The sequence below is a fragment of the Halichoerus grypus genome, chromosome 9, assembly GCF_964656455.1.
Source record: "Halichoerus grypus chromosome 9, mHalGry1.hap1.1, whole genome shotgun sequence".
Classification (NCBI taxonomy): domain Eukaryota; kingdom Metazoa; phylum Chordata; class Mammalia; order Carnivora; family Phocidae; genus Halichoerus; species Halichoerus grypus.
The window spans coordinates 90,843,041-90,915,129 of record NC_135720.1 but is presented as its reverse complement, the minus strand read 5'-3'; the positions used below and the strand labels follow the sequence as shown (position 1 = coordinate 90,915,129).

The 72,089-nt window shown below is 35.7% G+C and overlaps 1 long non-coding RNA gene across 1 annotated transcript; it reads right to left on the bottom strand.

Moving 5' to 3' along the window:
• Positions 1-14,801: 14,801 nt before the first annotated feature.
• LOC118536048 (uncharacterized) lies at positions 14,802-58,753 on the bottom strand. Its single transcript, XR_004917478.2, has 4 exons — positions 58,614-58,753; positions 21,384-21,468; positions 17,732-17,951; positions 14,802-15,961 (listed from the first exon to the last, which is right to left on the bottom strand). It is a non-coding gene; the product is annotated as an uncharacterized LOC118536048 (long non-coding RNA).
• Between the last annotated feature and the right edge of the window lie 13,336 nt (positions 58,754-72,089).

Below are 72,089 nucleotides of genomic sequence, written 5' to 3'. Positions count from 1 at the left end.
ATCTCAAGACCTTCCCAAATAAATGACTAAAAGGATACACATCTCAATCTCAAAATCAGCTGTCCAGGGAATCTAACATGCAATACGCAAATCGTGGTAAAAATTAAAACCATAGAAGTAAGACTTTTACTAAGGGAAAAAGAAAAAGAAAGCTGAGAGTCTGAATAAGATGGAAAGAAGAATAATCAAATGCCATGTCTGGAAATATAGAAACACTTTAAGGCAGGGGAGGGAGGCACTAGGAGCAACAAATGTAAATGAACTAAATGTTAGTGTGCCTACATAGAATTGTGGACAGGTTAGGAACCAGATGCCAAGAACAGAATGAAAGAAGTGATTGAATGACATCTAGAGAAGAAAGCGAGTAGTTTTAAATTTGTTTGTTTTTTTAAAAAAAAGGAGCTCTAGGAATATTTCCAAGCAGTAGGAAGATCCTATAATGACCGAGGAAGTAGAGTTGCAAATACAAGAAAGTGTGAGTAACGTAGGGTGTCCCAAAGATCGTTATTAGAAGTAAGTTTCAGACTACAGTAGAAATACTAGATTTAAACAGCCATGAAGACTTCTGATTTTTGCTTAGGGAAATGGAGGGCTGGAAAGATCATTAATCCTATTCTTCCTTTGAGAAAAAAAGGTGAGCTAGATGCAAGTTTGTGACTTTTTAAGAAACTTTCAGAAATTGCAAGACAAGCAACCAAATCTGAAACCTTGGGAGAAGCAGGTACCTGCAGGGAGAGATGAGATGTCAACAGGCACTTCTTTGAAAGCGATGTCTCTGTACATCGATGAGAAAATTTGAAAGACATATCGAAAGAGGCTGAGTGCAGGCTAGTGAGAGAGTGTGAAGCTCCTGGGGACCAAGTTACAACCTCTCTCTCCATGAACCTCATCAGGTGCTTGGGAGAAGCCTAGAGATAATCCTGAGGAGGCCTGCCTCATGGTACAGACCTGGGGGAGGACAGCAGTCACTGGGAGATGGAACTCTGTCCAGTTTCTCCCTCAGCTCTCCTGTGTGACAAACTTTTTAATCTGTGATAGGAACACGCAACAGAAAATCCTACCCTTAGGATACTAGTGAGAATTCACTGCAACTGGAAGAAGGGAAACAAGGGAAAAAATAAAAATAAAAGCAACTCTGCCACCGGAGGAGAGGTTGGGTATGTGCTGGATCCCAATCTGGACCTGGAAGAAGAGCAGGAGTGCTTGTGAAGACCATGTACCAGGACCCAGGAGTGCAGTGCCTGTCAAAGGTTTGAGACTCAATCAGAACATCAGAGCATGACTCCCTGTTACCTTCAAGAAAACAGTCACTGAGTAAAAGTAATAGATAAATACTAATGGGAAAGCTACAAGACACAGATGCTCTCCAAGATGCAACAAAAAATCGAAAACTATGGGTGGATCAGTCATTGAGAAAAGCCTTTTGGCAAATAGCCCTCACGCTAAACCAAATGTGCACTGTAGCTAACCATGGCAATATTAAAAACTCAAACCAAGCCCAAGTCTTGACGTGATTAATACAAACCCTCACGTGTAGAAGAGAGGCATGTCCATTTCCAATCATAAAAATTATATATCTTAGTCTCTTCAGTCCTATATGATATGTATATCTTTCAACAAAAGGCATACCAAATGCCTAGAAGAATAAACACCCCTAAGATAAGACAATCGATAGACATATAGTCAAACATGACACAAATGTGGGAAATTTTTGATGGGGAATTTAAAATAAATTTAATTGTTGAATTGGATAACATATTAAACTCTCTAATGGCAAAAGTATATAACATGCAAGAAAAGGTAGGTAATTTTAACAGAAAAAAATGTAAAATATGGGGGAAACATCACACAAAATGCTAGTGATGAAAAACACAATAACAAAAACTAATAATGCCTTCATCATTTTTACAAGCAAATAACACAGCTGAGGAAAGAATCAGTAAAAATACGTAGGTCAATAATAATTATCCAAACTGAAACATAAAGAGAAAAAAATAATACAGCACCCAACGTCTGTGAGGCAGATGAGTATTCAACTCAGGAGACAAAAGAAAGAGAAAAGAAAATGTAGCAGAAGAAATATTTGAAGGAATACTACCTTAAGAATTTCCCAAAAATAATGCCAGCAAACAACTAAAAAAAATCTAAGATACTCACAAAACTCCAAATAGGATAAATACAAATGCACAAATACATACTCATGCACACACACACACACACATATACCCCTAGATATATCATATATAAACTATTGAAAACAAAAGCCAAATATAATGATAATAATGATAATCCTCAATTTATCTAGAGAAAAAAGATACATCACAGGAAGACGAAGACATATATTAGTAGAACAAGACTTCTTGTCAGAAATAATAATATCAGAAGACAATGGAATCTTTAAAATATTGAGAGAAGAACATCTGTCAAACCAGAATTCTATACCCAACAAAAACAAAAAATGGTTTTCCTTAAAAAATACAGGAAAGGGGCTCCTGGGTGGCTCAGTCAGTTGGGCATCTACCTTTGGCTTAGGTCATGATCCTGGAGTCCTGGGATTGAGTCTGCTTCTCCCACTGCCCCTCACTTTGCTCTCATGCTCTCTCTCACTCTCTGATTCAAATAAATACATAAAATCTTTAAAAAAAATACAGGAGAAATAAAGAATTTCTCAAACAAAAACAGAGAATTTGTGTCCAATAGACATACACTTCACCAAATGGGAAAGGAAATTATTCAGGCAAAATGTATATATATACCAGACAGAAACCTAATCAACAGAAGGAAACAGAACTAATTATTGCCTTATTTTTAATTGTTCTTTAAAAACTGCTTGTTTAAAGTAAAAATGGTAGCAATGTATCTTGTTGATAGCATATGTAAAAGTAAAAATATATGACAATAGTACAAGATGGCAGGCTAGACTGGGAATATAATTTTGTAATATCCTTACATAGCATGTAAAGAAATTAATAATACTTGAAAGTAGACTCTCATTAATTAAAGATGTATATTATAAACTTGTGTGTATACAAAATGGTGGCATAAATAATAAGTTGAGAGAACATAAATCTGAATCAATTAAATCCAGAGAAGACCAACCAAGAAAAAGAAATAAAAAACAGAGAGAACAAATGGAATACAACTATCAAAATTATAGTTTTAATCCAAATATATCAATAATCATTTAAATGTAAATGATCCAAACACATTAGGTAGATGGATAGATAGATAGATAGATAGATGATAGATAATATAGATACATATATACACACACACATGCATTACTACGAAGAGATAGCTGGGTGTATTTATATATATATATATAATCTCCCAGCTTTGTTCACTCAGAGGGGATTGGAAGCAATAATACCCCAGTAGCCACGAGCACATCTAGCATCCAGATCTTGGTTCCTAAATACTATTCTAAGTAAAAAGTAACCTTGTAAAGTGTTTGACTCCCAGCCTGGGTCCTGGGAAGTACAAGATGAACTTGGAACATCTTGTGGTGTCAGAACATAAGGACATGCACAAAAAGGATGACAGCCTGTAGAAAAGTCACAGAAGCTATCCAGAGAGAGCTCCTATTAGCTAAAGCTGGAATAATTTCAAAGACAAAATAAACAGTAGTATTGGATTAGAATTCATAAAATAAGACCATAGTGATATGTAAATTTTGAATAAGTAAGTATATCAGAGAGAAAAGGCAATTCTTCCTTACAGAAAAATTCCACTTGTTAAATTTAGAATAAATGAAGTCAATAAGAAACCATCATTAGAAAACCAGCATATTAATTGTTGCAAGCAAGATCCATTTATGAATGCTAAAATCAGTGAGTGGAAATTTAAAGGGAAGTAAGATATTTGCACAGTCCCAAAGCACCTCCCCCAATTTGGCTGTTAATTACAAAGGAAAAACTAGTAGAGAAACAGTAGAGAAACCCAGCAGACATTATCTTAACCAACTGACCAAAGTTAATGTCACCAGTATTAAGATATGTTACCATCGGGCGCCTGGATGGCTCAGATGGTTAAGCATCTGCTTTCGGCTCAGGTCATGATCCCAGGGTCCTGGGATCGAGTCCCGCATCGGGCTCCCTGCTCAGCAGGGAGCCTGCTTCTCCCTCTGCCTCTGCCTCTCTCTCTCTCTCTCTCTCTCTCTCTCTCCTTGTCTCTCATGAATAAATAAATAAAATCTTTAAAAAAAAAAAAAAAAAAAAGATATGTTACCATCATGTATCCCTGATACAAAACACTGGAATGGTAAAACATTTCTGTGGTATTCAAGTAAAAAATGCATAACCTCAGTCCAATTATGGAAAGACATCAGACAAACCCAAGCAGAGAGACATGCTACAAAATAATTGGTCAGTACCCTTTAAAAGCATGAAAAGCAAGGAAAGGTAAGAACTGTCACAGACTGGAGACTAGGAGACATGATAACTAAGGATTCTGGAACAGAAAATGGACATTGGAGGAAAGGCTGGTGAAATATAAAAAAAAAAAAAAGGTCTGTAGTTTTAGTGTTACTGTGCCAATGTCAATTTTTTATCAAAAAAAAAAAAAAGTTCCCGCAGTTATATAGGATGTTAACGTTGGGGGAAGCTGGGTGTGGGGTGTGTGGCAGCCCTCTATCAAATCTTTGCAATTGCTCTGTAAGTCTAAAGTCATTTCAGTAAAATATTGTTACTGGAAATTAAGTGGGACTTGAGGCCTTTCTTCCAGAAAGCAAAGACTTTATTGTCAGGCATATATTAGGTTCTGAACCTTAATGCCATGTATTTGTACTTGTTAAAAATTGTTTCAGTGAAACGTATATTAGTAATATGAACTTCTGGTCTAGTTGGAAGTTCTTCCATTTGAAAAATGTGATATTTGCATGGAACTGTTTGAATCTTTGTGTTTTCTCCGTTTCCCTTCACTGGATAGACTTGAAGCTATAATTTTTCCTTTTGATAAAGGAATAAAAAGTGAACATATTATTTGCAAATTGATGTTTATTAACCAGAGATAAATATACTTGTAAAATGATGTTTATTAACCAGAGATAAACTTGAAATACTAGAATACCTTATAAGCTTAATCCTAGGGAGTCTTATAAAAATGTATCTTTTTAAACTCTCTTTTGAAAATATGTTCACACTGGTTTTCAAGATATTTTAAGTTCTATTTTCCCCTCTTTTCAGAACTGCTTCTTTGGGGCTATTTTCTTTTAAGATTTTATTTTTATTTATTTGAGAGAGAGAGAGACAGGGAAGAGAGAGCACAACGAGGGAGGAGGGGCAGAGGGAGAGGGAGAAGCAGGCTCCCCGCCGAGCAGGGAGCAGGATGTGGGGCTCCATCCCAGGACCTGGGATCATGACCTGAACTGAAGACAGAGTCTTAACTGATTGAGCCACCCAGGTGTTGTGGGGGGTGGGGGGGCTACTTTTTTTTATTGAGGTGTAACTCACAAGGGGCTACATTTTTTTAATTCAGCTCCTTATAACTATAGCTGGATGTTTTGCTCTAGTATTCCAAGAAGGGCCATTTTATTTTTTAGAGTCACTTCTAGAGTCATATGATCTTTAACTTTGAGGATTATTTTGCATATGAGCACTAACGCAAATTTAAACACAAGCAAACCTCATTGCCTGTCACCCCATGAATGTTGACAACAGAAGAATACCTTGCCTACCTTGCCATAGTATAATATCAGTTCTGGACTTTGAAAAGCTGGGAAGAAACTCAGTTTTCTTTTTTGCATAAATCAGAAAGACAGCTACTGCGCAGTGTCCTTGTTGACTTCAGTAAATGAATTGAACTGATCATGTTAATTCAGATTCAAGAAATTATCTGAATCTTAGTTTCTGTAGATTTGTGATCTAGACACAATATTAACTAAATTAGATAGCTTTCACATTTTCACATGTGTACCCAGGCTATCCCCAGCTTTCTCAACATCCATTAGTTATTGAACTTTGTAACCTGGCATTGACACACTACAATAATGTTTTGTTGCACCGATTTTATAAACTTCTGCAGTGCAATATATGTTATTTTCCTGAGACAAACCAAAGGTTAATTTCTCAAGGTTCTTGCTGCCTGCTGTAGCAGCATTTGAGAGGGAATCTTTTATGTACATTTGTAGTAGGTGAAAAATAAAACATTGCAAATTCTTTTTTTTTTTTTTAAGGCTTAAACCATGGACCAAGTTTTGGGTTGAAATTGTGTAGGATAAGGTAAACCGAAATTGCGTTCTATTAACCAGTATGAGTGTATTTCTGTAAGCATAGTTATGTTGAAATAAGGTCTTAAAAAGCCAAAAAATAAAATAAATTACTTCAATAGGAAACATTTAAAGAAATGACTAAAAAGGGGTCATGGAAATGTCTATGAGCTTAAAAAGTATAAGAAAATAACATCTAATAAAACAATTTAAATTGAGGATTTAAAAAGCATCTGAGACTGACCTGCAGGGAATGGAGAACTAACAAAGATAAACTGTAACACAAGCCTCCTCACCAAGATTACCCTTCAGTTGCTATTGAAGTCCACCACAGGGTCAAGAACAATCTCAGACCTAGTGAAATATCTCGTAATAGTCTGAACTTGGCCTGCAACAGTATATTCACCTTCATAAACACCATCCTGTCCTTTAAGCTCTCCAAAATCTTACCTCATTATTCTCTGCTTGCCATCCCACAGTCTTGACTTGCTTTTATTGCTATTTTATGCACACTATCTTTTTCACCTGAAAGTTTATGCTTCAGTTCCCGCTCCAAACACATAAGCATTGGCTTCAATTCAGTTTCTCACTCCGCTTCTTTCGTCTGCCACAGGTCACCACACAATAAGGGGAACTTGAACTGACAACAAAGCATATGAGTTCCTACCACTATGAATCAGAGCTCTCACTGTACGCTTGGCGATTTGGGAAGATCCGAGGAATTGAGATGAACTTTAAGTAATAAGTAGGGTTCAGGCAGAAGACAGTTCAGGCTAAGAGAAGAGCAGAAGTAAAATTTAAAAAGAAAATAAGAAAATTTGTAAGTAAGATTTGAAAATGGCCTCAGAGAATGCCTGATGCAGTCTTCCCATTTTCAAAGGAGTATTTAGAGGATTAGAGAAGACTTGCCTCTCTTTTTTCCCCACTTATGTTCATTTGTTTTGTTTCTGAAATTCCACATATGAGTGAAAGAAAAAAAAGAGAGGCAAACCAAGAAACAGACTCTTAACTGTAGAGAACAAACTGATGGTTCCCAGAGGGGAGGTGGGTGGGGGATGGGTGAAGTAGGTGATGGGGATTAGGAGTGCATTTGTGATGAGCGCCCAGTATTGTATGGAAGTGATGAATCACTATATTCTACACCTGAAAGTAATATTGCACTGTATATTAACTATCTGGAATTTAAATAAAAACTTGGGGGGAAAGAAAGAGAGATGACTTGTCCAAGGTCACATAACTAGACTCCAAATTAGTGTTCTTCCCACCGTCTGATACCAGCTCAGTGTGGTGGAGAGGATGATCATAGTGTGAAATATCAAGAAGAAAATTAGCAATAGCTGTAATTCAGAAGGCAGATGGTGAAAGGATTTGAATGTCAGGTCGAAGAATTAGAACTTTATACTGAAAGCTTATTTATGGTGTCTTTCATTCATTTTGACTGTAGTTTTCAATATTCAAGAGTCTCAAATACACTTCCTTCTGGATCTCAGATTTCTTATCTGTTAAATGACAATGGCAATAGCCAGATTCAGTTTACTGTAAATACAGTCAATGTCTATAAATTGCCTAATGGCCAATAAGTGATAGTTATTATTGTTGTTGTTACTTTATAATTGTAATACTTCAGTTGTTTCCTTCATTCTCTATATCATTTACACATTTTATATTTTACTGTATTTTTGTTTAAGAAAACATAGGGATAGAAAGTAAACTTTATGAGATTAGAGAGATTGTTTTATTCACAACCCACTGTACAGCAGAGATACAATAAGTTTTCAGCGAGTGATTAAAAAATAATAAAAACCTCTGTGAAAATATACAATATAAGTGAAATTCAGCTGTAAGCCTTTCACTTGAATACTCCAATACATCATGAAAGCAGATGGTACACTGATGACAATGGAAATTTAGAAAGGTCAAATCAAAAGTTTTCAGGGAAGACTCTCATATTATCATTTGTTGCACATAAAGATAAGTATGCAATGAAAAATTTTCAGAGATAACTGAGAGCAAAAAAGTGATAACAGATCGAGTTGATTTTAAAATAACACACCCTAACTTAGTTACAGATTTTTTTTTTAAAGTCCTTCAGTGGATTTATGCTTGGTGTCTCCTTGGCAATTTTGTCACACCTGCTCTTGTCAGTAACTTAACCAGAACATACTGAATGCCTGTGCCGAAACAGGGTTAGATCTGCAGGCTGGAGAGAATAAGAAATTGTTTCTTGGACTCGGGAAATTTAACTTGATACAAGTTGTGAGGCTAAGCAAGATGGGTGTGCCATAGCTAATTTGGTATTTATAAATAGGCACTTTTCAGGGCACCTGGGTGGCTCAGTCAGTTAAGCTTCCGACTCTTGGTTTCAACTCAGGTCGTGATCTCAGGGTCCTGAGACAAAGTCCTGCTTAGGGCTCGGTGCTCAGCATGAAGTCTGCTGGAGATGCTCTCCCTCTCCATCTCCCTCCCCCTCCGCTCCTCCCCCTGCTTAATGCTTAACGACTGAGCCACCCAGGCTCCCTGTACCAGTAAGTTTAAAGTGGCTATTAAAATTTGTTTGTGAAGAGATATTGAGCTGCACAACCATCAACATGGTAAAGTTTGAAGTCAAAGCAATTTTTCAAATGGAGCTACCTACATATCAATCAGGAAAAGGAGGTAACAATAGAAGTGAACTAAAATACCTTCGTGACTAAATTCAAAATGAATTGCTGATGTGGTCATGAAAAACTTTATAATTGGGTGCCTGGGTGGTTCAGTCAGTTAAGCGTTTCCCTTCAGCTCAGGTCATGATCCCAGGGTCCTGGGATCAAGCCCCTCTTCGGGCTCCTTGCTCAGCGGGGAGTCTGCTTCTCCCCTGCCTGCCATTCTCCCTGCTTGTGCTTGCTCTCTGTCTCTCTCTCGCTCTCTGTGTCAAATAAATAAATAAAATCTTTAAAAAAAAAGAAAGAGAAACTTTATAATCATTAATTGAGTAATTTCATTCTGTAGTCATTAGCACATAAACGTCTTCTAGGTATAAATAGGAACATACACTGTAAAGTTGTTGATTTAAAGGTTAGGCTAACAAATTTTTCAATTTACTAGGTTTGAGTGTAAAAATTTATGTTTATTAACCTAGTAGTGACTAACAGTGGACTCACTTCCAAGTAAATTGTTTTTCAATGAACAGAAAAATCAATCCTTAACAATAGCCATGAATCTTTACTTCCTCATTTATAAATATACTGACAGGAAAAATTGTCTCATCATCAAAAAATTACTAAATTACAAAGAGTAATTCTAGAAAATTTCAGATAAAAACAAACACACTTGACAGATTAAGCAAAAGGACAACTATCTGTTCATTAACACCAATTTCATTTAAGGAAAATGAAATTCTTCCTATGAGAAAATCAATGCACACAGTCCTTAATCAAAAGACAAATAATTGATTACTTCATTTTTTTTCCTTTGAGCATCATTAAATGAGAAGTTTTCCAGATTGAAACTCATTTATATATCAACTCTTTAAGCTCTCTAGCAATCAATAAATATTTGTTAGTACACCTTAGAAATTACTTTTCTACAAGGTATTGCACTTAAGCATTTCATTAAAATGAGTTGGTAAGAATAGCTAACTGCAGGGCCATACCTGAGTCAATAACACTACCAATGCCTTCAAATTTATTAAAAGAGAACAAAGAGTCTATTATGCATGCAGAATAATACGCTCACATTTGACTCCCTGCTAGCATCTTATTCTGTTTGATCCTGTCCTTACAAGCCTGTAATCGTCAAGTTTCAGGCAGCCAGTTTTTTAATGTGAAAATTGAAATAGGCTGAAAAGAGATTTCCAAAACCAGGTAACACAGGATTGTGCCCTGCAGTGCTGTATGATACAATTCAGAGAGAGTTGTATTGCCACTTAAATTGTGGACATATGGAATGGGATCAAAACAGGCCAGCAGGCGTTGTGGATAGCTGCCAAGAAGGTCTTACGGAAAAGTGTTTCATTGTCACCTTCACTTCATGGAGATAAAAGCTTAACAAGGAGCAAGTGACTCGTTCTGGTGATGATGACAGAAAGTAAGATGAGCTTCTGGAGGGAAGCTATAAAAAGAGTGGGCTGGAAGTCTTAAGTGACACATTGCTAATTCAGAGATTTTCATCCCTCTTAAATTTCATTAGTGATGACCCCACTGTGAGAAATGTGTTTGTGCAAGAAGTTGTAGGTGGCTGAATACAGAACAGTAGACACTCGATTACCCTCTGCGTTAATATGGGCTGATCAGCTCATGGCCTTCAACAGGGATGCGCCAGCCCCGGTCGTTTTTAATAACACTCAGATGTCAGTTCACAGCCATGAAGACAGTGGAGGTCCACAGGCTGCAAGTAGCAACCAAGTATTTTCAGCAGCAATTCTCTTTAAAACAATTGTTTACATATCAATGTCCCAACCTACACCCAGTCTCTTTGATTTCTTTTGAACAGGCTGTTCAGGCCTTCAAAAACTCTTTTAAATGTGGATGTAAGGATTAACATTTTTTGAGGTGAGGTTATGGATATTAAGTCTGAGTATGAAAGACAATTAAAAATGGTAAATATGAGCGTGACATACACACCTAGAAAAAAAATTTAAATTGGCATTTCTAGGTAAAACGGCAGAGTGAAGATGAATCACAGAGCTTCCCTTCCCCGATGCCAAAAACAAAATGCAAGAAAGAAGCAAGAATTTTAAAAACAAACGATTCACCAACAACAAGCTGGGAATGATGAACAATCTCATACACAAAGTGTGATATGGCCTAGCCCGACTTCTCATCCTTCTCCCATCGCCCAGAAGCAGAAACAGGAGTAAATAATAATCCCATCTCATCTCCCAAGCACCATTTGGAGAGAAACAAATTGAAAATCGAGTAATAATCATTATAATATTGGTGATTGGTAGGGATCTCCTTGAAAACATACTAGTCTGGAGTCTTAGCTTTAACCTTCTGGAATGTACATTAATCTCTCCAGGGTTTATATAAACCCAGGTTCCAGTTTTCCAGTAGAGAGCTATTTCTAACATCATGGACCTTGTCATCTCTGAAAATGGAGTCACACTCCTCCAGAGTTAACTTAGGAATCTGTCTCCTGAGGTAACTGTTTGTCTGTCAAGAAGGTACTTTTTATTGATTGGTCTTTCTTTTGGTTTCCTGTATAAACCTGTAAAATTCATTTTGATTTTGTAGTCTTTGCAGGCTACCTATACGCATGTACATGATGAGTTTATTCGGTAATAAATCAGTTTTCTTTCTTTCTATATTAATTGTGGAGAGGTTGTTGACAGAACTCTTACTTCCCCAACTGATGTTGGCACTAAGTACTTACTATGTTGGCACATTCAATTTTCTTATGAACTAATTTCTTATGAACAATGAGTAAATACTATGATGAGATGAGAAAACTGTATTAGGGTAATGTAAAAACAATTGCCCCAAATCATACAGCTAAGGAATGTAGGAATAGGAAATAAAAACAAATATACTGACTTCTACTACCATGGCATTTCAGGAGATTGTAAAAAAAAGACAAGGAAAACAAAACAAAACAAAACACCCACAAGCCAAAAACCTGACCATGCTTCAGAACTACCTCTCCATGGGGAAGGCAGCATGAAACTTGAAAAGAGTCTCCCAGAAGCAGACTAGCTAAACAAGAAAGTGGAGTGACTTTTAAAAAATCCTAAAAGAGCAGATTCCCCAATAAGGAATTCTAACAGACTGCTGAGATTTCTCTATCCACTATTTTTGCTGTCAGGCTACCGAAATGGAGAGAGAACAAAGTACTTCATCCTCAATCCCTAGCTTGGATTGGAAGACAAATAAGGCTCGAAAAAAGTAGGAAGAGTGACACCGAGACTTCATCATCATTAAATCAGACAAATGGATGAATGAATCTTTCCTACAAAGTAGGAACAAGATGGAAAGAAACAGCACAAAAAGGATGCAAGGAAACTATGTGTACCAAAACAGTTTGAGAAGGGAACATAACAAGCAAAAGATTAATCCAGAAGCCAGACTAGACCAATCCATCACTTCCCAGAGTGTCCTCCCCTCCCTCCATTTAATTAGTTAATTAATTAATCAGTGGTACTACTATGGTCTGCACATTTGTGTCCCCTCCCCCAAATTGAAATCCAAATACCAAAGGTGATGGTATTAAGAGGTGGGGCCTTTGGGAGGTAATTAAGTCATGGAAACCAGATGCCCTTATGAAAGAGACTCCCAAGGGCTCCCTCACACCCTCCACTGTGTGAGGACACAGAGAAAAGGTGTCCATCTGTAAGCTGGAAAAGGGTCTTCACCAGGATCCCACCATGCTGGCATCCTAATCTTCGACATTAGCCTCTAGAACTGTGAGAAATAAATTTCTGTTCTTTATAAGTTCCCCAGTCTCTGGTATTTTGTTATAGCAGCCCGAATGGACTAAAAAATGCAGTAAGATTATTAACATAAGGTCCAATACTTAACATAAGATCTTAGAAAATTTTAAGTACATTTTACCCTTGAACAATGCAGGGGGTTAGGGGTGCTAACCCCCTGCACAGTTGAAAATCCACATATAACTTTTGGCTCCTCCAAAACATAACTACTCATAGCCTAATGTTGACCAGAAGCCTTATTAATAAAGTTGATTAACACATGCTTTGTATATTGTATGTATTATATACTGTATCCTTACAGCAACATAAGCTAGAGAAAAGAAAATGTTATTAAGAACATCATAAGGAAGAGAAAATACATTTGGAGTACTGTATTGTATTTATCAAAAATATCTTCATATAAGTGGACCCACACAGTTCAGACCCATGTTGTTCAAGGTCAACTGTATACTGTACGGTATTGTGAGCTACAAGCTCTGCTCCGTGGCAATGGTCTCACAGATGTACACTTACTCCCAGACCCACTATGTTCTAGATGTTAAATACGTACAGGTTTTACATGTTAAACACATGATATGTCTTTTTTATGCGGCAGAAATAGAAAACAGAAACTGTTGAGCTCGCTGGTGCATTTCTACAAAAATCTAAGTAACTTTAAATTGACAATTCATACTGACTAGAGAAAAAATCAAGTAGAGAACTTCTGGAATAAAAGAAGTAAGAGATCATTAAAATGGATAAAGAGGGACGCCAAGGTGGCTCAGTCGTTGAGCGTCTGCCTTCGGCTCAGGTCATGATCCCAGAGTCCTGGGATCGAGCTCCACATCGGGCTCCCTGCTCCACGGGAAGCCTGCTTCTCCCTCTCCCCCTGCTTGTGTTCCCTCTCTCGGTCTCTCTCTTTGTCAAATAAATACATAAAATCTTAAAAAAATAAAATAAAATGGATAAAGAAAAAAGATAAAAATGATCCAACATAAGGATTATGGTCTCCCTAAATTAGAGAACACAAAAAAGAGATAATAAAAAAAAATCCAGAATCTCATTTAAATGATGAAAATTTCTCTAAAGACAGGGGAAGCCTTGAAGAAATGTATCAAAAAGGCCCACTGCTAATACAGTGCTAAGGGCTAATACAGCTAGCTAATGTTAACTGCTATAATGATAATATAGAAATAAAAACTGAGGCATGCCCCCAATAAATTATTGAATTTCACTGCTTTAAAAACAAACAAACAAACTTTCCTTCATATATTAAGGCAAGAAAAAACAAGTCACAAAGAAGATAGAAATTATCAGAGTAGCGGCTTGAGGCTTTGCTATACCAAAATTTAGTAACAAAAAATGTTAAAACTGTATCTACAGAGGATCATAGGGGAAGAGAGGGAGAAATGAAACAAGACGAAACCAGAGAGGAAGACAAACCATAAGAGACTCTTAATCTCAGGAAACAAACTGAGGGTTGCTGGAGTGGAGGGGAGTGGGAAGGATGGGGTGGCTGGGTGATGGAGATTGGGGAGGGTATGTGCTATGGTGAGCGCTGTGAATTGTGTAAGACTGATGAATCACAGACCTGTACCCCTGAAACAAATAATACATTATATGTTAATTTTAAAAAGCTTAAAAAAAAAACCCTGTATCTACAAAACTCAGAGGAAAAAAAAACTATACTTCAAGTTCTTTTTTTTTTTAACCCAAAACATGGTCCCTTGTATACAGGTCCACAATTCCTTTTCTAAAACCTTTGAGAAAAGATTTGTTTTATAATTCAGAATTTGTTGGATTTTGGAAAGATTATATTATTCTTATACTATTTCTTAGGTAAGACTGGGGATGGGCTAACATAATCACATATTGCATGCATCAGTATTTCTTCAGAAAAATCAATATTCACCCTGAGAAAATATAAATGATAAATAATCTTTTATTGTTCATGTCAGAATCTTCTGCCAAATAATACTGGTTTAAAATCACAGAAACACATGCACACACCCCTTCTCATTTTCTAAGCTTTTGAATTTCAGAATTATGGATCAAAGCAACAGATATATATCTCAGCCTGATAACAAAAGTCCCAGTTTAAAAAAGTATTGACGGCAAAATACAGCTAATCAAAGATGAATTAAAATAAAGAATTCAAGAAAAATAAAAGCAGCTGTGGCAAAAGACTAAAGAACATGATATATATTTGAATCTAGAACTACAATTATATAATGAGAACTGCAGTCTCATGAAAGATTATAAATTCCATAAACCTTAATAATATAAAAATGAGAATTATGTGACTATATAATTATTAACCAAGGAAAACTCTTTGAGTAAGAAGAAAGAAAGAGAGAAAGAAAGAGAAGGGAATGAAGGAAGGAAGACAAATAATGGAAAATGGATACTGTCTTAGTCTATTCGGGCTGCTATATCAGAGACAGACTGGATGACTGCGAAGTTCAAGATGAAGGCATTGGCAGATTTTGGTCTCTGGTGAGGACTGAATTCCTAGTTCACGTCTTCTTGCTATGTCCTCCCTTGGTGGAAAGGGTGAGAGCAGTCTCTGGGATTTCTTTTATGAGGCCACTAATCCCATTCATGAAGGCTCCAGCCTCATGACTTAATCACCTCCCAGAGGTCCCACCTCCAAATACCATGTGTGACGAGCACGCTATGAGAGCACACACAGTGGTGTCTTTCCACAATGTCAGCTTCATTCAGTCATAAAGCAAGGTTAACGTAACTACAAAGCAGGTTCAGGATTCCAAACTCAACATTTCACCACGTGATTAACTTGGCTTCTTACCCTGCGCACAAAACAGAATACAAATAACACAACAAACAAGATACACAAGGGGTAGGAAGTTAACAAACCAAACCGAAGTCAGTCTGGGGGCACACAGTTCAGATAAGACCTCTGTCCAGCCCGGGTCAGCTCTCGGCACTTACTGCTTATTACGTTCCAGCAGTGAAGGCTCTCGGTTCCGTTCGGAGATGAATCGTGCAGAACCTTCTGCGGCAGCTGCCTTTCTTAAGTGGTCAGACATAGAGGGGTCAGTGTCTGAAGAGTCTGACAGTTTGCTACAAAAATCCTGCCCTTTTAAAGGGATATAATAAGTCTTGGGCCCCTGCAGACCTCCTCTGCTTCTGCTTGCTATTAGTTCTGAGGTGTCCTCAGCTGGTGCTGGTCTCGGGGATATTTCGTAGCTGCAGTATCCTAAACTGCCTGCATTATTGCCTGACACAGGCCCCTGCTTGACCTGAGTGACTCCATCTTGCTCTCTACACCATGATCCTGGGGACTAGGTTTCAACACATGAATTTTGTGGGAATACAAACATTCAGTCTACAGCAGAAACCAAAAAACACTGTAATGAAGTAAAAATAAAATTGTAGAAATAAGTACAAATGTTATTTGCAATCAAAATAATGTGAATAAGCTTGTGTATTCATGTTAAGTGTTACTATTAAAGAGAAAGATTCTCATATTGTTTGGAAAAATAAACAGTTATGTGCTCTTCACAAGGCAAGACATCTAACAAGACCTAACACCTAACTACACGAGTAAAATACATCAATAGAGTAAGACTAACCATATAGGATTAAAAAAAAAAAAAAAGATATACCAGGCATCAAATATTTAAAGCAAAAACTAAAAGAAACAAGAGGACACATTTTTAAAATAGAAAATGATAGTGGGAGATTTTTAAGTATTCTTTTCAAAAATCAATAGATTATGAGACAAAAATTAAGTTGCTGCACATATATATAGAAATAGAGATCTACAGGTCCATATTTCTATATATCTGTATTTCATAAACATTAAATACACATTCTTTTCAAACAGACTTGACTGCTCACTAAAAGTGAGCACTTGGTAAGCCACAAGAAAATTTCTATAATTTCTAAAATGCAAAATTCACAGAAGTCACTTTCCACAAGTAATAAAATGAGAAATGCAATAAAAGGAAATTTTAAAAAACTCCACCCATTTGAAAAGTTAAAAACTCTCTACTAAATAACTTTGGCATTGAATAAATACAAATGGAAGTTAAAATATTTGAAATAAGTTTTATGACTGTTCAACATATCAAAGCCAATAGACACAGGAAAAAAAAAAGGTACTCAGTAGGAAAGGTAGAGCATCAATACACATGAGAAAATATAAGAAAGATTTAAAATAATTGAACAATTTCTCACTCAATAAACTAGAAAAATATTGATAAAGGGAATACAAAGAGAGTAAAATAAAAGCAGTAAGGAAAAATGAAGGCAGAAATTAATGAATCAAAAAGAATAATTTATTAGAGTTAATGACATACCTGAAAACCGGTCTTAATACATGTAAGTAAATTAGTTTGCAATGCTGATCAAGAAAAAAGAACAAGCACACGTATACACTATTAAGAATGAGAAGAACATAAATGCTTACAGAGAGTTTTGTTTTGATTTATTTTTCATTATGACAGCTATGATATGAAACTTCATGCCAGTAAATTTGAGAGTCTAAATGAAAAGGATAATTTTATTAAATTATCCATAAAAGTTGACTCGAGAAAAAGTGGAAACCTTGAACAATAACAGAGATGTGAATATGTTGTTGCTACATTATCCTAAAATAGAAGCATCACCCTGTGGTATTTAACAGTGAGGATTATCAATCAAACCTACATACATAGAAACTGCTTCAGAGCAAGAAAAGGTGGAAATGTCCCCAGTTCATTGTTTAAGGCCAGCATAACTGTGGTTCCAAGAATGACACAAAAGCACAGGCTAGAGGCTAGAGGCTCTTCTTACTTGGGAACACAGACTATTCTACCTGAAATGTGATAAAATATCAGCATATTGGATCTAGCTGTACCACGTACCTCTTAAGGAAGAATACACCTGGAACTATGGGTTTTATCCCAGAAAAGCAGCAATTGTGGAACATCAACGAAGGTGTTAATGTAACATTATAGTAAGACTTATCAATAAGAGGAGAAAAATATTTCAAAAAGACTAATAAAATTAAACTTACAAAAAAACAAAACCATTCACTAAGCACTAGCTAAGGAAAATTCTCTAACTTGATAAGTGGTGCATAACAGAAAACTCAGCAGACATTAAAATTAATGGTAAAATTGTAGAATCTTTACCGTTGCATCCAGAAACACTTCTATTTTTTATTGTTAGAATTTTCTGATGGGACACCTGGGTGGCTCAGACAGTTAAGGGTCCGCCTTCAGCTCAGGTCATGATCCCGGGGTCCTGGGATCCAGTCCTACATCGGGCTCCTTGCTCAGTGGGGAGTCTGCTTCTCCCTCAGCCTGCCGCTCCCCCTGCTTGTGCTCTCTCTCTCTCTCTGACAAATAAAATCTGTAAAAGAAAAAAAAAAGAATTTTCTGATGAAGATATATTAGTTGTGTAATTAAAAATAATTTTTAAAACTGATTAAAAATTATTACAGAGGGATAAAAAAGATATTTCATGCAAATGGAAACCAAAAGAAAGCTGGAGTAGCTGCACTTATATCAATCAAAATAGACTTTAAAACAAAGACTAATAAGAGACAAACATGAGCATTGTGTAATGATAAAGGGGTCAACCCAACAAGATGTTAACAGTAGAAATAATGGAAATATACTGACACTAATATTGGTTGGTTTCCTTTGTGTTTACATAGCTAGACTCAACTAATTATTCCCTTGCTTACTAAAGAAGGCTTTAATAACTGTAAGAAAATACTTTCCACTATTTAAAATAACATCAAATAATTATAAAATAGCCGTATTAGATTGTATATTTTAGAGAATCACAATATTGGAAATACATGAGTCCAAATTTATCAATTAATAATAGATGTTTTTCTGCACCCTTATGTACTAATCCCTGAAAGAGAAAAGAAATTGAGGAATAAAAATGAAGATTAAAAAAATAGACATAGGTTGCATAGCATGAATGAAGACATACAGCTAATAAATACCAATACTCCTGTTGGCCCCAAAGCTCATGCATTCACAAAGTTAAGAATCTTGTGCTTGTTACCATCTGCTTGTGTCCTTAAAGAAGTCATTTAACTATTCCATGCTAAATGTCTTAAATTACAACATGAAAATAATGTTTAGATTTATGGCAGCTAATTCCTCTAGGTACTTTTAAAAGTTAAATTTAAAAAGTTAATTGCACAAGAAAAGACACTCTTACTGGTAGTTCTGTTCTGAATACAGAGAAATAGATGGATTTTTTCCTAACTAAAATGGTAGTTAATTTTTTAGCCCTAAAGCAGGTCTGAAATGGAAACACATACACACACACACACACACACACACACACCACACACACACAGTAAATAGCCATTTTAATGATTGTGTGCTTTTGTTCCAAAGGGTATGTGTTAACAGATATTTTCATATTTTTCTTTTTAATAGAAAGACAATGACACTCATTTATTTTCTAAATACTAAGAATATCCTTCTACCAAATAGTGAATTTCTTACACTTTCATGGAGTTTATATTACTTTTTTCCTCATCCAACTTGTTTTATCTTGGCTGGTTGTTTTCAATAGTGAAAACCATCATTACTAACATACAACTTCCTTCTTCTTAGTCTGAAGTAATTTTCGTTTTCTATAAAATATTTATCCTGAAGTTTGAAGGTTTCCATTTTCTAGTCTAGAGAATATAACTTTTTAATAGGAACATAGAAACATAATGAGTCTTAGTCTCCTGGGCTCCATGCCTACTCTGAAAATACAATGTTATAATTTAATGTCCCTGCAAGCCTTTCATTGTGTGAATGGAGATTTCTTTCTCTTCCAGTGAAAACTAAGACACTAGATGAGTGTTTTAGGCCTTAGGAACCCTAGGGAAGAGGGCGAGTGACAGGAGGAGTCTTCTAACCGGGAAACACTTGGCTGTGCTGAAGAATGTCGTCTGATCCAGATCGCACCGGAGACTGAGGACGTAAGCCAGCTTTGGTCACAGTGTCCAGGAAGCTGGAGGCTGTGTCCCACCAGTTCCATGGCCACTGCCTGATTTCACTGGCATAAAACAGGTTGGTTGGGGAAAATCAGAAAATGTCCTTTTAAGGTGATGGCTATCTTTCTCCATTTCTCTGTTCGTGGTTTCTTTGGCATCAAAATCTGATGCTCTTTTGATAGAGTTGCTACAGAATATAGTCAACTCCTTTTCACCTGACCTAGGGGCTAAATTACTGAAAAGCCGATGAGTTGGAAACCTCACTACTTTTTTATTACCATTTCTACCTAAGAACTAACGATATAGCTAAAATTCATACTCCGCAACTGATGGTTTCTTTTAGACCTAATGTTGTTCTCGATGGTTCTAAACAGTTAAAAAGTAATTCCAACCCATTTTTGTTATTGTTTCTTCCCTTATCCTTATTATGATTTCTCAGCCAGACAAGGCAATTAAAAGCCAGAATGGTTTGCAAGCACAGGTTTGCTCTATATTTTCTTTCTACTCCACAGGCAAAAAGAAATTATTTATAATTTTCTAGGTAAGAATGGAGAAATCAAGCTACTTTCCTCATGAGTCTGTTCTCATGGAAGGAAGAACTTTTCTAGTCTCTTTCTTCCATTATGGACTGCTCTAATAGGAAGACGATGCCCCTAAGATTTCAAGTCAAATCAGCATGCTGCTGCCTGGGCACACATTGCATTTGGAGCTTCATTTATTTTATTTTATTTTTTTGACATTTATCCAGTTTATTTGATTACTCTAGCATGCTGGTCTGTATAATTCAATCTCCATAGCTTTATTTTTTTAGACTTGATTTATATAGTTCAATCGTCTGCTAATTGTTAAGCAAATAATCACCCTTTATTTTATTTATTTTTTTATTTTTATTATTTTTATTTTTTATTTTTTATTATGTTATGTTAATCACCATACATTTATTTTTAATTCCCACAGTTTCCTCATCTCACAGAACATGCTTGAGCTGCCTTTGTACACCGTCCAGCATGCAATGGAATTTAGCCTTAGTTGGCTTAAGTGAAATAGCTGAGAAGGTCCATCCAAAATAAGATACTACATACCCCATTCAAAAGCTTTCAAACACGCAGGATCTCTGCATCACCCAGCAAACCCAACGTTTCTTTTAGGATTCAGATGCATGATACAGAAACGTCTTCATCTTACAGTGAAATAATAAAAGGAATTGGGGGTTACAATACGGTCGGACAGCGCAGAGGCAGGGCCTGAAGAGAGGAACCCCCACAGCCACACTGGCAAACTGGCTTCCCAGGGGAGTAAGCACCATCAGGGTGGCGGGAAATTGAGAGCCATCCATGGAATACAGCGCTCCAGCAACGGCAGCTTCTGCGGCCCTCTGCTTGGCGTCCATGAAGCCAGAGACCGGAAAGTCGGATATTACTGCAGAAAAATCCCACAGTTCCAAATTTCACACAAATGCATCAGAATGGTAGAACCTAATCTTCAATCAGAATCCTAGCTACGTGGTGGAGCAGGAAACATGGTATTTAACTTTCTACCCTTTACTGTACAGAATAGCACAATAGAAAGAGGGTATTGTAGATGCTAAGAGCCAATTCACCTACTATACCACATAAGCCAAACAAACTCCTCCAAGTCTGGTCTTCAAGGCCTTCTGTGAACTTTTCTTAAGCCATCTCTCCAAATTTATCTCCTGCCCATTATATCTTTATATACCGTACATGCCGGGCGGACTGAAGTTCTTTGAAAGGTTTCCTGAATATACTGCAAAATTTCCTATTTCTGTGCCTTTGATTACCATTTTTCCCTTTCTTAAGTCTGAAACCTACCATTTCTTTAGTGCAAAAGTTTCTTCCTCATCAAAGATTAGTGACCTTTGAAAGTAGTCTCTTTCTGATAATCTTCGTCTTCTCACTGTAATTTTAGAATAATGTCATGAACACAAGAACTCAGCAAACATCTGAAAAAATATAATAAAAGCAATTTTATAATTTTACATCACTATTTCCCTTCATGTATACTTCATGGATTGAGCTTCACTATTAATAAACAAATGCAACTCCCAGGGAATTAATTTTCAAGGTTTCCTCAAGGTTCAGAACATTTTATTCAAACCAGAAATTTATCCAAATGACTACTAGCTTAAAGGGTTTTCTGACTTGAATCAGGTGAGGTCCATATAATTTCTATGTGCACCTATGTCCCTCACCTCAAACACACACACACACACACACACAGACGTACACACACAGCCCCCCCATGGAACTCTCTTAGGCCTACTCAAGGTACAATTTGAAAATTGCTTTCTTAGGTGCACTCCTCTCCTCTCCTCTTGTGTGTGTGTAAGAGAGAGAGAGTGTGTTCACGTGTAAGTGTTCTTGAAGGCACACTGATAACCGGGATCAATTGTGGAATTATTACCTAATTGGTTTCACAAGATGCTATTCAAAAAAATTAAGACTTGGATCTAGTTATTTTACTTCCCTATATTCTTACCTAAACTGCCTCAAAACTTTGGTTGATGGAGATAGATGGATAAATAGAAATGTAAATAGACCAGACAGAAAGGAAGAGAAGAAGAAAGAGATGGAGGGAAGGAGGAAAAATAAATGGATGTGGGGATTACTGGAATGAGAGGATGATACTTTCTACTCATAAAAATGAAAAAAAAAAAAAAAGAAGAAAGGAAATATGATGCCAGACCATCATCACCTCATCAAGAAATTTTCAGAATCTCCCCAGTGCCAATTCCCCTGGGCTGGGTTAATTACTTCTCTTTGTTTCTCTGGCAGTGTTTTGAATATTTCTATAATTTAGAACCATTAAATAGTTCATAGAAACTAAATAATTTAATTCTCCTTTATGTACATATAAAGAGAACATTCCATACAAAGGGTAAACCATTATTTCTAGTGTCCATCATACTCAAAATGCAGGCTGTTCCAAGTTTGACACCTCTCTTCTCTCATCTACAACACAGGTCTATTAGATTCTACTGAAACATTGTATGTAATAGAACATTACTACAGGTAGATGTTACTGGGGTTCAGAAAATCAGATAATATACAATGGTTATAGCCTAGACCACTAGATTTCATAGGTTTTTTTGTTAAGAAAAATTCTGTTAATTTTATGCCCTATTTATGGTAGCCACATTTTATTTTTGATATTTCTATTCCATCCACATAATACATTATGGTTCCATATGGTCACAGTATTCTTCCCAAACTGTCTTAACTTGTGATATATTGGAGACATTTTTGTCATATATCTTTTTTTCTAAAAAACAAATATTTCACCAAATTGAAATTGCTCCTTTCTGAAATTTTATATTGGTTGTGATTTGCAGAAAGCAGACTTGAAGATAATCTGTTTTGCAGGATTTCGCAGAAATATAATTGCTATTTACTATTACTTTATTTGGTTGCAAAATGTAGAAAACTAATAACTGTGGTATTGTATTCTTGCCAAGTATAGTTGGGTTATCAGGTGGTTATAGTAGAAGATTTACAAATCGAAAGTGCCTTCTTTTCCATTTCCTGACCAACTACTGATTCATCATTTGACCTTGGAAAATCAATTGGCCTCCTCATACCTCAGTTCAACTGGAGAATTAGGTAAAAATTAGAATTTTGCTGATAGCTAGATGTTGCATCTCATCTTAACTGACTATGTAGAAATTGCACATAGTTTTTTTTCTTTTGCTATGCAAAAACTTGAAAATGACTAAAAAATATTTCTGCTTCACTAAATATCCATTGTCTTATTATTAAAACATTGCTCACAACTAAAGTTTTTTAAAAACCTGTGAATAACTATTGCATTAAATTTAAATAATGAGTGACTATGTTAACTTGGAATATTAATCTTTAACATAAACATGAGTGCATTAAAATAATATTTATATAAAATATATCTTTACATATATACCATATATATTATGTATATAGTTGTAAATAAATGTGTATATATGTACACACTGAGCTGCAAATTTCCCAATGGCTATGAACTTCGATTCACTTCTGCATTTTCTGAACCCAGCTCATCACCTGTGACCTAGGAGGTACTTAATAAATGTTTGTTGGATGAATGAGTGGACAAAAATGTCTTGACTTATTGCATCTGCAATTATGTAAATAATGTCAGGCTTGAATATGAAAAGGAAAGGTACATTAATTTATGTAACAAAAAAAGTCTTCAGTACATCTTCATACTGAAGGAGCACAGAGGAATGATACCTGGAGGAGAAAGCATTGGAGGGAGAAAGTATAGCAAGGACTGGCTACTATGTCAATGTGGTCATCACTGGCCTCACCTCAACTTCCATTTCTCTCTCAAAACTCCATCTATCCATCTCTTATAGGTGCTATTCACTAATCACTTAAAGAATTAACAATCAGTTTTGTTTAAAATTACTACAAGGACTTGAGTTCATATTAATGTTTATGGGTAGATCAAGCTAATCAATTGACATCATAATAATTATCTTCCACTCTATGTGAGATGCAGAGTACAAACTTAACAAATTTAAGGAAAGACCGAGCATATTATATAGAATTTACATTTACTGAAATCAACCAAGAAAATTTAAAGACAGATAACTAAATATACACTGAATTAGTTACTGGTCCATATCAAAATAACTGAAGATTTTCATCCATTCATTTGGATCAGTGAGGAAAACAATTCATTCTCACCATTTATTTTGCTGAACAACAGAATAAACAGTCCAACTCAATAGCCCATATTTGTGGATGTTCGATGTTGTATGGCCATTGACTCCCCTGAGACTACACCAAAGCTCTGGACACACTCTCAGAAAAAAATGTGTGCATTCATGTACACACACACATATTTTGAGGATATTCTGGAACACATTAAAGCTGGATCTCAATGTAAGAATCCCTACTGCTGAGCAGGAGATATAGAATCCTTCTTACCCACTTCTCATTTTTTCATGTCAAACAACATCTACTAAAGTTAACACTACAGTCCCCTTACTCACTCCTTTATTTATCCTGAGCCCAAGTGGGAAAAATATTAGCTGTCTGATTGTTGTTGACATCCATCGAACCATGGTTTTAACTCGGGTGGGAGGGTAATCTAGTCAAACTCTGCAGAAACTGAGTAATTGACTTTTTTGCTGCTCCCTCTTCCCAAGCCTCTGTGAGGCAACAATTCAGGATACATGCATTTGGGGTGCAAACTCATCCTTAATCTCAGATGTATTATGCCAATGGGTAATATAAGAAGGGTAAAGGGATGAGTGTGTTGGTGCAGGCAGGACAAAATAGAAAGCCAGTTTGACCACAGATCAAAGCTTTTTCCTTTAAGCAACTGTTTCAATAATAAAGCTAAATCAGTTACAAACTTAGGAAGTTTAGACATAGGTATGTTATTGATTAACCTCTTGTTACCTTAACACTGGTCATATATGGACACATCTGCATGGCAGAATAAGAGGAAAAACTTGGAACAAATTATAGCTGATTTATGATATTTGGTGAGACAGTCTGTTCAAAATCTGTGAAACTCTTTTTTTTTAAACTCAAGCCATTACATTTTGTTGTACCCAAAAATTATAAAAAAGAAAAACTAATTCATTTTCCATCAATAGTACCTATAAAATCAAAAACTTGTAAAGCAAGACGTTACTTTAAAGTTTATCTAGTTAAAATATTTACAGATAAGTAAAGTGAAAAAAATATGTATGATATTATATGGATAGATAAGTCCCAGTCCTAGAATTCAGGTTTAATGCATCTCAGTTGTGTTTTCTGCATTGCCTTTAAACACTTCTTTAGTTTCACACAAACAAATAGTGTAGAAGAGAGACTCAAGTTGTATAAATATTACTGTCCTATTCAGCTTGGGCTGCTATAGCAAAATACGATAAACTTAAACAATTGATATTTATTTCTCAGGGTTAGGGAGGCTGGAGAGTCTAAGATCAAGGTGCTGTCAGAGTGGGCTCATGGCAGACTCAGTTCATGGTGAGAATCTTCCTCCTTATTTGTATTGTAGACAGCCACCTTCTCATTGGTCTTTCTTCAATATGTGCATGTGGAGAGAGAGAGAGAGAGAGAGAGATTTCTCTCACTTTCTCTCCTTATAAAGGCACTAATCCCATCCTGGGGGTGGGGGTCGGTTTCCACTCTGATGATGTCATCTAAACCTAATTACCTCCTAAAAGCCCCACCTCCTAACATCACATTGAGTGTTAGGTTTTCAACATTTGAATTTGGGAGGAACAGAAACATTCAGTCTACAAAAATTACCTGATTTTATTTTATATATATACACACAAACACACACACAATTCCTTTCAATTGCCTTTATTGTTGATGTGTTGTGACTAAGATTCTTTTTTTTTTTTTAAGATTTTTATTTATTCATTTGAGACACAGAGATAGAGAGAGAGAGAGCATGAGCAGGGGGAGAGGCAGAGGGAGAGGGAGAAGCAGGCTCCCCGCCAAGCAAGGAGCCGGACGCGGGGCTGGATTCCAGGACCCTGAGATCATGACCTGAGCCGAAGGCAGAGGCTTAACCATCTGAGCCACCCAGGCACCCCGTGTTGTGACTAAGATTCTTATAGACATTGGAGAGTAAACAATCAAAAATACTGCTTTATGTAGAGGTTTGGCAGATAAAAGAATAAAGTCCTAAGCATCTATCTCCTGCCTTATCTTTAAATTTTTCTCCCTGTTTTCCTTCTACACCTAACCTTTAGAACTGACCATTTAGATAGATATTTTCACTCTGCCTTCTGGGCATCACACTTAAATTGTTCAATAAAATGAATTGTATATGAACACTGTATTGGAATCATGTTCTGAAAGTGCTTTTGTTGTTTCTATTTTATTAGTCCTCATACAGCAGCACAATGAAAGAAGCTAGTTTACTTTCCCCATATCTTCTGAAATACTGGTTCTTTGTGCAGTTATTAAATCTCTCAAACCAGATAGTCATTTTACTACAGTTGTGCTGTCTATTTCAAAGTCGAAATTTCCTCCAAACTTGAATTGCTGGCATTTATCTTTCAATAGACTCTCAGGACTCTTTTTCTATTTGCAAAGATACCTAATCATATATTTGTTGTTCATCTTTTCAATTCTAAATTATATTTTACCTGTCAGAAAGATCAAGCAATTTCCTAGGTACACTGAGCGAGGTGCAGCATTATTTTCCTAAGTGTTGCTAATGCATTTCCACTTGAAATTAATTATTTAGTACTAACTCACATAGATGCAATCAGTTCAACTGATTTGACCAAAACAATAACCCATTCCTTTATTTGTCAATCAAATGGTAATGGTAATCAAAGTCCTTGTTGAGATGGTCAGACTTTTCAGCCTCTAGGTACCCATTAATCCCATTAATTAAAATTCATTTGCATCTTACACTTAAATTGAACAAATCAGTCAATTCTTCTGTAAGAGAGCAAAAGTAGAGCTTCCTGCATGTGGGGGAGCAGACCAAATCTGACTCTTTGGCATTCAGTTTGGATGCCCTTTTAAGAAATAGTCAAAAAAATTTAATTAGGATATCTGACTGAGAAGCATCTTTCTTTCTACATAGAATAGTTTTTTTTTTTCAAAATTTCTAGTTAATCATACAATCTTCAAAACCTCAATTTATTTAAGACAAATAGGTTTCAATTAAAGAAGCATTTTTAAATAAAACTTGAGTGATTTTTGTATGATTATTTTAAGTGTACAGCAAGGAAATAACAGGCAAAATGTTGCTTCTATTGTTCCCAAGAAAGGACTAGATAAGAGCATCTCTTCTACCCCACCTTCTTCTTTTTGAATTCTGTGATGTTGATTTGAGTAGTTAAGAAGCTGGGGGTCAGCTGCAAGCCTGGATGATAATCAGCTGCAAGTCTGGATGATTTAGTCAAATCAGTTTGATAGTATTTAAGTAGGGCATGCTCTAGGATACTTCTGTTCTCTTTGTTCAAATTTCTATATAATCTAATATCAACAATTTAAAAAGGAGAATGGGAACAGTGAAATTCTTTTAAAAGAACAGAGATTGAATATGAGCATATTTTCTCCTCCTTAAAGTGTTCTTTTTTAACCATAAAGCAAGGATTCTAAAATCTCTGGTCTTTTTTCCTAATATTGAACTTTGTGATTTTTAGATGCATCACCTTCTGAAGTGTTCAGCTCTTTCCATCACATTCCAGTCTCCTGATGGTGGATTCATTCTTATAAACAATCCATACACTGCCCCACTGCCCTAAACTTGATGTTTATTACTAGACATTTAGAAGTTGCTGACAATTAAAAATATTTATCTGAAAGTCTGAAAGTGTATTTTCGTTGTCTCTGTAACACAGTCAAGATGGAAATCTCTAGACAGTGAAACTAAGTGGCAAATTTTTTTTTAACCTTCTTTATCCTAAAACTGATTTTACACTAAGAAGAGATCACACAACTTTTGCAGGCTTCCTAAATGTAATGTGCTATTTTACAAGTGAAAAGGCTTTCCTGTTGAAATGTAAAACTTAATCTAGAACTTGAATGGTATTTTATTTTATTTTTTTAAGATTTTATTTATTTATTTGAGAGAGAGACAGAAAGAGAGAGAGCGGGGGAAGGGCAGAGGGAAAAGAAGAGGGAGAGAATCTCAAGCAGACTCCTGCTGAGCTCAGAGCCTGATGCAGGGCTGGATCCCACAACTCTGAGATCGTGACCTGAGCCAAAATCAAGAGCCGGATGCCTAACTGACAGAGCCACCCAAGCGCCCCAAGAACTTGAACGGTATTTTAAAAATTAAAAAAAAAAAAATCAGTTCCCATGAGAAAGGTCTCAATCTGGGCTTCCTTATAGTTACTGGTGATCATAAGGACCTCAGAAAATGACGTAGTTAAATTTGTAGTTGTCTTCAGCGTTCCTTTATCTTGCTGTTCTCCCTCTTCCTCCTTATATTTTCTTTTTCCTTATTGATGCATACATTTACTTATGGCATGTGCCTTTCCTCGATATATTTATTCTACCTTGCCAGTCCAAGATAGATTTTTCAGAGGTGAATTTTGAGTTCATATTCCTCTGTGTTCTAACTTAACTAAGCTAAAGATGATTGCCCGAACTTATTGTTTAAACTAGCGTTTAAAGTTACATTAAATCATACATAATTCAAAAAAAAACTGTAAATGAATGTGTTTGTTAGCTCTTGGTCACTAAACACATTGCTTTTGTTATTTAACAATCTCTTTCACCCAGCCTTTATATTTCCAGGTTAATATTAGAATTCATTATCCAGATGGAGTCTGCTTGTGTGGTATCTCCAATATATGATTCCTTCTTGGAGGAAGGATGACCAGCAGGGTGTGTTATACAAATTTGCTGTTGTAAATGATTTGTACTTGTAATTTGCTTTCAAAACTGGTTTTGCTCTTTTCTCTTGCTTTGCTTCATACATCATTCCTGCAATATAGCAAATATATTGTTTAATTTTATTTTTTACTAAGTTCATTTACTTTCTCCTTACCTCATCACTTTTCCTAGGTATTCTCCAACTAACAGAGAATGTTTTTATTTATGCTACAAAATTGATATCAGAATGTATTTGACACATCTGAATAGTAGCTACACAATAAAGAGTTTAGTAGCCCAAGTAACAAAATGTTATAAGTACTCAGGCGAGGTTCAGGTTATTTTCCATATTCCCACCTGGTAGCATTTTTATTTTTCCTTCCTACAATGCTTTACCCAGTCTCATAATTCTAAGATTAACAAGAGAAAAACGTACAAATATATTTAATATAAGTTCTACATGACATGGAAGCCTTCGTAAGGAAAGGAAGATCTAAAGAAACAGACCTGAGTATTTTTGTTTTGTCTTGTTTTGTTTTGTTTAGACCTGAATATTTTATGTTAGGTTTGAGGAAGAGTGGGTAGGCATGTAGACATATGATAAGTTAAGGAGGATGAGGTAATTGTAGTCAACTGTGGGAAACTTAGCAAGGCCTGTTTGAAGGCTTCTTGGCATCCCTTTGTCTTTGGAAATAAGGATTTTCCTCTTCTCCAGGTATAAGGAGGGCCCCTCTCATACGAGGGTTTTATGACCTGTTGCAGGGAAGATGGCAAGGGGAGGGGAGTCACAGTTACCTTCCTGCTTCTGCCATTTCCTTAAACTTCTTCAGCTAAAAATATTCAATATGCCACGATGCTGTATTTTGGGATAGCACATCCCGAGCCCCATCACTGGCACCAGTCAAGAAGCAGAAAGAAACTCCTTAAACTTTCATGGATCTCTTTTTAAAACCTGGCATCCTTCCCAGAAATCCATCCACAGACTTTCCCTTGGGTCTGATTGCCATAGGTGGCTGACATGCCCACTCTTTAACCAGTCACTAGTAGAAAAATGGCATTAACATCATGGACTATAACTATTCAGCATTCTCTTCTTGTGATTTGGAAGGAGTACCCAATGGCTAAAGGGAGACTCTATATGCAAGGACTATGAGGAGAGTGGTATGTGGATGAGCAAAAAATAAGTAACTTCTGCCGTAGACTATAAGTTCCATGAAAGCAAATCTCAGCGTTCTTTATTCATTGCAGTATGCTGAAGGCTTAATACAGTGCCTGGTATACAGTAGGTGCTTATTCATGAATCCATTTCCCAAATACTTGATAATGCAAACACTAATATTGATGAGACTACTAATGTATAGTCCTCGAATGGCAAAATAAGAGGCAACTAACCCAATCTCAAGGAGACTATAAAAACGGAACACACAGTATTTGTCACCATGGTATGCAATATCTGGATACTTTGAAACTTTATTTTAAAGTCGCCAATGACCTCCAGGTTGCTGAATGTAGTGGTCAGTTCATAACTATGTTACCTGACACCACGATCATTTCTTCCTCTTCCTATATACCTTCTTTTGACTTTCAAGGTCTCACATTCTCTTTGTTTTCCTCTCTCACTGGCTGTTCATTTCCAAACTACTTTAATTGTCCTTTCTTTCACTTCTTAATATTGGAGTGCCTCAAGGCTCGCTCTTCATTCCTCTTCCCTCCTCTATTTACATTCATTCCCTTGATGATCTTTCCTTTCTCTCGACTTTATATATTATCCAGATGCGGAAGAATACTGAAAACCAAAAATTTGCTGATGTGTTTCTGTAATTTTTCTTTCTTTAATTGTTTTTTTCTCCTTTCTACTTCTTATTTTATTTTTTATAGGCCAAGGTAGAAACAAACAAGAAAATGAAATAAAGTTGCTGCTGTGATTGCAGAATTACTCACAGCAATCTTTGAAGAAACATGCCCATTGGGAGAAATGACACAATTCAATTCAACAAATATCTGTGTTGTGCCTATTATGTGAATGACACAGTGCTAAGAAGCCGAATGGGAATCAGTCCCACTCTCAAGATGCTTATAACAGTGCACAGAGAATGTCAGCACACAAATAACTATAACTATAAAAGAAGGCAGAATAATCCCTAGTTCCTTCTCTGTAGCTATAAACTTTGTTTCTTGTCTCCTCTGTCCTAAGAAAAAGCAAAACAAAACAAAAACAAACCACAGGAGCAATATTTTTTTTTCCCTCAGAACTGCATACTTCCCTGCTTTTTAGTGCCAAATCCTTGAAGGAATTTCTCATACTTACTCTATTCACCCCTTAATCTCTTAATATCTGTTTTCTATCATTTGCACTAAAGTTACCATCTTAAGATTGAGTGCACTGACTTCCCTAGGTCATATCTCTTTCTCTCCAGGCCTCATCTTCCTCAGTTTCCCTGCTGAATTACATGCTCTGAGCCACTCTTCCTTCTTAAACTCTATCACATTGTTCTTTGTTCACTTCTCATCTCAATTACAAAATGGGAGAATCTTGGCTTACCGAAAGGATTTTATTTGACACAAAGCACACTAAGAATCAGCGATATGAAATATTCATGAAAAACCCAATGCAAGTTTATATTGCACAAGCACAAGGACCAAAAAGGGGATGTAATCGTTTCTTTGTAATCTGAAGCCAAACTCTGCCAAAACCAAGGCATTAGGTTAAATTATGTTCCGTGTTAAAGAGATACCAACCAATTGAAATATGCTCCCAGGAAGGAAACTAAGCAAGGCATCTGAGGGGATCTGTAATATAAGTCACATGATGAATAGTTGATGATTCAAGATTTATTTAGCCTGAGCAAGAGACATAGAAGGGAATACAATTATTGACTTTAAATATTTAAAGAATATGTAAAAAAATAGGACAAGTGAGCAGAAATTTTGGGAGAGATCTTAAAGAATTCCTAACAATTTGAGATATCCATTATTGGAAAGGCTTGCCTTGTGAGGCAGTTAATTCAAGCAGAAGCTAAATGGCAATATGTATGAAATGTTCTGAAAAGGACTCTTGCTTTGGAGAGAAGCTGGGACTAGATTAAAGCCTCTTGCAATGTGGAAATACTATGATTAATGAAATCATTAGGAGTCTATCATTAGTTTAAGCTTACAGTTTTGGACCTGGACATCTTTCAATTTACGTTTCCATGCCAGTATCTTGGATTTGGGGAGGAGCTGTGCTATGAATGATTCATATGTTCTGAGTCTGATAGAAATTTTACATAAGAAATGTTAGCACTCAATGTGGAGAATGTTAGAGGTTTTTTTGTTTGTTTGTTTTTAACATTTTATTTATTTATTTATTTATTTGAGAGAGAGCATGAGGAGGGGGAGAGGCGGAGAGAGAGGGAGAAGCAGATTCCCCTTTGAACAGGGAGCTCAATGAGGGCTGGATCCCAGGACCCTGAGATCAGGGTCTTGAGCTAAAGATAGACACTTAACTGACTGAGCCACCCAAGCGCCCCAAGAATGTTAGAGTTACACAACAAAACTATTTTGGAGAAAATTTAGCAAAAGAGAAAGTACTATGATCACAAAAATATTTTGTCTGTGTGTCTGTGTATTTTGGGTTAAAAAACTATTTCTATGAAATTTCTAATTAAAGCATTTCATTCATATTTTCAGTAGAGAAATTAAAAATATAAAACTTTGAAGACTCTATGAGCAGGTAACAGTTATGTTATTATAACCTTGGCCTGATATTCCCTTTCAAAATATAGTACATTAGAAATATAAAAAAAAACCCTAAAAACTAAAAACAAAAAGCCCTGTCCCATGTTCTTGAGAATAACAACTTTTTTAGTACCTTGAACTGTTGAACATATATGTATATACATACATGGATGTGAATATGTATGTATACATACACATGTACTCATATGTGCTTTATATGTATATTCATCACGTATATGTGAACATATATGACATGCATGTTTTATCTCTCCAATGAGAGGGTAAATTACAACTGGTAATAATTTCTTTTGCCCTCCTCCTATCCTCAGACCCTCCTACTTGATATAGTACTGAGTTTGAAGCCAATTTTCAATAATAAATTACTGAGCGTAATTGATTTTTTGGAAGAATCTTATAGCGTGAAAAATGCTATATATGAATTTTGCTTTTAGAATAATTTTAACATTTACTGCATGCAGCGAGAAAGAAAGTTGGGGCACCAAGGATAGAAACTGCATTAAAGGCTGCTAATACAGCAGTCTCAGTGAATCAGATGCAGCATGTAACTCATGAAATAATAGATTATCATGAAATAAATAAGAGTCAACTACTAATTAAAAAGTGAGTAACAACAATTTAGGGAAACCTAATTTCATAGTAACAATGATTCCTGCCAGGAACCTTTTCGTCTTTAAGGAAACAAATGATTGTCATTAACTTAGTGTAGGTGTCTATTAAACATTGTTACTATCAAATGATGTATTTTAGGAATGGGAAGTTATCTTCCATATACAGATCCTCTTGTTTATATTAAGATACTGTTCAACTTTGAAATGACAGATTATTGATATTGTGCAAGCCCTTCAAGGTCATGGTTCAATTTAAACATTCATTAAGTCTTGTTTATTTTTCCAATATATATGTCAATGTTCACTACCAAGCTGTAGATTAACAAGAACAATTGATGGCTGGTGCGAGACACACACCATTAAAATCAGAATTGGACTGAGTCATTTTAAACAAAATAAAGTGCAGCCAGTGGAACTAAGGTAAGATTCTAATAATATAAACAGATAGTAGAATTCTCACAGCCCTTCATAGACTCCAGTTATCTTCCCCTTCTGCCCCAGGGATGAACGCTGGGTTGCAAGTTTCCTGAAGGCAGAAGTGGAATGATTTGGATATTTAAATATGAGCCAGTGCCTAATGCATTACTTAGAGCAGAGCAGAGCATTGAAGGATCACTAATCTGATTTCCAAAAGTTTAGGTGTAAGATATTTTATATTTTTCCTGATATTAAAATATTTCTCTTTTTTTAGTCCATATATCCACAAAATGTGAGAAAATATATAAAAAATCGTACAATAAAAATGAAGAAAGAGGTTTTCCATTACTAGTACCATTCTCCATGAGCTTCCTGTGATTCCTACAAGGAGGTCAAGGAGCCTTCTCCCATGGGACAGAATTTAAAGAACGTCCTCCTCCAGCATTTTTATTCTCCAAGTCACTGGAGAGCAGCCCACAGAACTGCAATGAAACGGGTTAAAATCCATGGTGTCTTTTCTCCCACATTTCGCCTGATAATCAAATATTTCAAATTCATGAAACTGTTATCAAAAGCCTTTTAACTCAGAGAGGCTTATATTGGGTTTTCCCCAGAAATTTTAATGCAATCAATACATGTATTTTGAGAACAATAACAGATTTCACTTACTGTGTCATAGAGTTGTGAATTTTGCCTTATAATGAGTTTTTTTTTAATTGGATAAATCCTTCCATTACACTTGGTTATTCACTGTTAGTAATAAGTTTGTTGTGAGGATTGAACAAGTTAATGTTTATCAAGTAAATAGTATAGTTCTTGACCCATAAAAAGCATTCATGAAGCTATTATGACAGTGAAAGTGATTATAATCATCAAGATCATTATTTTCAGCTTGCTTTTTCCCATTCCTGTCTGATCCTAACCAAATCAATGAAGGGTGAATAAGTCACTTATCTTTACAATGCAAACAGATATACTCCCTTCTTCATTTATCTCTTCCATTTACACTCTCTTTTCTCATCTAACTTTGACAATTCTTTATTTTTAATAGCATGATGTTATAGATTGCATGTTGTAGACTGATTCGTCAATGCAAGTGATGTCTTAAAACAGCATTTGACTATCTTATATTTATCTCTTTCTTTAATATGGATTTAATTACCTTTGTTGAAAATGCAGTATATATTTGTTAACCATTCTCAAAGAAAGGGTTGATATGCTTGGTAGCTCCATCCAGAGGAATTTCCAAACAGGGCCTCTCTGCCTCTCTCCCCTCTCATTCTTTGGGAATCAACGTAATAAAAGAAGTTAAGAATGGAAATGTGTTTCAAAATGATTGATAGTATTCATCAATTAAAGAAGATACGAAACAGGGGCACCTGGGTGGCTCAGTCAGTTAAGCGGCTGCCTTCGGCTCAGGTCATGATCTCAGGGTCCTGGGATCGAGTTCCACATCAGGCTCCCTGCTTAGCAGGGAGCCTGATTCTCCCTCTCCCTCTGCCTACCACTCGCCCTGCTTGTTCTCTCTCTCTTTCTCTCTGTCACGTAAATAAATAAAATCTTAAAAAAAAAAAAGAAGATACGAAACAATGTTCTAGGCCAAAGTGGAGTAAAATATGCAAATTTGTGCATCTAATTACTGGTATTGACACTTCTGGTATGTTATTGTGTCACTCATATATAACATGACTCAATCTATATAAGCTTCAGTTTCATAACCATAATGTGGGAATGACACCTATCTTGTAAGAATTTTGTGAGGATTAAATTAGCAAAAAGTGTAAAGCATCTATATAATGCCCAGGAAGTAGTAGCTGGTGAATGAATTCTAGTTCCCTTTTGTATCCCTACCCCACCCCAACCTTCCTCCAACAGATTCCCCTTTAACCCTAGTCTTCTTGCAACACTCAGATTCTTCCTGACAGTTTCAGTGACATGTCTGTTTGCTTTGTTATAGATAATATATGCACCCAGATGCTTTTTTTCCCTACCTTTCTTGCTCTCTAGTCTGCCATTTAAATATTTAATGCATTTTGATTTCTCTACTTGGAATTGTTTCCACTTCTAGAATTGTAACAACAACCAGAAATGGAGAAGGATGTAAATGCTTGAGATGGAAGAAAGTTTTCAATGATATCTACCAAATTTCATAGACACTAAGACACAATTTTTTTGAAGTTTCAACTTGTTCTAGTTGGGTCATATCTTTTAATCAACAGCATCTTACAGTTGAAGAAGTTTTACTATCACTGTCAGAAAGGCAATAATCTCATCATTTTTTCATTATTGAAGCATGTTCAAGCATCAGGTAATCCAGAATCAAATCTTGCCTGTTGGGTTTCAACTTATAAAAATATCCAAGGAATGATTGTGATGTAATCTGTTAACCCCTAGAAGTCAAGTCATGGTGATCAAGGATGTTTATTAACACTACTTAGGCAGGAGTCAAAAGCAGACTAGCTCTACATAATTGGAAATCTTGCTTAGGATCACACACTACTAATAAGTTTAATTTGTTTATGGAATTTTAAAAGATCTTCTGCGTCACCAACACATCTGATGACAAATCAGACCATATGGTGAGAAAAATCATAAACATTGTCTATGACTTAAAAAATTATTTAGACACTGAATGTCAAAAATGTAATACTTTAAACTATTTATTTGCTTATTTTTTTCTTTTTTATGCATGCACAAAAGCATATAACAAAATTTATGTTAAATTATGAATAAAAGATCTCTTTCAATAAATGTTGAATTTCTAAATGAAAAGAAAGCATGTTTCATAGTTTAACTGAAAGTTGTTCTTCTTTAAAAAATGTTGTTTCCTCCAATGGTGTTTCCTTCTTCCTGCAAAGTCTGCATTGAATTTTAAGATATATGATATTCAATTTGCTTTCCTCAATATAAATGAAAGTTTTGTTATTGTTTGTCTATTAGTTTTCATCACTACTTTTTTCTTAGTACTCAGTATCACATAGTTTCAGCTACTTCTAAGTCAATTACTGAGCAAATTTACTAGACCATATTCCAATTAGCTATTCCTAGGTGGGTCTATTGTCTCTCTCCTAAAATATTTTTAAAAAATGTAGTTCAGAGAACAAACTGATGGTTGCCAGAGGGGAGGTGGGTGGTGGGATGCGTGAAGTAGAAAAAGGGGATTAAGAGATACAAACTTCCATTTATAAAATAAATAATTCATAGAGGAGTGCCTGTGTGGCTTAGTCAGTTAAGCTTCAGACTCTTGATTTTGGCCCAGGTCATGATCTCAGAGTTGTGGGGTCAAACCCGTGTCAGACTCCCTGCTGGGTGTGGATCCTGCTTGAGATTCTCTCTCTCCCCCCACCCCTCCCCACCCACACACACGCACATGTTCTCTCTCTCTCTCAAATAATAATAATAATAATTCATGGAGATGAAAAGTATAACAAGGGAATATAGTCAATAATATTATAATAACATTGTATGTTTTTTTTTTTTAAAGATTTTATTTATTTATTTGACAGCGAGAGAGGGAACACAAGCAGGGGGAGTGGGAGAGGGAGAAGCAGGCTTCCCGCTGAGCAGGGAGCCCGATACGGGGCTCAATCCCAGGACCCTGGGATCATGACCTGAGCCGAAGGCAGACGCTTAACGACTGAGCCACCCAGGCGCCCCTATAATAACATTGTATGTTGACAGATGGTGACTACACTTATTGTGGTGAGCATTGAGTAATGTACAGAATTGTTAAATCAATATGTTGTACACCTGAAACTAATATGACATCATATGTTAATTATAGTTAAATAAAACTAACAATAAAACAGTAGTAAAACTAAACAACAAAAAATATAGCTCAAGAGCCCAAGGAATTCTGACTTTATTTACTTGATTATTCTCATGTCTCTTTTGCAAAAAAACACAGTGTCTAATCTGCTCTGTGTCATATTTTATCTCCATTTTTCTCTTCCCAACAACTGGTTCCTATTTTAAATAATTAAACTCAATGGAAGTGACTTAATACTAACTTACTCTGAAATGCAATTCAAAAATACAGAAAAGTTACAAAGATCCAATACGCATATTTTAGAATTCTCATGACGAAAAATTAAAATTCAGGAAGTGTCACTATGGTCAGCGTCTTAGTTGGGCTCTGATTGACACACAAAATACCACAAACTGGGTGGCTTAAACAACTGTTTATTTTCTCACAGTTTTGGAGGCTGAGAGGCCCAAGATTAAAGTGCCAGTGAAGTTGGTTCCTGATGAGAGTGCTTTTCATAGGATGCAAATGGCCAACTTGTTGCTATGCTTCACATGGTCTTTCTTCAGTGCATGCACTTGGGGAAAGCGGGAGAGAGAGATACACCTGTTCCTCTTCTTAAAAGACCATCATGAGTATCCCACTCTTATGACCTAATCTAACCCTAATCACCCCCCAAAGGCCCCATCTCTAAACACCATCACCCTGTGGGACTAGGGCTTCAACACACAAATTTGGGGGGGCGGGGAACATTCAGTTCCTAACAGTCAGAAAAGAGTATTTATGGAGATAGTAATACTTGAGAAAATCAGGAATCAGTACTCTTTTGAGTTATTTGTAGAGTGGAGTAAAATGATAAAAATGGTATTTTAGAAGATTATTTTTAAAATACAGTGCTTGATAAACCAGTCAGCAGACTTGAAATAAGATTAGAAAGTTACTTTCATAATCTAGGCCAAAGGTAATACTGAATCCACACTAGGATAGTGACCTCTACAACCACAACATGGGGTATCATTTACTGAAGATTTCACTGTGTGCCAGGCACTTTTAAAAGTACTTTGAATGCAATGTTTGATTTGATTTTCAAGAATCCTACAAAGAAGGTACTACTATTCTTTCCATTTATAAGTGAGTAAACAGGCTTAGAAGATTAGTAACACCCTGCTTCTCCATAGAAAGGGAAAGATAAAGGGTTAGGCAAAGGGCAGTCTGTGGTAATTAAATATGCATGCTGGAGGTAGGCACATACTATTAGGAGATGCTAAATTATAAACTACTTGGCTATAAATTAAAGTTGAATTTTTTAGTTTATTTAAAAGAATGGAAACAGAAAAGAGTTTTGGGGTAAGGGAAAGGGGGAGGAGGAGACAAGAAAATGTAAGGAAGGAGAAAAAGAATGAGATTGAAAGACTTCCAAATTAGGGAGGAATGAACAAACAATGCGTTATATATTGGAAATTTTTAAAGTAAGGAGAGTTTTAAGATGGTAGATATAATCCTCTATATCATAAAGATGTCAAGGAAGATAAAAACAAGGAAAATTATTGTTCAGAAAGGAGCTGTTCATAATAAAAAATGTTTTCTTCTAATCTTTTTATTGATAGGTATACTTCAGTTAAGGAAAAGTCGCCTTCAAGATGACTGGACTCTTTGTAGAGTTGTTCTAAGTGAAACCAAAGACATAAAAGAAGAAAAGTAGAAACTAAAGAGAAAGAAGAGAATGAGGGAAAAAGGCAAAGTGACAGGAGGAATGAAGGTATATCCAAAAGCATGGAGGGAAGGAGGGAAGAAAGAAAAGAAGGAAAGAAGGGAGGGAGGGAGGGAAGGAGGGAGGACTAGGGAGGGAGGAAGGAAGGAAGATAGGTAGGAAGGGAGGGAGGGAGGAGGACGGAGAAAGGATTATTCATTTTTCTATCCTATACACATTACTGTTGGTTAAAGGTTAACACATATTTTATGTGTAGAAATAGCATCAAAGATTAATATCAGCATCACATAATATTTTAACCGATTGACAGTATAATGAAATTATGAGTGATTCTATTCAACAGAAAATCTGGCTTAATAATGTTTTATTATAGCAACAATTTCACTTTTCTTATTAACCACCTCCTTTAATGGAAAAAAAAGAAAAAGCTTATATATGTAATAGGTTTATCTGTCTTGCCAAAATGAGTGAAGAAGAGTTGAATTTATATTTTCTTAAACTAAAGTAAAATAGATACCAAGACCGGAGTGCTGGCCTAGTAAGTTTTACTCTGGACTGAGCATAAATCTTGTCAGTTACTCTCAACTGAACACAGCTCAATAAGCACCAGCATTTAACTACAAAAGGTGATTTTGTAAAGAAAATAACTCAAAATGTCCAATTAACAAAAATAGTATAGTAAATAAGATTAAAAAAAAAAAAAGCACCAAGGGTATTTTTGGGTATTCAGGCAAGTAAAATTTAAAAAGAAATCTCTAAAATGTTTGTATAAATACAAATGCAGACACGAATTATGAGGGAAGACTAATTTTGTTCTGTTTTTTTTTTTTTGTTCTGTTTTTTGTTCTGTTTTTTCATTGCTTAGTTTAATTTTAAATTAAATTTAAAAATTTATTTTATCATTACTTATTTTAGTTGTGATGAAATACACACAATGTAAAATTTTCCATCCTAACCATTGCTAAGCCTACCGTTCAGTAGCCTTAAGTACATTCCCGTTCAGCACCCCACCCCATGCACACAGCTCTCTTCAGCTGGTAAAACTGAACCCATTAAACAAGAACTCGAACTCCCCATTTTCCCTTCTCCAGTCCCTGCAACCACCACTCTACTTTCTGTCTCCTTTGCTATGAATATTCTCATTATTATTTTTTTACTCATAAATATAATTTTGGTTTTTGTTTAAAAATCGAGCCTTGGGATTCAGTAATCCCACTTCGGGCTATACGTCAAGAAGGAAATGAAATCGGCATCTTTTTTTTTTTCTTTTTTAAGATTTTATTTATTTATTTGACAGAGAGAGACAGCAAGAGAGTGAACACAAGCAGGGGGAGTGGGAGAGGGAGAAGCAGGCTTCCCGCTGAGCAGGGAGCCCAATGCCGGGCTTGATCCCAGCACCCCGGGATCAGGAGCTGAGCTGAAGGCAGACGCTTAACGACTGAGCCACCTAGGCGCCCCTGAAATCGGTATCTTGAAGAGAAGCTGCGCTCTCACGCAGCATTATTCACGATAGCCAGGGTTTGGAAACAACCTAAGGGTGCACTGACAGAAGAATGGATGAAGAAAATATACAATGGAGTCTTCCTCAGCTTTAACAAGGAGGGAAATCTCGCTATTTGCAACAATGTAGATGAACCAAGAGGACATTATTCTAAGTGAAATAAGCCAGACACAGAAAGAGAAATACTCCATGATCTCACTCATAAGTAGAATCTAAAAAAAATTAACCTCCTAGAATAAGAGAGTAGAAAGATAGTTGCCAGTCGCTGAGGGGAGGAGGAAATGGGCGGATTTTGGTCAAAGGATACAAATCTTTAGTTATAAGATGAGTAAATTCCAGGGATCTAATTTCCTGCAAGGTGACTATAGTTAGTAATAATTAATTGTATACTTGAATTTACTTTAAAATGTCGTTTTTAGAGTACTCCTTTATATAATAAAGCAGACATTTAAGAGATTGATGGCTTACAATAAACAGGGAGACAAGAAAGGAAATTATTCATACAACAAATATACGGGGATCGTAGTCTCTTATTTTGGGGGAGGCACAACTGACAGCGATTAGGAGTTGAGCGGCACGTGTGACTGCAGAGACTTTCCCGAATACCGAAAAGGCTTTCCACTCCGTGCACTTAGGAACATATTAATAGCAGATGAGATCCTTACTGTTGTCTCTATAGAGTTTTTGTTCCAAGATTCACGCATGGCCACACCTCCCTGCCCCCACAGATTTGTCAAGGTAGTCCATGTTTTTTGATGTGCTGCAGGCTATTCTTAAATTCTCTGTCTTTTTTGTTTTCTTGCTATAGATTCCCACAGAACAAAAAAGCTACACGGATATCTCTTTGCCATAAGTTATGAGCCCAACATAACTTCTGTGCTTTTGAAATTTTCTGGATGTTCTGCTCAGGGGCATTCTACGCTGCCCCACTTCCCTAGAGTCCTTATTCAAACCAGTGACCCGAGTCTGACTGAGATACTGGTGTGTTATAAGGATGACCTTATCTTGACCTTGAGAAACGGACGCTGATAGCCCTAGATTTATCAGGATTGGGATAGAGGACATGAGTTATGTATTGAATCCCCCAGATAATGAATATATTCAATGGGACTTTTCAAGTTTCTTTCACAGCGACATTAAGGATAGTTGATCTTTGTTTTTGAAAAGATGACTGATTTAGACACATGTACAATATTGTGTCAGAGAAAGAACTATGCTAGACATCCCTGAATGCCTACGTGTTGACTTAGCTATTTTGCAAAGCAGTCTATACTATTTTAATACATTTTAAATTTTTTGAAGTTTCTCTTTTAGTGTAAGCCTAAACTATCTCTATTTAATATCCTTTTTCTATTTTTACAGAGCAAAATAGGACATTGCCTGACAACCCTTCAAACATTTTAAACAGCTACATTTTGGGGTGCCTGGGTGGCTCAGTTCGTTAAGCGTCTGACTTGGGCTCAGGTCATGATCTCAGGGTCCTGGGATAGAGCCTCACCTCCATTGGGCTCCCTGCTCAGCAGGGAGTCTGCTTCTCCCTCTGCCCCTTCCCCGCCCCCAATATGCCCGCCCACACACTCTCTCAAATAAATAAATAAAATTTTTAAAAATAAAATAAAATAAAACAGCTCTATTTCCTTTGAATTATCTTTCTTGTAGACTAACTTTTTCCATCCCGCTCTCCATACCTCCCTAAAGCATTCCTCACTATCACTTCCTCATTATCCTTAGCATCCTTACCCTACCTTTCTAGATCAATGTTTATCAACCATGGCAGTATGCTACTGGGAAAACTTTACAATAAACATCCCAGGCCCCACCCTGAATCAGCTAAATCAAAATCTCCTGGGATGGAATCAAGGCATCAGCCTTTTAAAATCTCACATATAATTCCAAGGTTGACAGTCAGGGTTGAAAACCACTGTCCTGGATGTGCCCTGGTTTGCAAATTGAGCTTTTAATATCTGGCATTCTAAATTTCTCTAACAACGTATGCTATGTGTTCCTACTCTGGAAGTCTTCATCTGAATTGAGAAGTAAAAATTACATTTAATAGAATTTAAATGGAAAAAAAAAGTTTGATATAAGGGAATACTTCCAAAAGCTTGTTTCTTAAATTGTAGCCTTCCTCAAGATTCTTTATTCATCCCTTTTTTCCCTTCTAAATCCACTTTCTCTGGGAGATTGCATCTGCTCCCATGAATTCAGGTACCTTCTACCAGCAAACTTCAGAGAGCCGAACTCTCATATCCAATCCAAGTATGTATCATGTTAAAAGACAATTTTCAAAAATGAGACAAAATTGTGACTCTCATACAGATAGAAAAATGAATCTGTGCTCAAGATTTTATTTCATTCATGAGGGAACCAGAACTGGCAGACATTATATATATTATACCAGTTCATAAAAGTTTTTAAAAAATTATAAAGAGCACAAAGATATATTGAAATAAATGTGCAAATAGAGGCAAAACCAGTTTTGCTATGTGGATGAGGGTAAGGGAGAATTGGGGGGTAAGAAGTCATTTGGAGCTCTACCAAAGAGGACAGAATCTGCATGTCAACAAATGACCACTGATTTAGAGTCGCAAAATAGCTCAAGATAATACCCAGGGTAGACTCCTACAGCTAAATGGTATGCTCTATGTAGACAATGCATAGCATTCCACTGAAAGACACATTTATTTTTTGGACCGTCCGCTTTCAAAGAAGTGAACTCATCATAGCCTCTCTCCCCCCTAAATCTTTTGCTAACACTCCTCCAAGAGATAGGCACACACTGTCTTATTTTCCTTTGTATCTCCAGTGCATGGCATAGGACTTGTTACACAATGAACTTTCAAAAATGTGGAACATATGAATAAACAGAAAATGCACTCTGAAATCACTAACCTACACTTACAGTAATTTATTGCCATATTCCACCTTCTTTCTCCTACCCTGTTCTTGTCCATGTAAAATATATGAAATAAACATACATTGACATCCCACTAAAATTAATTACAACTGCTTGTTTGAATAAGCAAGTGGGTTTTTTGTTTTTGTTTTCGTTTTTACATCTTTTAAAAGGAAAGTTGAAAATTTGATACAAAACAGGAATGGGAGAATAGGGTTTGACTCGGAGGAGTTTAACGTTCAAATTCTATCATAGTGGAATTATCTGGGAGTCTTCCAGATGCTCAATAAGCCCTTGTTTTTTTGATTGATTAAATTTTGAAACTTGCAAGGCCATTTTAATCTCATACCTACAGTTACAGCAATGTTACAAAGATTAAGAAATCAAAAGGGTTATCAGCCTGGTGATTTACAGAGGACCCTATAAAGGATTTGTCATTTAAAAGTGATAGAGGCTTTTAAGTGTTTAAGAGATTAACACTGTGAGCATGCTTTCTCTTGATCTAAACTGTAGACTTCTGCTTTCCTACTTACTATCTCAAGATGGATCTTTCAAGCAATGCAATTACCTGCACTTTAGACAGTGAGTATCTGCTGTTATTTGTGTTACTTTTGTAGTACATCTTGATAATCTTTTATTAAAACCACAAAAATAATAATCTCTATTTTAAATAAGACTAATAAATAAACTAATGTTTCAGTTAGGTTGTTCCAAAAAAACATAATAACACATTTTTTCTTATAGATAGAAAAATAGAAAACCAATGCAAACCAAAAATCAACTTTTTTAAACGTAGGAAATATTTTTAATTCTAGGAGCTATAGATACTAACACTTAATTCATATCTTAATGGTGAGAAAGTATTTAGTTCCTGTAATCACACAAATAACTTACAATAAAATGTATCAGAATTTTGATATACTAATGGAACTAGCAGAATCTAGGGCCTCATGAAAGACTACAGAAAAATAGTTTATTTTTCATTATATTCTATCTCAATAAAATCTCTAAATTAGGGGCGCCTGGGTGGCTCAGTCGTTAAGCATCTGCCTTTGGCTCAGGTCATGATCGCAGGGTCCTGGGATCGAGCCCCGCATCGGGCTCCCTGCTCGGCAGGAAGCCTGCTTCTCCCTCTCCCACTCCCCCGCTTGTGTTCCTGCTCTCACTAACTCTCTCTCTTTGTCAAATAAATAAATAAAATCTTTTAAAAAAAAAAATCTCTAAATTATTTGAACCATTTGAATTAGCATTTATGATTGTTACATTAACAATTACTTAATCCACTAATTTCAATTAAGCAAATTATTTGCTGTAATATTCAAAAGATAATTAATTAGTTCCCGTTGGCATAATAATATGAATTTTAGTTGTTGATTGTGAAGCATTCTAAATGCTGATTTCATAATGGGCATTTTTTAACCTAATGGCCTGCCTAAATTATAGAGGTAAATATGTTGGAATAGAACATTGCATTTCCACTCAAAAGTTTAATTTTTATACTAACAAATAAATTATTTGGAGATAAATATTTGTCCTACAGACAGGCACATTTACAACTTACACAGGGTTTTATTTTTACATTAAATGTGGGTAGTGCCCCCTGGTGGAAGTATGCCAAAATAAAAACTTGAATAGTTAATGCTACATAATTTTTTAAAATCTAAAATCATAGGCTCAAACAAAGTTTTGAGTTGAGCATTATTCAAATAGTAAACCCTATTTCAATTATTTCAAACCCTATTTCAATTCATTATTTAGTATTTTATATAGGTCTTACAAAATTTACCCTAGAATGGTTGTGTAAAAGCAACCCACCAGTTTGAATTCATTTGCATTGTTTTATACACTTTAAAATTAAATTTATAAAGTAGCCATCTAATTACTTTACCCCTGATCATATTCCAAATCTTTGAACATCTCGTATATTTCAGCAATGTGAAGGCAGAGATTTCAAATGCCAAACCCACTGTTGTACACTCAATGTTTAGCAATGAGTTTGGCCTATGGCAACAGCACAGTAGAAATTTGTTGTGATTCATTTCACAGATTTTATCATAATATTTGAAGGTAGGAGGCGCCTGGGTGGCTCAGTTAGTTAAGCGTCTGCCTTTGGCTCAGGTCATGATCTCAGGGTCCTGGGATCGAGCCCCGCATCGGGTTCCCTGCTTTTCCTTCTGCCCCTCCCCCTGCTTGTGCTTTCTTTCTCTCTCTCTCTCAAATAAATAAATAAAAATCTTTAATAAAAAAATATTTGAAGGTAGCACTTAATAAACCTTGCATGAAGAATCTTCCTTACAAACTGAAATCTGTTTTTAAATATCACATAAATACTTCTGGTGATTAATTAACCCGCTAATATGGGATATTTGTTATTTCCCCCGTTGAACATAATCCTAGTGAACATTCTGTAGTCTCCAGCAACATCCAAAAGTATTCAATATTGGGACGCCTGGGTGGCTCAGTTGGTTAGGCGCCTGCCTTGGGCTCAGGTCATGATTCCAGGGTCCTGGGATCACGTCCTGCATCAGGCTCCCTGCTCCGCGGGGATCCTGCTTCTCCCTCTGCCTCTGCCTCTCTCTCTCTCTGTCTCTCATGAATAAATGGATGGGATCTTTAAAAAAACAAACAAACAAACAAAAGTTTGTTTCAATATTCACATGGAGTATATAGAAACTTGCACTATAAGACCTTGTCAAAATCTGAATACATGGCATAAAACTCAATTTAAAGGATTAAATGTAAAATGTTTGACCTTCTGGTTCAAGGGAGTTAAGTTATTCTGAAGTTTTATCACTGTTATTCCTATAGCAAAATATTTCATTACTTCAAAGGCTTATTTATACTTGTCAATGACCATGAAAGACATGCGTGACCAAACACCAAAAATTAAAAATATGTCCTAAAAGTTTGAAATGTCACCACACTAAATGAGAGAAGGAGAATTCATGATTGTTAATGTTAAATAACAATTACTCTATTTGCTTTTAAGTTGTTCAATAACTGAAAACCTTCAAAAGTTAATTGTTTTTGCTTATCTACTATCCCTTCCTTGTATAGAACACTTGATGAAAAATTGCTGCTATGGAATACTGAGATTTCATTGTTTTTTATAGTGTTGTCTGCTATTCCCAATGGTATATTTGCATCAAAACTTTAAAATCTTGTTGGAATAGCTGGAGCCATAAACATTTTCACACATAAAAAAAGGAATGTTTTAAGATCTTGGACTTTGACTATAAAATATTTAAGATAGAAACAAATAAATTTCCAGAAGATGTGAAGTATCTATTGTGAGGAATTATTATGCGAGAGTATCAGTAACAGATTATACTCAAGAGGAAGTATTTAATAAGTGCATTTTTGTTTTTTCATAGGCAAAGGTTTGAATATGTATGTATAAGAAAATGTTTATACAGTGCAAATTTAACACCTTTATTTTAGTCTTCTATTCTGATTATACTTATAAACACTTGAAAGTCAGTGATAAATTCAGCTACTGTAAGTATTTTCAAGCATTTAATTTCATATTCTGTTTAAACAACCATAAAAATAATACAGTGATTTGGGGGCTAAATTCCTTGGAGTAAATCAAGAGGCATGGAAAAATGAATATCATATCAAAGTGAATATTTAAAAATAAAGTAAAAATTAAACATGCTCACAAGCCCTCAGATCTTTAAGGCATACTTTAGAAAGCAACCTCTCTCCAAACTTAGAAATATCTTCTATATAATATTATAAAGAAGTGTCTCTACATTGTTGAAAATAAAGTGGAGAATATTATTATCTATAATATATATGTCCTTTCTCTCTTCTCTCTCTCCCAGCAGAATCTTTCATTGAATTCTTTCTAATAAGGGCAAAATAATTTTTTTAAATTTTTTATTGTTATGTTAATCACCATACATTACATCATTAGTTTTTGATGTAGTGTTCCATGATTCATTGTTTGTTCATAACACCCAGTGCTCCATGCAGAACGTGCCCTCTTTAATACCCATCACCAGGCTAACCTATCTTCCCACCCCCCTCCCTTCTAGAACCCTCAGTTTGTTTTTCAGAGTCCATCGTCTCTCATGGTTTGTCTCCCCCTCCGATTTCCCCCTCTTCATTCTTCCCCTCCTGCTATCTTCTTTTTTTTTTCTTAACATATATTGCGTTATTTGTTTCAGAGGTACAGATCTGTGATTCAACAGTCTTGCACAATTCACAGCGCTCACCATAGCACATACCCTCCCCAGTGTCCATCACCCAGCCACCCCATCCCTCCCACCCCCCAACACTCCAGCAACCCTCAGTTTGTTTCCTGAGATTAAGAATTCCTTAATTCTTAAATCATATGATACATGTCTTTCTCTGATTGACTTATTTCGCTCAGCATACCACCCTCCAGTTCCATCCACATCGTTGCAAATGGCAAGATCTCATTCCTTTTGATGCCTGCATAATATTCCATTGTATATATATACCACATCTTCTTTATCCATTCATCTATTGATGGACATCTTGGCTCTTTCCACAGTTTGGCTATTGTGGACATTGCTGCTATAAACATCGGGGTGCACGTACCCCTTCGGATCCCTACATTTGTATCTTTGGGGTAAATACCCAGTAGTGCAATTGCTGGATCGTATGGCAGCTCTATTTTCAACTTTTTGAGGAACCTCCATACTGTTTTCCAGAGTGGTTGCACCAGCTTGCATTCCCACCAACAGTGTAGGAGGGTTCCCCTTTCTCCGCATCCCCGCTGACATCTGTCCTTTCCTGACTTGTTAATTTTAGCCATTCTGACTGGTGTGAGATGGTATCTCATTGAGGTTTTGATTTGGATTTCCCTGATGCCGAGCGATATTGAGCACTTTTTCATGTGTCTGTTGGCCATTTGGATGTCTTCTTTGGAAAAATGTCTGTTCATGTCTTTTGCCCGTTTCTTGATTGGATTCTTTGTTCTTTGGGTGTTGAGTTTGATAAGTTCTTTATAGATTTTGGAAAGTAGCCCTTTATCTGATATGTCATTTGCAAATATCTTCTCCCATTCTGTCGGTTGTCTTTTGGTTTTGTTGACTGTTTCTTTTGCTATGCAAAAGCTTTTTATCTTGATGAAGTCCCAATAGTTCATTTTTTCCCTTGCTTCCCTTGCCTTTGGCGATGTTTCTAGGAAGAAGTTGCTGTGGCTGAGGTCAAAAAGGTTGCTGCCTGTGTTCTCCTTTAGGATTTTGATGGACTCCTGTCTCACATTGAGGTCTTTCAACCATTTGGAGTCTATTTTTGTGTGTGGTGTAAGGAAACGGTCCAGTTTCATTCTTCTGCATGTGGCTGTCCAATTTTCCCAACACCATTTGTTGAAGAGACTGTCTTTTTTCCATTGGACATTCTTTCCTGCTTTGTCAAAGATTAATTGACCATAGAGTTGAGGGTCCATTTCTGGGCTCTCTATTCTGTTCCATTGATCTATGTGTCTGTTTTTGTGCCAGTATCATACTGTCTTGATGATGACAGCTTTGTAATAGAGCTTGGAGTCTGGAATTGTGATGCTGCCAGCTTTGCTTTTCTTTTTCAACATTCCTCTGGCTATTTGGGGTCTTTTCTGGTTTCATACAAATTTTAGGATTATTTGTTCCATTTCTTTGAAAAAAGTGGATGGTATTTTGATGGGATTGCTTTGAATGTGTAGATTGCTCTAGGTAACATTGACATCTTCACAATATTTGTTCTTCCAATCCATGAGCATGGAACGTTTTTCCATTTCTTTGTATCTTCCTCAATTTCTTTCATGAGTATTTTATAGTTTTCTGAGTACAGATCCTTTGCCTCTTTGGTTAGATTTATTCCTAGGTATCTTATGGTTTTGGGTGCAATTGTAAATGGGATCAACTCCTTCATTTCTCTTTCTTCTGTCTTGTTGTTGGTGTATAAGAATGCCACTGATTTCTGTGCATTGATTTTATATCCTGCCACTTGACTGAATTCCTGTATGAGTTCTAGCAGTTTTGGGGTGGAGTCTATCACCCAGCCACTCCATCCCTCCCACCACCCACAACTCCAGCAACCCTCAATTTGTTTCCTGAGATTAAGAATTCCTCATATCAGTGAGGTCATATGATACATGTCTTTCTCTGATTGACTTATTTCGCTCAGCATAATAATGTATTGTATCACACTGATCTGCGGATGTTGAACCAAACTTGCAGCCCAGGAATAAATCCCACTTGGTCATGGTGAATAATCCTTTTAATGTACTGTTGGATCCTATTGGCTAGTATTTTGGTGAGAATTTTTGCATCCGTGTTCATCAAGGATATTGGTCTGTAATTCTCCTTTTTGATGGGGTCTTTGTCTGGTTTTGGGATCAAGGTAATGGTGGCCTCATAAAACGAGTTTGGAAGCTTTCCTTCCATTTCTATTTTTTGGAACAGTTTCACAAGAATAGGTATTAATTCTTCTTTAAATGTTTGGTAGAATTCCCCTGGGAAGCTATCTGGCCCTGGGCTTTTGTTTGTTGGGAGATTTTTGATGACTGCTTCTATTTCCTTAGTGGTTATAGGTCTGTTCAAGTTTTCTCTTTCTTCCTGGTTCAGTTTTGGTAGTTGATACATCTCTAGGAATGCATCCATTTCTTCCAGGTTGTCTAATTTGCTGGCATAGAGTTGCTCATAATATGTTCTTATAATTGTTTGTATTTCTTTGGTGTTGGTTGTGATCTCTCCTCTTTCATTCATGATTTTGTTGATTTGGGTCATTTCTCTTTTCTTTTGATAAGTCTGGCCAGGGGTTTATCGATCTTGTTAATTCTTTCAAAGAACCAGCTCCTAGTTTCATTGTTCTACTGTTCTTTTGGTTTCTATTTCATTGATTTGTGCTCTGACCTTTATTATTTCTCTTCTCCTGCTGGGTTTAGGCTTTATTTGCTGTTTTTTCTCTAGCTCCTTTAGATGTAGGGTTAGGTTGTGTACTTGAGACCTTTCTTGTTTCTTAAGAAAGGCTTGTATTGCTATATACTTTCCTCTTAGGACTGCCTTTGCTGCATCCCAAAGGTTTTGAACAGTTGTGTTTTCATTTTCATTGGTTTCTATGAATTTTTTAAATTCTTCTTTAATTTCCTGCTTGACCCATTCATTCTTTAGTTGGAAGCTCTTTAGCCTCCATGTATTTGAGTTCTTTCCGACTTTCCTCTTGTGATTGAGTTCTAGTTTCAAAGCATTGTGGTCTGAAAATAGGCAGGGAATGATCCCAATCTTTTGGTACCGGTTGAGACCTGATTTGTGACTTGTAAGTTTTACTATTAGATGTCAGAGTGTTGACCTATTTTTATTGATTTTGAGGGGGGTTCTCTGTGCCTCCTGGATTTTGATGCCTGTTTCCTTCCCCAAATTAGGGAAGTTCTCTGCTACAATTTGCTCCAATATACCTTCTGCCCCCCTCTCTCTTTCTTCTTCTTCTGGGATCCCAATTATTCTAATGTTCTTTCGTCTTATGGTATCGCTTATCTCTTGAATTCTGCCCTCGTGATCCAGTAGTTGTTTATCTCTCTTTTTCTCAGCTTCTTTATTTTCCATCATCTGGTCTTCTATATCACTGATTCTCTCTTCTCCTCATTTATCCTAGCAGTTAGTGCCCCCATTTTTTATTGCACCTCATTAATAGCCTTTTTGATTTCGACTTGGTTAGATTTTAGTTCTTTTATTTCTCCAGAAAGGGTTTCTCTAATAACTTCCATGCTTTTTTCAAGCCCAGCTAGTATCTTTAAAATCATCATTCTGAACTCTAGGTCTGACATTGTGCTAATGTCCGTATTGAGTAGGTCCCTGGCAGTCGGTACTACCTCTTGTTCTTTTTGTTGAGGTGATTTTTTCCATCTTGTCATTTTGTCCAGAGGAGAATAGATGAATGAGAGAACAAAATGCTAACAGGGTAACAATGTCCCCAGAAAATATACTCTAAACAAATCAGAAAAGACCTGAAGCCAGGGGAAAAGAAAGGGAAAGAAAGAAAAAAGAAAAAGAAAAAGATAAAAACAAACAAAAACAGAACAAAACAAAAAAAAGACAGAATATGATCAAATATGATCAGGCTGGTGCATAGATCAGTGCCCCACACTAGATTTTGGGTGTATTTTGGTCTGTTAGAAGAAAGTGCCTCCCAAAATTTTAAAGAAAGAAAAACTTATATATGTACAAAATAAGGGTTGATATGATGAAGGGATGGAATATGACTGTAAAGATGAAAATTATAAAAAATTTTATAAAAGGAATTAATAAGAAGTTGTTTGAAAAAAGGAAGAAGAGGATTAAAAAAAAAAGAAAAAAAAGAAGGAATGTGATCAGGCAGGAGACTAGAACAAAGCCATACAGTAGAGATTTAGGGTATATTTTGATCTGTTAGAAGAAACTATATCTCAAAATTTTAAAGAGAGAACAACTTATATATTTATGCCAAAAAAAGGGTAACTACTATGAAGGGATAGAATATGACTCTAAAAATGAAAAATAAAAATGTTTTTTAAAAAAGGGATTGATAAGATGTTGGTTGAAAAAGGGAAAAAGAAAAAGTCAAAAAAAAAAAAAGACAGTTAAAAAAAAATTAACTTTGAGAGACTAAAGAATCATGGGAAAAAAGCCATGAATTCTATGTGCAGTATTCCCCTAGCGCTGGAGTTCTGCCGTTCTCATTGATCGGTAAACTTGGTCTTGGCTGGCTGTTCTCGCTCATCTTCTGGGGGAGGGGCCTGTTGCCGTGGTTCCCAAATGTCTTTGCCGGAGGCAGAATTGCCTGCCCTTGCCTGGTCCGGGCTAAGTAATCTGCTCGGGTTTGCTTTCAGAAGCTTTTGTTCCCTGCAAGCTTTCCGTACAGCTTTGGAGGAGGAGAGTGAAAATGGCGGCCTCACAATCTCCGTCCAGAGGAGCAGAGAACTCGGGGCCCCGCTCCTCAGTGCGCCCCCAGAGAAAAGCAGTCAATCACTCCCATCTCCCCGGTCTCCGGCCACACTCCGTGCTCACCTGGTCTGTGACCGAGCATTTCTATCTCTGGCACCCGACCCCGTGTGGAGTCTCCAAACCCAGCAGATCCCTGTGGTGTGCTCCCGCACCGCTCCTCCCTGGGGGAGGAAGGTGAGTCTCCCCGGATCTGCCGCTTGTTGGGTCCCTGCTGGAGGAGCAGTGGCCCTTCTGTGCCGCGGATCATGGTTTATGGCAACCCCGAGCTGAGAGCCCGCGCCTCGGCTCCGTCTCTGCAGCCGGCTTCCCTGCTCTGAGACCTGGGAGCTCTGCCGCACTCAGGCACCCCTGGTCTTTCTGTGACCCCGAGGGTCCTGAGACCACACTGTCCCACGAGGGTTCCACCCCCTGCTTAGCCACTGGAGCAACGTCCTTCAGCGGAGCCGACTTCTAGAAGTTCTGATTTTGTGCTCCGCCGCTCTATCACTTACCAGAAGCGGCCACGGAGGCTCCTCCCCCGCCGTCTATCCTCCCGAATGTTGCCTTGGATTCACTTCTCCCATGTCCTACCTTCCAGAAAGTGGTTGCTTTTCTGTTCAGAGAGTTGTTGCTATTCTTTTCTTCGATCTCCTGTTGAGTTCGTAGGTGTTCAGAATGGTTTGATCCCTATCCAGCTGAATTCCTGAGACCAGACAAAATCCCAAGGGCAAAATAATTTAATGAAAGATTCTGCTAATGTAGAATGAAATATCTGATATTACCAAACTTCACTCCTAAAATAGTTCCCTTTGAAATGAATTAAAGAAAACTATTGTAACATTATGATGATAACATATCTTTGTTTCCATGAGGTCAAATAAAGTTAGAATATATTAAAGATTATTAAAGAAAGTGAAGCTTATATATACTTTTATTTTTAAAATGACCTGAAAATTTTTTGGACTGTGTGGATTTTTTTTTTTTTTGAGAATGATCCATTTGAAATGGATAGGACTTTAGCAGATCTCATTTTGCTGTTACAAAAGAGCCAAGTTTTGAAGTACTCTAAATATTTACTTTCCTGCACTGCCAAGCAAAAGAAGTCATGCACAATTGCAGTTCTTGGTAAAACCATAGGCCCTGGACATGTTCTTGTTAGTTGTGGCTTAAAGCAAAGAAAGTAAATTGTAACAATACTTTTTGAAATAACATTTACTCTGGGCTCAATGATAACGTTTTCTCATCTTTTGAATCAAGTCAGTTGGTGCCAATAACACCTTTTTTGGCATCTTAAGTCGATAAAAATATTAACTTTCCCAATATAGCCAGTTCCTGGGTTTCATTCATTCTGAGAATTTTGATTCCATCAAGGAAAAATTCTTATTTGACAGTATCCTTTTATAAACTGTAATGTTGATCAAAAAGTCAAAATTTGACAAGCAAAATTTAGATCGGAAAGAAAATATCAATGCTCTATACACAGATAAGTGGGACAATGCTTGGAAATACAAGTGGTTTTGTTGACTTGATTTGGAAAAAGCAATAGCTGATAGTTTGCCCCACTGTGTTGGTATCAGAGAGTCTGCTAATAATCTACATGTAGTCTTGTCTATCACCCCAAAAATCATGAAAAATATCAGATCCAGCAACTTGACTATTTTTTACATTTCTTTCAAAAAATGGCAAATAAATAAATTTTCCTTCCACAGCACAGATATTTTTTTCTTTCCCTTTCCTCTCTTTTTTTTTCCTTCTAGTATATAAAATTAGAAGCTCTTGCTGACTGTTCAAGCAGAGATTTCACATTCTTTGAAGGCAGAGTATATCCAACTCCCAAAATGGTACAATAGAGAGAAGTTATTCATAACATGCTTGAATTTGTGAGTATTTTTGGTCATAAACTGAGGAATAGCTTTTGATTTAAGGTTAGGAAATCATTATTATGACCTATACCTAAAATATTTAACTAAGCTGCTATTCTGGATGACAAAATTGGCGATTATCAGTTATAAAATCATTCCAAATCTGAAGGAAGTGCATCTGCAGAATAGAGAAGATATGAAAAAAAAAAAAAAGTAAAACTTACCATTTTATCCCCAAATATCTTCAGAGGTATCTAGAAATCTCAAAAAAGTCTGCTTTAAAAAAAAATAAGCTGAACTAATTCAGGCAGCTATGAATGTGGAGAAAAAATGTAACGGACACCATAAATTTACCACCAACCATAGGAAATAAGGCATTATGAAGACAGATAAAAACACCTGCGTATTTCAACAACTTTGTTTCTGCTTTCTTCTGAGAGGTGATTCATTATCTTGAAGCTGAGTTTCTTAATTTCTGGTATTTTATTATGCCTTATTAATAAGTATACAGCATTACTAAACAGTATAGAGCACCATCTCTCAAGTTATTAATCTTTATATGTGACATCATCCTCTATAGATTGTGTTGCAATTGCACATAATTATTTTGGAGAGATCTGTTCATGTATGGATGTGTAATTCTAGTTCATTAATTTTTCATAGCTGTGTAATATTCCATTATATTAGTGTTCTACCATTTATTTAATTCTCCTCTTGATGACATCTAAGTTGTATATCAGTTAGGAGAATCAAAGTTTATGCTGCAATAGGAAGCAACCTGAAAATATCAGAAAAAAAAAAAAATGAATTCCTTGCTCAGGCAGTCTGCTATAGTTTAAGATGTTCAGCTCCATGGAGTTGTCAGGGTTCCAGGTGATTATGGTTTCCCACCTAGGAAATGACAGCCATCCAGATGTGGGGAAAGAAACAGAATTATTATACTATTCACTTTAATTTCAAGTTTGCTGGCCAGAACCAGTCATGTGGCTCAGAACAATACTTTCCATAAACCTCAGAAGGAAAAGAGAATCAGGTACTGGTGAGCAAGAGCATTGTTGACCACCGTTTGTTTCTAGTTCTTACTATTGCAAACCCTACTGATGTCTCCTTGTATTCACATGAGAGAAAGACTTGGGAGTGAAATTCCTAGGCCTAGGGAATTTCTTAAGTAATAGTCAAATCATGTTGTCAAAGATTTCTACTGCACTCCCACCACAAGAGAACGAGAGTTTCTATTTCTCATAGTGTTTGTCAATACTAAGGACTAAAGTTCTCCTGTGATTGGTAAGCATATCATCTTGTTCCAATTTTAATTCACATCTGCCTGATTGCTGGTAAGGTTGACTATCTTTTTAATTTATTTTTCCAGCCACTCAGTTTGTCTTCTATGAATTAAATATTCATACCTTTTACCCATTTTTCTATTGATTTGTCTTTTCTTATTAATTTGTAGAAGCTCTTTATGTATAATGATTTTATGCATGACAAAGATACTCTCCAAATCTGTGGATTATCTTTTTAATTGTTATCACAACTTTAGAAGCACAAAATTTCTTTCCTCTAATTCTAATGCAAATTATCTCTTTTCCTTTACAAACAGTACTTTTTAAAAACAGTCCTTATCCAAGTATCATAAAGACATTCATTTTTCTAAAAATTGTAATGTTTTGCTTTTCAGATTTAGTTCATTCTCATGGAATTCTTTCTTATGTTGTTCCTGAAGGAGTAAATTGATTTTTAAAATATAGAGAACCCATTGTTTCATGATTATTTACTGAATAGTACATTTTTTTCCTTCTGATCTAAATGTCACTCTTGCCATAAATAAGAGTCTGAGTATATAGAGATACTTTCCTTGATTCTCTATTTAATTAATTGATCAATATGTCTATCCATAGAGCTAATATACGATTGTCTATAGCTTTATAGTAAATCTTGATATCATGCAGGACAGATAACTTCACTTTGTTCTTTTAATTTAAAAAAATTTTGGTAGTGTTTAGTCCTTACTCTTCCTTACCAATGTCAGAATCATCGTAACAATGTCTATGAAAACTCTGTCAGGATTTTCAATAGAGTTGCATTACATAATTAAGCTACTTGAGAAAAAAATTCATCATTTTATGATATTGAGTCAAAATGATTGTTCATTTATCTGTTCATTTATTTAAAATTTTATAAATACCTAGTAACTAATAACATAATTTTCTCCATTAAAGTAATACACATATTTTGTTAAATTTATTCATAGATAGTTTTCATTTCTTTGTTTTTTTCACAATAATAAATGATACATTTTTAGAAGTATGTTTTTAATAATTTCATGGTTGTATAAGAATGCAATTCATTGCTATATATTGATATATAAATTTAATTCCAGGGGTGCCTGGGTGGCTCAGTTGGTTAAAAGACTGCCTTCGGCTCAGGTCATGATCCTGGAGTCCCTGGATCGAGTCCCACTTCGGGCTCCCTGCTCAGCAAGGAGCCTGCTTCTTCCTCTAACCCTCCCCCCTCTCATGTACTCTCTCTCTCTCTCTCATTCTTGCTCTCTCAAATAAATAAATTAATTTAAAAAATTAATTCCAAATGTATGTTTGTATTTTCTCTTATTTTTCCTATATAGAATTATATTACCTATAAATAGTAATAGTTTTACTTCTTCCTTACATGTTTTATTAATTTTTATTAACTTTACTAATAATATTGAATGTAATCAAGAATAGCAAACATCCTTAACTATTTTCACATTTTAAATAGAATGCTTCCAATATTTTACCACTAATTATAACTTATTTCATAAATGTTTAGTAACTAACCTTCAACTGACTTAATGATCTTCAATATGTTGAGGGTGTTTCTTTTGCTTTTATTTTTAATTAGCAATAGCTTTTATCATGAATAGTTACTGATTTTATCAAATGGTATTTTTTTGTTTCCATTTATCAGACCAGATGGTTTTTCTTTTTATTCTTCTATCTCATTTAATCTTTTTATTTCTAGGATTATCCTCACAATTATTACACTGCCACCTGTATTAGAGCTTTTGCATCGATATTTATAAGTGAAATAGTCTACAATTTTTATTTGTATCCTGTCCTTGTCTGATTTAGGTTCAATGGTTATTCAAGCTGCATAAACATAGTTGGGGAATTTTATCTCCTTTTCTATTCTCTGATAGACGTTCTATAAGATTGGAAATTATCTGTACTTTAAATGTTTAAAGAGGACACTTCTAAAATCTGGCCTCTTATTATCTGGTAACTTATATAATCTTCACTATTTTGTCTATAAAAACAGGCATCAAGTTTTTACAGATTATACCAAATATGGCCAAGTTCAATCTGATTCAGCTCTAAAATCAGTCTTAATGACAGATTTTTATAATCCTTATATCTCTTGACACAATAAAAAACATTTTGCAAATATGGCAAAGTGTTAGATTCTTAATTTTAAAACATTTCCAAATAAGTAAGAAAAAGATGAAGATGTCTGCTAAAATGAACAAGTAATTCATGAAATAAATACAAATAAAAATAACATGTATAACCAAAACCTCTCCAATTTGAGAGTTCTCTCTCTCTTAGAAAAAGTTAGATAATGGTGATAGTGCTGATGAATGTTCAGTCAAATGGCCACTTTTCTATATAACTGGTGGCAATATAAATTGGTACCATCCTATTTATTATAGTTATTGAAAAGTTTTTGTATATATCTAAGATCTTAGAGGAAAGATGATTATCACTATAATGAAGATAGAGTATTATGATCAATATATTGTCTTTGTTAGACCCATAGTACCTATTCTAATGTTTTGGAATGGAAAAGAATCTAAGATTTGTTATCCCCTAATAAATAAATGATTGTATCTGAATCCCTAAAGTATACTAGTATTCCACATATTGAAAAATTATATTTACACTCCTATACTTCTAATAGGTCATAAGTATTCAGCACCTTGAGTTATTTCACTTAGAAATAAACCAAAAATTGACTCATGACAATCTCCATGAGTGCTAAGTTATAACATTAACTGAATTCAAATGTAGATTTTATGGACAATTAGCCATTTTTCCAATAGTCTATGATAACCTCTGTATCTTTCCCTTTTCCTATATTGTTAAAGTCAAAATGACCTGCAGTCCATTAAAATATCTTTCTGGAGAGTTAACATTATGAATGTTTCCCCAGCTTGCTAAAAATAGTAATTTTATCCTGCTTAAGGAAGCATGGGGCCTACTCTAAATATCTTCTTATTAAGGATAGAACTTTATGGTCAATTAGTTTAACTCAATGCAAAATACAGATTTATTTGGAGAAGTTTCAATAAGAAAATTTGAAAAAGAGCTTACCATCAAATTTTTTTCACTTGACCTGATGAGACAAATCAAGCCCATGATGGTGATTTAATAGTGCAATCAGCAATGTGTCAAAACTGATTGATGTGTCCCTTCAGAGTCTGGCAGGCAACTTGATCACCAAAGTCTCAGACAAATTTTTCCCAAAATCCCTCTGACTAACCAGACCCAAAGAGATTCTTTTAGTCAATTGTCTTTTGTTTTGTCCTTGAAGCACAATGATTCTTTTGTTGTTGTTCAGCCCCTCTGCTTTGAATTGAATAGCACACAGTGACCTCAAGATGTTATTTATGATAGAGAGCTACACCTACCTTTCAAAATGTCAAATGTGTAGTCAGGTAGCAAAAAGTGATTTCTCTGTGGAGACTTAAGTAAGAAAGTAATAAATGTAATTTTCACAAAACACCAGTTTTAATAGCTATCAATGTGTTATAAACACAATGAAATTTATAATTGGTACTGAGTCAGCACTCAACTGCCTTCTCTCCTTAACTCTCACCTCCATGGGTGTAGACCTGCTGCTGAGAAGGCAGAACATACATCACCAGTACACACATCAGCTGAAATCTCACTGCAATTCAAAGGTGAATCAAATCATAGTCTCAAAAATAATGGTTTTCTTTTTCCCTATCATCTGTACATTTTAGAAAGTTTTCCTAAAAGTTCTATGAAGTTCAAGGACATTTGTGTAATTTATCATGCATTCCTGTTCTTCCTCTAAGGGCTTTTGTAGAAGAGTAGCAGAGAGGGAATCTAGATTGTGGTGACTGAGAAGCTATAGGAAATGCTGTGTGGTGCATCTAAAGTCCTGCTATTCAAAGTACAATCTGTGGATCATCAGCCTGGGCATCACCTGGGAACTTGTTACAAAGCAGACTCTCATGCCCACCTCAAAACCACTCTTCTCTTAATAAGATACCCAACGAATTGTATGAGCATTTGGAGAAACAATAATTTAAAAGACTGTTTTACTGGATTTGAATATGAGAGAGACTGATGGCTGCTTTATGTATTAGCCATACGACTAGTGCCAATCCCTTAACCTTTCTGAGCCTTAGGTTCCATATCAGTTCAATAATTAGTACTTATCTGTGCTGACACCCAAGTGGAGTTATTATGAAGATCTAATTATGACACCCAGCAAGGTATCTGACAACCTTAGAAAAGGTTATCAATCACTGTTATCATTATTAATTTTCTTAATAGGGAGCTCTCATTTCACCAGTTCAGATATCTCAACATTTTCCATTACCTTACGTTAGATATGTCTTTTCCATGATTCTATAATAAGGATTTTTTTCTCAAAAATCTGCTTCATCTTTGCTGCCAGGCAGATGGAGGGATTTTACTTCACTGCCCCTAATGCTTTGTGTTGGGCGGGGCCACATGACCAATCTGGCCAGTGGTCCTGGACTCAAAATGTCACTTTTTGGTAGGAACATTTATTTGCCAAAGTAAGACTTTTTAGTGGTCTCTTGTCTCATCAGCCTTCTCTTTCTAGACGGTGGAGTTTCCATCAATCTGAGTCCCTGAGTGTAGGTGAGATCCCTTGTTGGCATGTGGTGAACATATGTCATGAATGAGAAATAAACATTTCTGGCATTTAGTCCCTGAGATTTTGGAGTGGGTTGTTAATACGCCATAGCCAAGTCTACAGTAACTGATAGACACATCTGCTTTTCAGTGCTAACCCTCAAGACTGCAGGGTGGTTTTAAATCTTCAATGAAATCTTTAAGTCTTCTGGGCAAACCTTCACAAGATATATACCCTAAATATATATATATATACATACAGTGAAGAATCTGATTTATTTTAACACCCTCTTAATCTCTCTGATTCAGCTTTGCATCTTCAATCTGCCCTGCAGAGCTTAACCAAACTGATTTTCCTTAAGGGCTCTGGAATCTGACTACATATTCTAGATCAGTACTGCAGATACATCTCATGTGTTCTTTCATATTTCAACACAGAAAGGGATAATTGATGACAGTAAGTTTTCCTGAAGAGATAAGATATGCCCTTATAATCATTTATAACTCAGAAAATTTGAAGGCTTCTAATCATCCATCAAAGTAGACCAGAAAGATGAAATAAATGTTGTAGTATTGGTCTAATTATTTCAGCTTAATTTCCTAAATAAATACTCCTTAAAACCTGGTCTCACTTTTTTAATCCTCTTTTTCATTTCCTACAACTTCTCAAAAAATAACCTTTTCTCAAACCAAAACCCCCTCCACAATTTTTCCAACAAGTAAAATACAACAATGTGATGTATGATTAAGACCTTTTCTTTCCCTGGAGTTTAAGTAGATTACAATGCAGATAGCAACCTGTTGAAAGCTAATTTGCAAAATTGCCCAGCTCTTGTCATGAGATACTTGTGTTCCCAGGTATGAGAAGCCTCACTGATTTATCCAACCTTAGCAATTAGAAATATAAGAAAGGATAAGAATGAACAAAACAGCTTAGTTTCTCAGAGATCACTAAATTTATCAGAGAACTTAAAATACAAGATCAGTATGACTCTGACGGTGTGAATTTTTGGTTCTGCACTAGTTACATCAAAGGACTAAAAGAAGCAAATACATTAATAATAATGATGGTAATAGTAACTATTATATATTAAGTACTTACTATATGACAAGAGCTATGAGAAAGTGTTTCCTTGCATTTATTTTTCTCACCTGTCTTTAAGATAGGTTTTATTATTACTATTTTATGGATAGGGAAACCAAAACTCAGAGTTTAATAAACTTGCCCAAGGTCACATTGCTAATAGATTTTGAAAATAGGACTGTCTTTTTTTTTTAATGTCCTAATATTGATCCTGTGAGTGGGTGCTGTTTTTTTTTTTTTTTTAAGATTTTATTTATTTATTTGAAGAGAGAGAGAGCACAAGTAGGCAGAGTGGCAGGCAGAGGGAGAAGGAGAAGCAGGCTCCCTGCTGAGCAGGGAGCCCGATGCAGGGCTCGATCCCAGGACCCTGGGATCATGACCTGAGCTGAAGGCAGCTGCTTAACCAACTGAGCCACCCAGGCACCCCGAAAATAGGACTTTCTATCACCAGAGCTTACATGCCTTACCCCTTTTGCAAGCCCCCACTATGCAGTGAGGTAGTAGTGGGTCTGGAGTAATAGGGGGTGGGGGAGAAGTGTTATGCCTTAGCTCTAGATCCAACTCTAGTTTCAAGGGTCTGTTTGACCTTGGATAGGACCACTAACTTGCTTCTGCAGCCAAGACCTGTTGACTGTTGGAATGCCTGGGTGGCTCAGTCGGTCAAGCATCTGCCTTTGGCTCAGGTCATGATCTGAAGGTCCTGGGATTGAGCCCCACATTGGTCTCCCTGCTTCTCCCTCTGCCTGCCTCTTCCCCTGCTTGTGCTTTCTCTCTCTCTGACAAATAAATAAATAAAATCTAAAAAAAAAAAAGACCTATTGGCTGTTGTATGGTTCACCATCTTTTACAAAACAGATGCTTTTCTGAATAGCAACTTATGAACTAAATTTCTGTGCCTATAATCATTTTATATGTTTAAAAATGTTTGTCATTGACAGAATCTTTGCATACATATATTTTTCTAAAACAAAGAATGCGTTTTTTCATGGAAGCAATAACTTATTATTAACTTATTTTCCATTTTTATATATTAACATTTCTCAATAACCAATCTTTAAAGGAACTGGATTTCTCATTTCTCTCCACTGGTCATGTAAAAATTATTTCCAAGTAGTTCATCAGTTATTCAATATTAAGTTCCAATTAATTAAGAAGTTTTCAAAAAAAAAAAAAAGTTTTTCAGGGTCCAGTTTTCAATATATATGCATCTATGAAATTGAGAACCCTGACGAAGATACTAAGGAATTTTGAAAGTGACACAAAGATTAGAACCAAGAAATTCTGAGCTTGTTCACTGAAGACATTAGAAGTATATTTTATGTTTGTGAGCAGAAAGAATCTGTTTATTATTATAATGTTTCTTGGTATTTTTTGTGATCTGACAACATAAATGCAGAAAGTAACTATAATACTGAGAAAGCATTGATTTATCAAAAGATTCTAGCTACCATTTACATTTATCAGTATATATGACTTCCAGTTGCTCCTTTAACTTCTCTGGGGTATCTTTTACTCCTCTGTAAAACTGCCTTGACAAGTGTATGAGATTGTTGTAAGGATACAATGAGACAGGCATATGAAAGAGCTTTATATGCTGTAAATTATCATTAAAAAAACACCTGGTTTTCTTTTTTAATATCTGTTGTTTAGTCTGCAAAGACTAAAAGTGTGTGTAGCCCAGAGTAGTTGTTTTATCAATAAAAAAACTAGATTAAGGCCTGCTCATTACTTGTCTATTTTTCCTTTATGAACACATATTTACTGACCCTCTTTTGCCTGTCTCTACACTTTATTCCAGTCAATAAGGTCTCTAAGACCCAGAAGAAACATGGAGAGAGAGTGTGTCTGTGTGTGTGTATGTGTAGTGATTAGGAATAAGAAGAGGTGATAAGATTGCTAACTTTTTAAATCCCTGATGTAAATCTTCTCAGTGTTTGCCAGTGAATATTTATCCAAATGGAGCTCATCATTACAATCAAATGTATAATTATAATTATATTTTTCTGTGATAAATGATTGGTAAACTGTTGTGAAGGTGGCTCAGTACAAAAAGTTCTGAGTATTCCTTTGATCCCTTATTTCTTAAGTATATGGCAACATTAAGAACCACAATATCTTGTTGAAAAATGACTACATACCTGAGAGGGTAGCATTATTTTGAAGCCTCATAATTAGATACATTTGGATCTTCAGCATCCAAACTATGGAATAGGGTCCAAAACAGAGAAGTATTATCACTAATTTCATTCTATAGAGGCAATTTCAATAGTTTTGTTTTTGTTTTGTCCATAGTAAACAAACTTCCAACTTCAGTGCTATTTCAGAAGGTAATTATTTAAAATGCATTTACATAAATATGGATTTCATTACTGAGAGTATATGGAAATGACTAGATAAGAGAAGACATTTTTCAGGTTATTCATAGTTATAATTAACAATATGTGAAATCGGGCTGCTAATTTTGAAAAGTGACAGAGTTTTCTAGCAAAATTTATTCTACTTTATTAAAATGTGCTCAATAAGATTCCCAAATGAAAATCAACTGTAGCAGTCTATTTCTGTAATAACATTTACAATTTTAATTATAAAATTAATTTTCCAGGATAGCAGGCTGAAATTAAATGTTATAATATTTGTGTTGACTTTTTTTTTTTACTGGATCACTTATCTAAATAATTAACTTTTTGCCATTTTGTAAGTCCAAATAACATATTATAAATATTCTACCAGCAAAGCAGAGTCCTAGAAGGGTGATTTCTAAAGGTTCTTTTCTGAACTTGCTATATATTCTTAGACAGTCTCATTGATTTTGAATAATTAAATCATACTTTAGTATTTGAAAGTTATTTAAAATTTTTCGTTGAATTATACCATAGCAATAGAAGAGTAAATGAACCTAACCATAAGGGTGCAGTTCAGTTGCCACAGGTAAAATCACCAATGTAGCAAACTCACAGATCAAGAAATAAGACATCATGAGCCACAGCATCAGCCTTTGTGCTCCCTCCTAATTCAAACTTAATTTATCTAAGAATTTCTAGTACTGGAGAAAGGTTTTACAGTTTTTTAACTTTCTAATACTTGTGCAATAAGTATTATTTTTTTGTTAAGTTTCTTTCACTTGTTATTTTTGTGAGATTAATCTATGTGGTTACAAGTAGCAGTTAATTTTTTTCCATTGTTTTGTATAATATACCATCACTTGAATAGTCTCTACTTTATCCATTTCTGTACTTTATTTATCTATGTACTTATCTTTTGATATATATTGGGGTTTTTATAAATAATGCTGCTATTAGAATTCTACTTCATGTCTTTCAGTTGTGTATACCTAGCAGTTGAATTACACAAATATATTCAATTATATGGGATGCTGCCAAATAGTTCCCCAAAGGGATTGAACATAATTTACACTCCCAAAAGCATCTAGTAAATTCTCCATTACTACAATATTGCCAATACTTGGTATTAACAATTTAGTCTTTTTTCATCTTATTTTTTTCTGGAAGGTGTATAATGGTGGCTCATTATGATGTTATGAGCCTTTCTCTAGTGATTAATGAAGCTGAGAATCTTTTCATGTTTTTATTGGCTTTCTAATATCTTCAACTTTGAAGTGAAGCGTTCAAGATTCTTGCCCATTTTGCTAATGAATTGTCTCTATTTTACTAGTTATTTGAAAGATTTCTTAATATATTCTGGATATGTGTTCATTTTCAGGTTTAAATGTTCTAAATATCTCCAACTTGGTGTTTTGCCTTTATGCTTTCTTTGCGATGTCTATAGTGAAATGAAGTTCTTAAATTTTAAAATAGCTCATGTATTAATCTTTTTCCTAAATATAGTTACAGCTTTTTGTATTTGTTTAGGAAATATCTGCCTACCTCAAGGTAATGTAAGAATTCTCCTATGTTGGGGCGCCTGGGTGGCTCAGTTTGTTAAGTGTCTGCCTTCGGCTCGGGTCATGATCCCAGGGTCCTGGGATCGAGCCGCACATCGGGCTCCCTGCTCCGCAGGAAGCCTGCTTCTCCCTCTCCCACTCCCCCTGCTTGTGTTCCCTCTCTCGCTGTGTCTCTCTCTGTCAAATAAATAAATAAAATCTTAAAAAAAAAAAAAAGAATTCTCCTATGTTATCTGGCCATTTTATCCATAAGAAATTGATCGTTTTAAGGCAGGGGTCAGATTTATTTCTACATATATATCCAATTTACCTAGCACAAGTTATAGAAAAGATCAACCTTCTCATCTCCTCTGCAATGATACCTTCTCCATAAATCAAGTGTCTAGATTACTGTGGGTCAGTTTATAAATTCTATTCTATATTATATAACTCTATTTTCATGAAAAACATTGACCTGTATTTCTTTTGATTTCTGCTGGCTCACAAAATAAGTTAGGATGTGTTCTCTTTTTTTCTAATAACATCGGCCAAAGTGTGTGTGTGTGTGTGTGTGTGAGTGTCGATTATTTTGTCCTAAATTGTATGGAAGAATTCAGCAAACCAGAACAAGAATGTTCTTCATGGAAAGGCTTTAAGTTATAGATTTAATTTCTTCATTAAATATATAAAAATTATTTAGATGTTCCATTTTTCTTCTTAATAAATTGTATCTTTTAAGGTATTTTCCTCTAGGATATTTTTATTTCATCTACTATCTCCTGTTGCCATAAGATTGTTTGCTGGTATTAAAAAGTTTGTCAAAACTTATGAACAGTGTAATGTTTGTAGGATCTGAGGTGATACCATTTTTTTCATTCCTGGTATTAATTAATTGTGTCTTCTTTATAAGATATGTCCTTTGCAAATATCTTCTCCCATTCTTAGCTATTTACCTTTACCACGGTCTTTTATCTTTCTTCCTTTCTAATATATGCCTTTGAATGTAGTTAATTTTCTTCTAAATCCTGATTTAGATTCACCCTACAAATTTTGATATGCTGTTTGCATATTATGATGTTAAAAATATTTTTTACTGTGTTTCTTTTTCACCCTTTGGACTTTCAGAAGTATATTGCTTAATTTCTACATTTATGAGGATGCTCTATCCTCATTATTCATGGATTCTGTATTCAAGAATTTGCTTACTCACTAAAATTTATTTATAACCCCCAAATCAGTACTCCTACCACTTTACTGGGCATTGGTGAACTTGCACGGTGCGGCAAAAAATTTGAGTAATTTGATGCATATGTTCCCAGCTAAGGTAGAAGAAGGCAACACGATACCTTCTTGTTTCAGCTTTCATATAGAAATGGATGAACAGGGTAAGGAGTAATGATATATAGTGAAAGAAGCTTTGGTTCTGGGGCCAGTTGGGACAGGATTTGAATTCCAACTCTGGCACCTGTTATTGGGGGCAGCTCTAGGCCAAGTCACTTAACATTTCTGAAACTTGTTTTCTCTTTTGCAAAAGAAAGAAAATAAAATCTACCAGGATGAGTATTTTTAGTATTTAAGAATATAATTTATGTGAGATCTGTAAATATGTGTACATATTTCCCCTAGGAGCAATGGATCAGTATTTATTTATTCATTGTTCACTTTATAGAACATAACCAACGCAAATAATAAGACTTTATCTTTTTTTTTTTTCTTGAAGGAATTTCTAGCTTAATTGACTTGTGTTCCCAATTCTTTTGACTTTATTGAAGCTAGATTTGTGACCTGGTATGTGTCAATCTTGGTAAAAATTTCCAGTGCACAGTTGTTGGGTCAGTGATATATGTTATGGGTTGAATTATATTCCCCCAACTTCATATGTTGAAGTCCTGTGTATCTTTACTCCCTTGGTAGATACCTGATTCTTTCACACTGATATCTTAATGTTGCTCAGCTTTTCTATTATTCTCAGTAGTAAAGTCAATCTTAGATTAGTCCACCGTTGCTGAAAGCAGAACTCTCTTTTTCATTGGATTTTCTTATTACTCTATCTAATTTGTCTGCACTGTTACATTTTTCTGTATAATTTTCCACAACAAAACAAAATAATGGTATTTACTCCCTGTGCTTATGACTAAATCTAAGTTTATATCATGAAACTGATTGGACTTAGCTATTATTAAGTCCAGAACACTGAAAGATCTTTTTTTCCCCCTTTTGGTCAGTGTGTCAGCCAGGATAGATAAAGTTGATTACACTAAGGAAATAAACAAATCCCAAACTTAATGACTTCAAACAAACAAAACTTTTTTTTTCTTTTTTTATTACTCACACTTCATGGGTCTTGGGGTAATAGGGACTCTGCTTTTGCTTGATCTCATTAAAGATCTGGACAGATCTGGAACATCTCTAACCATAGCAGAAAATAGAAAAAGACTTAGCACATAAAGTTCTGGCTCTTAAAATGTTCCACCTGGATATAACACATCTCTTCTGCTCACATTCCATTGGTCAAGTCAAGTGACATAGTTAGGCTTTACTTCAAGGTCACAGAGACATTAAATCTTACTGTGTGTCTAGGAAGAGAAACAGAGTATCTCTGAACAGCGCTAATGGCTAATGCAACCGTTTTTTTAAATGGCCAATGACCACCATTACCTAGTAACTGAAAGATTGTAAAGTTCTCAAAGATGGAGAATATGTTCTGTTTGTAATTGTAGAAATAATCTCTAAGATAGTTTTATTAGTTTTGTATTGTTGACATAACAAATTTCCACAAACTTTATAGCTTAAGACAACACAAATTTATTTTTTTAAGATTTTATTTATTTGAGAGAGAGAGAGAGCACGCACATGTACGAGAGACAGAGCGTGCTTGTGCATGCATGAGCAGGGGGGTAGAGGCAGAGGGAGAGGGAGAAGCAAACTCCTTGCTGAGTCCCACCCGGGACTCAATCCCAGGACCCTGGGATCATGAGCTGAGCTGAAGGCAGACACTTAACCAACTGAGCCACCCAGATGTCCAACACAAATTTATTTTTTTACAGTTTTGTAGGGGAGAAGTCTGGCACAGGTTTCACTGAGCTAAAATCAAAGTGTCACCAGGATGTGTTTCTGGAAGCACTGGGAGGAAGACGGGAATCCATTTAGTTTGAGTCATTGGCAAAACTTAAATTCTCTGTGGTTATAGGACTAAGGTCTCTGACTTCTTGTTGGCTCTAAACTGAGGGCCACTCCCAGTTGCTAGAGACTATCACATTCCTTGGCTCAGGGCCCCCTTATTTCATGTTCAAGGCCAGGAAAGGCAGAGATTCTTTCTCCCCGCCCCCCCCCCCCCCACATACACACTATGTATAATTATATACATAATTTTTTAAGCAAGATTTCTTTTTTTTTAAGATTCTGTTTATTTATTTGACAGAGAGACAGAGACAGCGAGAGAAGGAACACAAGCACGGGGAGTAGGAGAGGGAGAAGCAGGCTTCCTGGGACTCCAGGATCATGGCCTGAGCCGAAGGCAGATGCTTAACAACTGAGCCACTCAGGCACCCTATATACATAAATTTTTTAAGATTTATTTATTTATTTTAGAGAGAGAGAGAGAGAGCATGAGCAGGGGAGGGCCAGAGGGAGACGGAGGGAGAATATTTCAAGGAGACTCCCTGCTGAGTATGGAGCCTGATACCAGACTCAATTCCAGGACCCTGAGATCATTACGTGAGCCAAAAATCAAGAGTCAGATGCTTAACCGACTAAGCCACTCAGGTGCCCCTACACATAAAAATTTTAATTTTAAAAATACTGAAAGAGAATTTTTAAAAATTATATCTGTGCTTTACCAATCTCAATCAGCTAAATGAGGGCTATCTACTCCTATATATGGAGAAATACAACCATAGACAAGGACTCATTTTTTTCTTTGTTACTAATTAATCTTGATCCTTTAAGGGATAAATGAAATTAATATTTTATGAAGCATCAAATAGAATGGTCTATGGTGAATGCAAGAAAGAGCTTCAACAATCTGCTTTTCTACATGATTCAAGGGGTTTGCTGAATAAGCAACTCAAATATTTAGGAATGAGTTCTATATATGATGAAAATAGTAGCATATACTTCTAAGGCATAATGTAGTTTTCAAATAAATATCATCCATGTTATTCCATCATATCTTCACAACTGCTCTGTGATATAAGCAGGGCAGCAACAGTTAATCTGCTTTTACAGACTGAGACTTGGGAGTGATAAGTGATGTATCTACAGTTTTAGAGCTAGTTGTGGCAAGGCAAGAAATCTTTTAATCTTGGTCTCTTTCTACTTCCTTGCATTTCTTTCAGAGAATCACCCAGCTGCACCGAAACAATGGAAAATGCGTACACAGTTGTTCCCCCACCTCATATGCAGGAGTGGGAGTAGGCTGGTATGTTGGTTGATTGGTATGTGGCCAGTGAAAATGTAGTAAAAGATCTCGGAATCCACTCTAGGGAGGGGTGTTCTGTTTTGGCACGCCCTAGCTATGTAATTGCGGGCAAAAATCATCATTCTGAAAAATACAGGCCTTGATATCTTGTGTGATTTATGGTTTTATGACTTTGAAAATATCTGTGTGGAAGATAGTTTCTATACCATTGCCGAAGGTGTTTTGCATTCTCTTTCTGCTAATAAAATTAAATTCTTGATGTGAGGACAAATCACTTCATAGACTGTATGATATCACAGTGGATGACTTTTACCATCATTCTGTCAGTTCTAAATATTCTACATTTTACATGGTTGGTTATATTAAGAGGTAGAACAAAATGTTCATTTGATTAGAGGGAGTTCTGCGTTATGGTGACACACTATATTCCATACGTTCATAAAACATGTTGCCATTCAGAAAGCCTTGCCAACTGTGGAAGGGACCAAATATTTGCCCTCATTCTCTCTGGTGTCAGAGATATGTATAAATCTAGTCATACCACTCTTTGTAACATGTGTGTATCAGACTCTTTATACTCAGCTTAGGTTTTTAGCATACATTATCTCCCTTTAATCCAACCATCTGTTATGTAAGTTTTGAAGCTTTACTTCACATGTTATAGACCAGATAGTATGAAACTGTCATCATTCACATTGTCAGAACTCAAGATATAAGTAACTATTCTCTTCTTGTTTCCATTTAAATCATCTCATTTCTTTTCAGAGTAACTGTAAAATTTAGAAATCATTTTCATCAAGATCAAGTCACTTGTTTAAACTAGTATGTCCATGCCCAGCTATCACTTTTTAAAAATCATCCTTTAAGATGAAACCTTGTCTCTTCTCCCTGAATTTTACTACTTTCCCAATTTCTGTTATCTGTTCTTTTGCAAGAATTTTATTCCCCCCACCATTTTTTTAAGCAGGAAACTCTGAGATAAAAATAGATAGTCCAAAGTACTATAAGAACCCATAAAATTATGCTGCTAAACATACCAAATGACATTAGATCATCTGATTTAATATATTATTTTATGTATTTGAATGCATATATTGTTTGCTTAGACATGAATTCTCCTCTCAAGTAAGTCATTGTTCATGGAAGAAAAATAGACATATAAAATCATACTTCAATATGATATGATTTAGTATTAATAAAGATATGTAGAAAACACTCTGAAAGGATATGAGAAGTAAATAAGTAAATAAGAAAATGATTCATGGAGGAGGTGATATTTAGGTTGATTCTTAAAGGATCATTTTAGTGGGATGTAGAACTGAGTAGAGAGTAGAGTGCAAGCATATTGCAGGCAAAGATAATAGCGTGATTTATTAGTTATCTACTGCTGCATGACAAATACTATCAACTTAGCTGTTTGAAACAACACACCTTTATTATCTCATAGTTTTCATGTGTCATCTTAGCTGAAGCATGCTTATCTGAGTCATCCACTCGGGGTCTCACATGGCTGTGATCAAGGGGTTGTCCTGGTTCATATTCTCGTTTGGAGGCTCCATTAGGGAAGAATTGGCTTCCAAGCTCATTCAGGTTGTTGGCAGAATTAATTTCGCTGTGGCCATATAGCTAATGTCCTGACTTGTTACTGTCTGGAGGCTGGAGGCTGCCGTCAGATTGAGGCCACACCTAGCTCCTTTCCATATGGGCATTTCAAACATGGATATTTGCCTGTGTAAGGCCAGTAAGGGAATCTCTCCCTTTTAAGGGCTTTCGGTTGCTTAAGTCAGACCTATCTGAGATAATCTCCCTTTTTATTAATTCAAAATCAACTGATATGAGACCTTAATTACATTTGAAAAATCCCTTTACTTTTGCTACATATTGTAAATTTATCACAGGAGTGATATCCCATCACTTTTGCCATATTCTATCGACTAGAAGCAAATCACAGTTACCATGTATGCTCTAGGGAAAAGGATTATTCAAAGGTGTGGCCACCAGAGGTTGGGAATTATTGGGGGTTACCCTAGGTTCTGACTGCCATAATGGGCAAAGACAAGTATTCATGAAATAATACAGTACTGCAAAACTGCAAGTACTATAGTTCCATCCAGTAGCAAGATAGACTGTGAAACATGGGAGAGATAAATAAAGGTCAGAACTTACTAACTTTGAATAGCTTCTGAAAGAGTTTGGGTCCCATGTTACATGCAGTGAGAAGCTATTGAAGAATATTCACCGAGTAGAACTTGGGGACAGTCTGGAACCAGTGAGCAAGATGGAATGCAATAGACTGATTTGGAAATAGGGGTATCAGTTAAAACACCCTTTCAATAATCCAGAGAAAGGAGGATGGGAATTTTGGTAAGACTATGGAGGTGAAAAAAGAAAAAAGAGAAATCAGATATAAAAATATATTTAAGAAAAATATAATTACCATGAACATTGAAGATGGGAAAGAGGGAGGGATATGAGATAACTTATTTTTGTCTAAACTGGCTATATAATCTCTGGTTCAGGGACCTCTCAACCTGAGGTTGAATATAGGTTTTT